This window comes from Hevea brasiliensis, chromosome 9, assembly GCF_030052815.1.
Source record: "Hevea brasiliensis isolate MT/VB/25A 57/8 chromosome 9, ASM3005281v1, whole genome shotgun sequence".
Taxonomy (NCBI): Eukaryota; Viridiplantae; Streptophyta; class Magnoliopsida; order Malpighiales; family Euphorbiaceae; genus Hevea; species Hevea brasiliensis.
In genome coordinates this window covers 4,369,971-4,441,140 of record NC_079501.1, presented here as the reverse complement: position 1 = coordinate 4,441,140, position 71,170 = coordinate 4,369,971, and the positions used below count along the sequence as shown (strand labels likewise).

At 31.3% G+C, this 71,170-nt stretch overlaps 4 protein-coding genes, 1 long non-coding RNA gene and 1 pseudogene across 6 annotated transcripts; 3 read left to right on the top strand and 3 right to left on the bottom strand.

Moving 5' to 3' along the window:
* Window positions 1-4,195: 4,195 nt before the first annotated feature.
* LOC110640396 (rho GTPase-activating protein 3) lies at window positions 4,196-8,775 on the bottom strand. 2 transcript variants are annotated; one of them, XM_021791688.2, is made up of 6 exons: window positions 8,063-8,775; window positions 6,024-6,144; window positions 5,796-5,915; window positions 5,479-5,709; window positions 4,833-5,061; window positions 4,196-4,724 (listed from the first exon to the last, which is right to left on the bottom strand). In XM_021791688.2, the coding sequence occupies exons 1-6, from the start codon at window positions 8,524-8,526 to the stop codon at window positions 4,522-4,524; spliced, it is 1,368 nt and encodes a 455-aa protein (XP_021647380.2). In that variant the 5' UTR covers window positions 8,527-8,775; the 3' UTR covers window positions 4,196-4,521. The 2 variants fall into 2 exon arrangements, with proteins under 2 accessions (XP_021647380.2, XP_021647379.2); XM_021791687.2 differs by having other exon boundaries at window positions 4,196-5,061; window positions 8,063-8,753.
* Window positions 8,776-15,912: 7,137 nt separating this feature from the next.
* LOC110640390 (CDPK-related kinase 3) lies at window positions 15,913-27,579 on the top strand. Its single transcript, XM_021791680.2, has 11 exons — window positions 15,913-16,848; window positions 23,182-23,312; window positions 23,572-23,613; window positions 23,812-23,920; window positions 24,235-24,313; window positions 24,760-25,056; window positions 25,302-25,411; window positions 25,934-26,041; window positions 26,147-26,209; window positions 26,638-26,805; window positions 26,885-27,579. Exons 1-11 carry the CDS (start codon window positions 16,285-16,287, stop codon window positions 27,020-27,022), a joined length of 1,809 nt encoding a protein of 602 aa, XP_021647372.1. The 5' UTR covers window positions 15,913-16,284; the 3' UTR covers window positions 27,023-27,579.
* A 1,464-nt stretch (window positions 27,580-29,043) lies between these two features.
* Window positions 29,044-29,888, top strand: LOC110640381 (probable xyloglucan endotransglucosylase/hydrolase protein 27; annotated as a pseudogene).
* A 2,480-nt stretch (window positions 29,889-32,368) lies between these two features.
* On the bottom strand, window positions 32,369-33,355 carry LOC110640372 (auxin-responsive protein SAUR32). The gene has a single exon (XM_021791663.2). It carries the CDS (start codon window positions 33,012-33,014, stop codon window positions 32,661-32,663), a length of 354 nt encoding a protein of 117 aa, XP_021647355.1. The 5' UTR covers window positions 33,015-33,355; the 3' UTR covers window positions 32,369-32,660.
* Window positions 33,356-43,369: 10,014 nt separating this feature from the next.
* Window positions 43,370-45,649, bottom strand: LOC131182957 (uncharacterized). Its single transcript, XR_009151111.1, has 2 exons — window positions 45,134-45,649; window positions 43,370-45,030 (listed from the first exon to the last, which is right to left on the bottom strand). It is a non-coding gene; the product is annotated as an uncharacterized LOC131182957 (long non-coding RNA).
* Window positions 45,650-53,423: 7,774 nt separating this feature from the next.
* On the top strand, window positions 53,424-54,884 carry LOC110640382 (homeobox-leucine zipper protein ATHB-12). The gene is made up of 2 exons (XM_021791671.2): window positions 53,424-53,990; window positions 54,092-54,884. The coding sequence occupies exons 1-2, from the start codon at window positions 53,631-53,633 to the stop codon at window positions 54,455-54,457; spliced, it is 726 nt and encodes a 241-aa protein (XP_021647363.2). The 5' UTR covers window positions 53,424-53,630; the 3' UTR covers window positions 54,458-54,884.
* Window positions 54,885-71,170: the final 16,286 nt, after the last annotated feature.

Sequence of the window (71,170 nt, the reverse complement as noted above, 5' to 3'; positions counted from 1 at the left end):
TTTACAAATTAAAATATATCTCAAAATTATTTTTTTAACTAATATGTTTAATAAGAAAATTTTTTAATGAGGAAAGATTTAAAAAAAAAAATTCTCCATAAATAGTAAGGACAAATTTTCCATCCAATAATTGAGCAATGCAAAAAGGATAAACCTTTTATGTATAACAAATTGTTAAATTATATTGTAAAATCTGAAACCTCCATGGATGATCGACTGTTATCAAAAACTACGAGTCCACAAGCTCAGAGAGCAAGTGTGATTATTGCAAAATTCCAACATTTGAGTTCTAAGTGGTGTTACACTGAACCTGAACCTGGGTACTCTCCACCTGAACTGATTTCTGAAGCTGAACAAGACCTAAATCAAAGGTGGAAACCTTCAATGCATCCTTGTTTGAAGTTGAATGTAGATGCAGCTCATTGCTCTCGCTCTGATTATCTATCCTTTTTACTCGATTTGACTACTACCCAAACAAATCCATTGTATTTTGTTTTACATGTACAAGATTATTCATTATATAAATTACGTAATATTGACGTGAAATTAAAAAAAAAAATTAAAAAATAAGAAGCTTTCAATATCAGTTGTTTTCATAATATGGCCCCACCAGACAAACGACTGTGCCAATCCAAACGAGATATTTAAATTCATTAAGATTACTCCTACGCCAATCACATCATTAATATGTGACATTTATTTTCACAAAATATAATTTGGCACGTGGCCTGCTCATGTATCATTCAGCATTCGGTCATTTTCATGATTAATTAATTAATATAATTAAAGATTATATTAAATTAAAAGATTTAATAAATATTATCTTTTATTTATTGTCTTTATCTGCAAAGATAAAAACACTTAGAATTGACATTTATTGTATTTGCACAAACAATGCAATTACTTTATAGATTTGACTTTTCATTGCCTTAAATGACTATTAACAGTTCCCACGTGTTAATAGTTTTTCTTTCTTTAATTAATTATTCTGTCTCCCTCTCTTATTTTAATCCAAATTCAGATGCTTATAACTATGGCGATAAGATGACTATATCCAATTAATTAATGCATGTCACTGTTTATCAAACCTATCTCTCTAATTTTAATTAATTTTTTTTAACAAGATAGTAGTTTATTTATATAAATATTATTTAATCGTTATACTTCAAAAACTTATTTAAATTGATATTTAATTTTAAATAATTTTAATTGAATTGCGTATTATCAAAATTCTAGAAAAATTAAAAAAAAAAAACATTTTTTTATCATACACAGAAGGACATGAATTTTCTTCCTAACCTTTTAATAATATATATTAAAAAAATTTTATATATTCACCTATCAATATTTTTCTGTTCTCTGACTGCATGTATTAGAAAATCTTCTATTAAAGTTGATTGTATATTATTAATTTTTTAATATTTAAAATTTTAAATATATAACATATTTTTAATAAAATAAATATTAGTACTATAATTAAAAAAATATTAATTTATAATTGATTAGTTTTGTATGCGTGAGACTAAGACATGGTGATTAATTAATTCATTAATTATATATATAAATAAAAGTAATATATTAATTATTAAAATAAATAAAAACTTTAATTCGTGATAATTACATAAAGTTATTTAAAATTGAAAGAATCCTTAAATTATATAAATGCATTACAATTTTATTTCATATAGATGTACGAAATTTCATAAAAAAAAAGTTTAATAAATAAATAAATAAATAAATCGCTTGCTAGTGAGTACACGTGTATTTACGAATTAATTATCCGTTGAACCAATGCCAAATGGATTGAAGCGAGGCGATGAGACATTTGTGGGCAAAATCTAACCCAACCATGCAGACTTCTTGGGAAGATTATATATTTTGGTGTAGTACTCTCTCTCTCTCTCTCTCTCAAATGTATGCCTCCTACAATATAAAGTGAACCTTACAGCATGCACGTAAATTTATAATATATGTATAATAAAAAAAATACATAATTTATATAATTTTATTATAAATTTTACTTTTATAAATAAGATATTCAAAAAATTTTTATTATTATAAAAAATATATGATATAATCACTTAAAATTTTTAAATTTTAATCTTAATATTTTTCAAATTTTATATCAAGCTCAAGCTTATCGATTTTTACCTCTTATTATCATTCTAGACCTCACTTTTTATTTTAATTAGATCGTAACGTGAAACTTTCACATCAGATCATAATTTGAGTTTATGAAGAAATATCTAAAATTTAAATTATATAAAAATAACATATAACTATATGAGAGATAATATATATATAGAGACTAAGTATATTTAATAATTTATAGAATTCTTAATGCTTATCCTCCATTGAATATTTTATAATAAACATTTTTAATATTTATTTGTTCTGAGTATTTTTTTTTTAAATCTGACTTAGGACAACTGGATCATTATCTATTTATCTTATATTATATTTAAAAAAATATAGTTATGATGATATCTTCTTGTATTCTTAGCAATAAAATAAATTGTATAGATTAAATGAATACAACACAATGTGTGAAGTATTAAAAGAAAAAATATCATGAGTAGAACATGCTAAATTTTCATTATTTAACTCTCAATATAGTTTTAATAAATTGGACATAAAGGGCCTACTCTATTAAATAAACAATCCGTAATCTTTTGATCAAATCTATTTGCATCAGAAAAATAGTAATGTAATGATTTGATTTGGATCCTATGTTCTTATCCTGTACTCTTTGGATCACTGCTTACACTAGCCATTAAAATAGACTTTCATACTAAAATAAATGAGATAAAAAAAAAAATACAAGTGAGGTGGCTTTTTTTTATTATTTATATCTATTGACGGAGCCAAAGTATACAGTTGTTGGTAAAATATATATATATATATATAAAAAATAATTTATAAGTCATCTTACAGAATCTGGACAAGATACTCAAGTCAATAGTTCAGAGTTGGAAAAACAATTCAAAATTCATTGCAATTGTGATTATTTATTTATTTTTATATTAAAAAATTTATTATTTTAATTATATTAACCACATTTTCTTAGGATGAAAAAAAAAATTATTTATAATATCCTGCCATTTTTGTCAGCATAAAACGGTGGTGGTGGGTAGCTTGTCGCATTGAGCTTAATGAAAATACGATTTACTTTGAAGAATTATTATCTATGAAATGTATTTATCCTTTCTATAGAATTTCTTTTGTTTGGATTCAATTAATCATAAATTTAAAATATAAAATACATAATAAAACCCATGTGTAAAATTTTTATATTTATATTATATGATTTATGGCTTTATCTCGAACTTTTTTTTTTTGGTATGATAGTGAATTAAGTGCATGCAAGTATTGGTAAATCTTGCCAAAAAATGGTAAATAAAAATGCTAAAAGGTAGCCGCATTTACTACAGTGAAAATTGGCTAGAAGAAATCCTTCAAATTGTATTTTATAATTTGCCTTTGTTAATATGTATTATATTCCGATTAAGGCAACATTTCACTCGTGGGTGAGAGCGAAATCAACTCCACTGTATTACCCAATTTTTAATTTACTTTTAAAAAGATTTGCAGAAAGCTGACCCTATCTCCAAGATGTATTGCAATATTTTGTGTTAGTTTACTTTTTTTTTTTTTAATTTTTCTAATTTAAAAATATTATTTATCCTATTATTAAAGCAAAATGTAAGAAAGAGCGAGATTAGGCTCCACAATAGAATTCAAGCCCAATATGATATGACCCTTCTTCTCCTGTATAGTTTAGTTAACAAACTTGGGAATGGGCCTCCCGACATTCTTACACAACTTCAATCTTGATGGTCATCTTCCACCTTTTAAGTTCTAACATCACATGTTAATTACCTTGCAACTTGTACTGTAGGTTTAGTTGCAAGTTCCTATCAATTTGATGAAGTTTGATTCCCATTTTAGCGAGCTTTCAACGGGATGATTTCTTGGCCTAACTAACAAGTTCATAGTTAGTGTTTTCTCTCAGACTTATTAGTATTAGAATAAAATCTGTAAAATTTTCCTTCCAACTCCTTTGAAAAAAACACCAATATTGTTATTAACAGCCACAAAAGTTACACCCTAACTATAAAATTAAGCAAACACTGATATCTATTACTTCCACCATATTTATACAAGCACTTATGAACTACTACTAAGCGTGATAGTCTAGTGGTTAATTTGGTGAGATGGCTTTATTTCATCTCGGTTCGATTCCCTATACCAGTAAGATGAAAATATTGTCTCTACTTAGGAGTACAATGGAAAAAGCGGTGAATTGTTTAATTGTTTGTCGCATTGAATGTCACATTAAGTTAAGTAGTAAGTCTCTTCCTATAGAGTTGGGTTAAATCAAAGACGTTAACCGGTGACTGCGGATTACAGATTTAAAGAGTTTATGACCGTCGTAGAGCCCTCATTTTTACAATTAAAAAAAAAAAAGCACTCATGAACTAAAACAACACAAATGGTACTATCAGCAGCCAACTACTAGAATCACGTCCAAACTTCCCCACCTCTCCTATTATTTACAGCACTGAGACCTTTACTCTTCTTAGCTGGCTTACTCAACTGAAATACAGGATGTCTGCACAGTCTCCTCACCCCTTTTCTCAAATTTAGCCAATCTCCATTATCATATTCACCTTTACATCCACTATCTAAGGCTCCCATTTCGCATGAAAAAGAAGGGCTGCTACCTGAAATGGACTCAAATTCCTCTTCATCATTTTTCTTCCGAAAGCTCAGATATTTCTCCTTGGCATAAGATTTTAGTTTATTCATGGTAGCAAACCTCAAGAACTCACCAGTAGTGGGTACTTCAGGTGCACAACCATCCAGAAATATTTTACAGGGTTTGCAGTTTAAGTTTGTTTGACAGGGCTCACTCTTGTCTCCTGGGTAGTCTAAGCATGCAGAGAGCAACCTCGTCTTGACAGCTGATTCCTCTCTTTCCCGAAGGTTCTTTAAGATCAGCGTCTTCAGCAAGTTCATTACTTGCACAACATGAACCAGTGCAGTCAAAGGATCAGCCATCTGTATCATACAGGGATAAGCTCTTACTTAATATATGAAATGAGATACATTTGCAAAAGGAATTCACATTTGCAAAAGGAATTCCCTTGTTAGAAGCTACAAACCACAAATACCAGCATTAAGTAATTGTGAAACCCGGTCAATCAGATGCAGGTCTATTCAACATAAGTGAGATTAATCTTCAGCTTTCATTGTTCCATTATCCTCGCATTAACTACAAATAGAGCATTGTCATCTTTTTGTGATAATCCAATCAGATGAGACACCATAGTATACTTGTCCTCTCAATTAATGTGTTCAACACCTAAGATCTTCTGTGGCCCACAAACGTTGCAGTCTATTTTAGGCCAACCATCTTATAGCAACCAACAAGGGACATCTGAACATACCATTAAAAAAAAAAAAAAATTAACACACCTGGGTCATGTTGGGTGCAAAGACCATGGCAATGTTTCGGGCATTCATCTTGTTGTATTGTTCATGTTCCACAACATCTGCCATCAAATTGATTAGCCAATCAAGAAGTGCAACTTCTGCTGGAGGAAGTAACTTCACAAGTTGAGTGCAGTCATCTTCAGTATTGCAGTGCATCACCTGTTCTGCTGTAAGAGAATCAAGTACCCCAGAAGGCAGTTCTCTAAACCATGCCTACAAATCATCAGCAAGATGCATTCCTTCAGCTTACAAAGGAAACTAGCCATATTGACTAACCATGCTACCATTTTATATCATACCTTTATTAAACCAGCCAAACAATGAACATCTATTCCACGTGGCACTATGCCTTCGTTTAGTCGGTCTCTAACATACTCCTCGTGGCTATTCTCAGCATTTATTCGGAATATTCCTTCTGCCTTTGACAACCCAAGCAAGCATGGCAAAAATCCTTAATTTCGAATAGACGTGACAGTTTTATTTAAACTACATTAGACACTTATTCAAGAGTCGGAATATGAGCATACCTTAAGGCCCCCTTCAACATACAATCGTTTTTGCATCATAAGAAGGATAGTTGGCACAATGTTCCCTTTGTCATCATAAGTACACTGCATCGACTTGGCAGACACTCCAAATACATTGGCACTGGAAATAAAGAAATCACCAATCAAGTAAGCCAAAAACATATTGAAGGTTGAATAGCCAAGAATTAGGATGAAAGAAATGAAATGACTCAAACATTGCACATGATGTACCATATAATTACTGCTTCCAGACACTGCGTATATATACAACAAAAATACATGGCATTTCTTCCACCTATAACTTTGAGAATCAGATTTGCTATACAATTTACATCCTTCCAAGATAAATTCACAGCAAATCTACAAAGCACATATGAGCATCCCTCAGTATTTGAATCCATGCAGATAACTATGTAATGTAATTTGCCATGGTTTGCCTTTGCATACACAAGAAACAAGCTAGTATCTAATTTTGACCAGCAAGAACCACAACAAAATAACATTTTTTCCCAGTTAATTTCCTCTAGTTCAATGAAAATTTGATGAACGCAAGAAACAACAACGACAATATGAATACTGACAAGCAAATAAGTTACAAGCAAGATTGAGGTACATCTTTATAGAAAGCATAATCTCTTTTATATGCCAGCAATGGTAAGTCTCTCTTTTCCAAATCAGGCTCAAATCATGTTACAAGAAACTGTCTAGATGAGCCAAGGAAATCAATTAGCTCTGTCATCTGTGAAGCTTCCATAGCATTTAAAGGCAAAATCCAGTTTCAAACACAGCGGAAATTAAAAGGACTGGAATTGCTGCTTCCCAGTTTCACATCCTATTGCTCTATGGACATTCATTATATTTAAGCTACAATGAGCAATTTAGATCCAATTGAAGACCCAAAAATCTAGTGTCTCTAAACCATCATTTATCGTGAATTTCAAAGTTCAAAGGCATCCTGACGCTGTATCTTCGAGGAATTGATACATACTAGTGTGCTTACTGATCAGTGAAAGAGAGAAGAAAAATTTTGTAAAGCCAAAGTCTGTCTACAATCCAAACCACGCCAATTCAAAGGCAAAGTAGCAGAAGAACTGTGGGGACTAAAAATTTTTTTAAGAAAATATAAAAATTTTCGACTTTTGAGAAAAAATAATACACATTCCTTCCTTTAGCTGATTGAATGGCTGACACTTCATTAGGAAATCATCCCAGAAAATGATTAATTAGGGGCTTTTGGTCTTTTGGAAGATGGTGGAGGAGTGATCAATAAAAGTAAAAAAGGGATAAGTGAGCTATGTCTTATATTTGGAAAATAGTGAATTAAGGGAGGATCTTGTCTCTAAAATCTCAATTTTTCTAAGGAATAAAGAGGAGAAAGTGAAAATTATGACTATTCTTCTTTTTCAAATATAAAAAAATATTCTCTCTTTTTAATTTTTTATTAATTCACTCCTTTATAAATATAAATTTTTTTTTATTTTATTCATCTTTTTCCTCCTTAGCCTTTTTTATCTTTTTCATTATTTATTATTTTCTCACCTCTTTCAATTATTTGTCATCTCTTTTTAGAGTCTGTTAGGTTGAGAGCGAGGAAAGAGTAAACAAAGGTAAGGAAGATATGAGCCTCCATTAACCCCCTTAAATCTCAATTTTTTTTATATTCCAAATTAAAATACAAAGACAAAAAAGAAGAGAAAGAAAATAATTATGAATATTTCTATTTCTACATCTTTTAAATTTATCCATCTTTCACATCTTTTTAAACATAAAAAATATATAATATCTCTCATTACCTTTCTATTAATTAATATAAGAATTTTTTATTATATCTCTTCTTATCCTTCTCATTCCTTATCTTTTCTTATCCTTCCATTACTTAACATTTCCACGCCTCATCCAAAAAACCCCGAGCATCCTAGATTTTCTCGGGTACTATTTAATTTCTTTTTCTAATTGGTTTTAGTAGACAAAGCCACGAATCAAAATTCACCGAGCAATATCTTCAAAAGTAAAAATGAACAGAATCCGACTAAGCAAACCTGGCACTCGGCACCTTCCTGGGAACGTCAGGCTCAAATTCAGTAGGCAAGCCAAGGAAACCATTGAAGCTATCGAAAGTCACGTGAGAGACGTGCCTAACATCAGTAGGCCAACTAATATCCATGGAAGAAATTACATCCTCGCTCTCCACACTACACGTAACCACTGACTTCCTTAATGCCGCTGCCAAAATATCCAAAATAGCGAACTGATTACTACCATGTCTACCTCGCTGATTCCCTCCTCCTCCTCCTCTTTCTCCAAATGTCGAGCCGGAGCTAATAAACGGAGTCGATATCGGGTTTCTCAAAGCGCCATTATATTCGTCGTCTTCATACTCCTGCCCCTCTTCTTCTTCGTCGTCGTTTTCATCATCTTCGAGAAATGGACTCGGCGGAGGAACCGGGTTGAACTCAGTGAATCCGACAAATCCACAAGATTTGGATCGAAAAAGCAGAGTCATGGATTTTTTTAAAAATATTTTCCAGTAGAGGTGTGAACACGTGGAGCGAGAGAGTGAGAGGAGAGTATTACAATGATAATAACGATGGAGGACTAAGACGGTGATTAATATTAATAAGAGAAGGTTTGGTGAGAAGAAGAGGAGGAGGAGGAGGAGGATAATATTGGTGGCGGAGGAGAAGAGGAACAGGAAGGAGAAGAGGAACAGGAAGAGGAAGAGGAGAGCAAAGAATGGGAATTGTTTGAGGAAGAGATGGATATGTTATGGGCGATTGAGACATTTTGGCTTTCTTTTTGGTGGTGCTTGTTAAAAAATTGAGCGAGTGGACAGATGGTGAAACGGGAGAGACCGATAGCTGACAGAAGAGAAACGGTAAAAAGACTTTTACTGTCTTATAGAATAATAGCTCGGATTGGAGGGAATGGAATGTTTTCACTTTTTTATATGGACAGTACAAAACATTTTTTTGCTTTCAGATAAAGTGATAAACTTGGTTTGCAAACGAGGATTTGGACCTGGTAATTGTTCCCCTTTTGTCTGTGCAGGTTTGCTTGGCAATGCCAAAAACTGGTGACGTGGTCACATCACATGGATGTGTTACTTTCTTCTTTCTTGATGGGTTCTGTCTCTGCCCCAATTTTAACTTACACGTTGAGCAGAATTTCAAATGTCACTGCTACTATTTTGCTCCCAAAGTTTCCCAATTCGCAGCTGGTCCTTATGATCGAGGTCCCAATTCCCAATTAATTTAGTGATTGGTTATTTTATTCCAGCTTTACTTTAATGCAGCGTAAAATGTTTCCAAATGTCTTCCTAATCAGAAACATATTAGTTTATTTGTGAAGAAAATTATATTAATTATTTATTATGTTATGTTATTTGTATAATCTCTGTCTATTGAATGAATCAATTAATATCATAATCATCATAGATTTAATATATAAAATATACGAATAAATTTATTTATTAAATATATAAATATTATATATTTATATTTTAAATTTATAATAAATTATAGTCTAAACAAAAAAAATTTAAAAAAATAAATACAATGGGAATGGATACCCTTATATTCGGCATAGGGGGCATGGGATGAGGGGTGCTGCTTAGAGAGATTAGTACTGTATTTTATTTCATAGTTTCTATAATTATTTTATTTATTTAATTACTTTATTTTTGCTTTGCTTTATCTATTACACGATCAGATTCATATTTATTATTTAAATGATTACCTACTAAATTAAATTCATTTTGAAAAAAATCTTCTGTAGCTATTCAAAAATCCCAACTTCTAGCTCGAAAGAAGTAAGCATCTGTCCTGGGTGGATAAGAATGGAACAGAAACCTAACAGCTAGTACAGAGTTAAAGTGGGTGTGTCTGTGGTCGTAAATATAATACTAAAGGCTCTGGAGCTACCACTCTGGTCTCTGGTGTCTGATAAATCATATAATAAAAAAGACCTTTCGTCATTGCTCTTTACACATCTGCCTTTTTGGGAGACGTTCTGAGTTTCTGTTATTGCATGGTAGTTGTTTATATAAATATAGTCTTTCACCATCAAAGTAAAAATGATGATGATACTGATATCCCACCAACTCCTGTTCCTAATAATTCCAAGCTTCTCGCTCGTTATGTTGCCTTGCTTTTAAAGACTTGCAGATCTGCTTGTTTTCTACTAAAAGGAGTTGGCAATCACGTATAAAGCATTAATTCCCATTTCCCATCTCATGCTAAGCTATAGCTTATATGACTAATGAGTTCCTTTCAAGTTACTCCAAGAATTTTTACAGTCAGACCTGATCTGAGCGAGTAGCTAAAGATGATAATTAGGTAAATCTTTATGTTACGGCTTAACTAAACCACACCCAACTTAATAAGCACCTTAACGAAACCATGTTTGAGTTTGAATAAATTAGAGAAATAAAGAAGATGGTTTCTCATTTGAAAAGGGAAAAGAAAGGAAGCAACCCATCTTAAGTGAGTTAGATTTCCCAAATCCAAATCTCTTATTGCAATGCAATCCAAAGAGACCAGAAGATATCAGTATTAATAAGAATTAGATTAGAGGGTCTAAATTGCTGTTGAGAAAATTACCTTTTTAAATATATTAATTAGATAATATTAAAAAATTTAAAATTAAATTTGATAAAATTTATCTTAAAAATATTAAAATAATAAAATAATTTTTTATAATTTTTTTTATAATAACATTTAAAATAATATTTTTATTTACAAAAAATAATTTTAAATTTCTAAATACAATACCAAATTGGGACTAAGACATTTGAGATTAGGACATATTGGTAGTTCCCTAGCTCCCTAGGATTGAGTTTTAAGAAACTCAGACTTCAATTGGCAAAGTGGATTTGTTGTCTTTCCAGTGGAATTTGGACAGTAACCATAGCTGCCAAGAAACTTGGGCTTGATTAGATAGTTGGAATTGCTTGCGGGGCCGCTCATCAGAATCCAACCCAGTTACACGATCAGATCCAAAGTCTAAACTAAATTATCTGGGTCTAGTGGATCAGGGAATTGCAGTCCAGTGTAGTTAAGTTGGGTTCAATGAGCTATTCCCCAATCCAATTTGCAAATTAATCTTTGTTGAAAATGGTGACTCGTAGCATTCTTAGATTATGAAGTAAAGAAATCAAGCCCTTATATTTCATTTTGCTTAATAAAACCCACAAACAATTTTGCATCATGGATTAGCAGGGAAATTTTGATAAGAATAAAAAAGCATCCAAAAGGCAACGCTAGTGGCTTCTCCAATGATTATTTACTTAATAATTAAATCACCATGATTTAATGGATTTCTGCCAAACAAGGGATCGTTCTCTTTTCCCCAAAGGCACAATTTCGCACTCTTAAGTTGTTTGTTTACTTTTGTTTTAGCTCTTCTTCTTCCACAAAACTCCTACTTTATCGAAGTGTTCTCTTGGATACGTCTTTGCTAGTTCCTTCAAATTTACCTATATTCATTATAGATCAACGGAAGTTTTCTATCATTTATAGCTCAGCGTGTTCTGCAGGCAAGCTTTTTAATTTTTGACGTAGATCATACCTGATATGCTATTCTCTTTAATTTTTCAAAATTTGATTTTAACTTCTCATCTTATGTTAATTAAGAAGGACATGATCCATGATAATACTAACTTCTAATCAGGTGCTCTGAACCTACCCAAGAGACTTGTATATAATAATTGCTTTCAGGAAGCATAATGCAGACAGGAGGGTAGGTTCTCTAATTACGCAGTCCTGTGTTGTTTTACTCCTGTTATTACGTTTACTGTTTGAGATAGCTCGACTCACCAACTGGAACTCCTGATGATCTGGTGTTTCGGGTTTTCACTTTCTTTTCCTTTTTTAAAGGGGCAAATGCATGATGTTTATCCGCATGCACTTCAACTTCTTTTTTTGTCTGCATCAATTCGCATCATCATGATGTCTTTTATTAATATTGCTAAATTTAATTTAAAACAGTAGACAGGTCAATGATTTCAAGCCTATATTTAATCGGTTCAACACATGGGCGTGGTTTAATGATGAGAGGAGGTGTGTTTTATTTGCTCAGTGTAGAGTTTATGGAGGAAAGACATCGCACCATTCACCTTAAATCCTGTGGGGAGGGCTGTTCAATGACCTACAACTAGCATTCGGTGGAGACTTGACTCCTTTTTATTTCTGTTGTTACCACCAACCCAAGGTTAATTATACCTTTTTTAATATGAGTTGTCAACTTGTATTTTTTTTCGCCAATTCCATATATATTGGTTGATTATTGTATAGCAATATTACGAACTTTTAAGTGTTTCAGTTTGACCAATAGTTTAATAAGCCATGCACGATCGATTATTCTTATTGCATAATGAACTTGTTAACAATCAGGTTTTGGCCCACAAAACCAAGTTTAGTTTGTTGATTATATATGTAATCTAGCTAGCTACATAATTATAAAGTAATAATGTGTGGTTTTTTTTTAATTGATATAAAATCGAGTCAGATTTTTAAATGTATGTGTTAATTAAATTGAGTAAAACTTGGAGATAAAATATTACATAATTTTTATATTATATTTCATCGAGGCTAGGAAAAATTTATGAATTTGGTTTTATATTTAGAGATGGTAGCATACATTAAATTTATCCACCCAATTTAGATAACTTTTAATTTAATTTAGTTGAATTTTGATTTGAAATTTAATAAATATCGCATATCTAAAAAATGTCTGAATATGATATTTGAAATATGCGCTACCTGAATATGTTTAATAACGTAAATAATAAACAGAAAATTCTTATACGCACTTAGATGTATATACTCTTAATCCATTTATTTAACTATTTTTTTAATATTTCACACTTAGATAATAATAATAATAATAATAATAATAATAATAATAATAATAATAATATTTTGAATTTAAATAGATTCAAATTTGAATATCTTAAATTTTACGCTATTCTGCTACCATCTCTACTCATGGTTGGCTGATAGACTTCTCCATTGTTGTGCTCTTACATCGTAGCAATTCAACAATTACTATCTAGTTATGAAGATGGTTACGTGTGTGTATATATATATATATAAAGCTAAGGATTCAAAATTTTTAATAAAGAATTGAGATTTGGCTTTACCTCTAATTGATATTTAGTATGTTTTAAATTTTATTTTAATTTATCTGTTTCTAATTATAATTAATATTATTAGATAATATTTAAATAAATAATTAAATCTTAAAGTATATAATTATTAAAGTTTAAAATATAAGATAAAATGAAGGATAATGTTTAAATAATAATTCTCTTTAAAAATATAAAATATTTAATACTTAAAAAAGATAAAACATTAGAAATTTAATTTTTAATAAATTATATATATATATATATATATATATATTTATAATTAAAGGTTATGATGGTAAAAAAAATATTTTTTAATAAATTTTAATCTATCATGATAAAATATCTCTCTATATCTATAACAAATTGATTTTGTATAGAGTGTATTCACCCTAATTAACATTTGGCATAATTAAAAATAATAATTTTATTTTAAAAAATAATTAGAATTTAAAAAGTAAAATATAATTTTGAAATTGAAATTTTAACTTATTTTTTTAAAATAAATTTTCAATTAATAGTGTATATAAAATATTTAAAATTTAAAAATATTAAATATCTAATATCTTTTTTGAAAGTGAAATTAGTTTATCTCATAAGACCAAAATGAATAGCATAAGTAATAAATAATAATTTTAAATTTTATTTTAATTTATTTTTTGACTTATAATTAATACTATTAGATGATGTTTAATTAAATAGTTTTATCTAAAAATATATAATTGTTGAAAATTGAAATATAAGATAAAATGAAAAATAATGTTTAAATAAAAGTTTTATTTAAAAATATAAGATAATTTAGAATTTAAAAAAGATAAAACATTTGATATTTAATTTCTAGTAAGTTATATAATTATATATTTAAAGGTTTTACGGTAAAAAGATATATATATATATATATATATATATATATATATATATATTTATATATCATTAGAGATTCATAGTGATTTTATTTTAGATTTTTAATTTATTAGGTGAGAATAAAATACTATAGATTGATTTGTATATCTCAAATTATTGTTTAAAATCAATTTAAGAAAGCAATATTAGATGCTTATAACAAATTTACATTTATTGATCTTAATTTTTTAATTAAATTTAATAATTTATTTATAATTAATTAATTTATTATCATAAAATTGAGTTGTTATTTTAAGAATTATTGTTATAATTTTTTAAAAAATAAAGAAATATATATATATATATATATATATATATATATATATATATATATATATATATATATATATCAAAATGTTTTATTTTTAAAAATTTTAAACATTTTATATTTTTAAAATAAATTTATTTATTTTTAATTATACCAAATGCTAATTATGATGAATACGCACTTATCAAATTTTGGTTAATAATTTCTTAGTCTTTAGCTTTTTCATATATATATATATATATATATATATATATATATATATATATATATATATATATATATATATATATATATTGTTTGAGATTTACAAGTTTTTTTTTTCAGATTTTTAGTTTTTTAGATGAGAATAAAATATTATAAATTAATTTCGCATGTTTCAAATTATTGTTTAAAATTAATTTAAGGGAATAATATAAAATGTTCGCAACGAATTGTTGATGATCGTAATTTTTTTCACTAATTTTAATAATTTATTTATAATTAATTAAGTTCTTCTCATAAAATTGAGGAGTTAAAATTAAATTGTTTATAATAATTTACATTTTAAAAATAAAATTAATTTTATTAAAATCAAGCTAAATTGATTAAATCAGTTTTTAAAAAAATTTAAAATAATTTAAACTTAATTACTAAATAAGAAAAATTTCAATGTAAAATTTTAACTTAATCAGAATATTATTAAATTAATATATATTAATATGTAAATTAATATAATAATTAAGTCTTTATAAATATATAAAGAAAATAAATAATTTAGTTAATTAAAATTTATTTAATTTAAATTAATTAAAAATTAAAAGTTTAAATTATTACGCGGTGGATGGCTAGTTTGCTTAAAAAGCCAAGTGAGAAGCCTGAAAAACCCAGATATCCAGAAGACTGAGGAGGCCTGTTTGGATTAGATTTGATAAATAAAATTGTATTCAACGCCTGAGAATAAGATGTTGCCACCTCCATCTGAAAATCTTTGAATTTGCGCCAATTTGGAAGCTTCGAAGCTGCCCGTGATGGGCATTTCGTCACCTCAGATTAAAGTCTTGTTCCTGATCTACTTTTAATACTCTTCCCACCCATCATCTATCATACTCACCATGCTCCAAATGACGCCGCGTGTCAAACATGGGGATATTTTTGTAAATACTGCAGTCCAAAACTTCTCTGCTCACATTTCCATCTTCCCTACAACTCCTGACACGTGTGATTTAAGATTACCTGGCTTCAATGTGTAGTTGGTGCACCGGCGAATAATATTTAGGCCCCTTGCCTTTTCCAAAAATCGCTTTCTCTTTTCTTTTTTTTTTTTAATAAATTATCTGGAAAAAAATAAAATTTTAAATGAATTTTTATAAAATTTTAATTTCTAAATAAGGAATAAATAAAAAAAAATAAAACATAACGGCAAAAAAAGTAGCAAAAGACAAAACCAAAAGCAGCTCGTATACAGTGTTGATTGTTGAGAAAGAAAAAGAAAAATCAGAAATAGACAGAGAGAGGACTGGTATGCACTCGAGAGTTACAATCATATACTTTACACCATTTTTGCTCTCTCTTAATTAGGAGAACAGAGACCCTCCGATTAGAAATCCACGGTTCCCATGCTTGATTAGGCAAATCTAACGGCATTTGGAGAATCTGCGGTTTACCATTCCGTACAATTTAAACTCAAAAGATTTCTTCAGCTGCTTACGGTTTACCTCTATCTGTGTCAGTCTCTCGTCTTCGTTCCTTAACAGCCATTGTCTCTCTCCTCCTATCTCTCTGTCTCTTTCTCTCTCTTTTCCTCTGACTTAATATCCTCCTTCATTCTCTTCTTTTATCGTTTTCTTCGCTTAGATCTCTCTGTTCTTTTTCCCTCATTTGTTTTCTCTCCGATTATAATCAGATCCATGAGAAAAAATTTTGCACCGTCCGATGTGTAGACTTTGACTGAGTGCTGATTAGTTACAGCAGGTGATCAGTATTGCGAGATGGGGCAATGTTACGGCAAGACTAATCCAACTAACGAGAATGACTCAACCACCACAATAGTCGCCACCGGAGATCGCAACCAGACTCCCTTACGACCAGCAACTCCGCGTAACGGAGCCGTCGGAGTGCAGTCAGTGAAGAACACGCCGGCCAGGTCCTCCAACCCGAGCCCCTGGCCCAGCCCTTATCCGCATGGCGTTTCAGCCAGTCCACTTCCAGGGGGCGTCTCGCCGTCTCCGGCGAGGGCCTCCACGCCTAGAAGGTTCTTCCGGCGGCCGTTCCCGCCTCCGTCGCCTGCGAAGCACATAGCTGCTTCGCTGGCCAAGCGTCTTGGTGGTGCGAAGCCCAAGGAAGGGCCGATTCCTGAACACGGTGGCACGGAGACGGAGCAGCAGCAGCAGTCGCTGGATAAGAGCTTCGGCTACAGCAAGAATTTCGGAGCTAAGTACGAGCTGGGGAAGGAGGTAGGGAGAGGGCATTTTGGTCATACTTGCTCCGCTAGAGTGAAAAAGGGGGAGCTTAAAGATCAACCTGTTGCTGTGAAGATCATATCGAAAGCCAAGGTACAATGTTATCAATTTGTTAATTCGATCATTTTTGGCTCACTGTATAATGTCTCTGTATAACACTGAATTCCATTCATTTGTTCTGCGAGGCTTTGTTTATTAGTATTTCTCTTATGTTTAGATTAGGGAACTTATGAATCCCTAAAGCATGAACTTCATTGGAGTAGGACTTCTCAAGCCGCATTTACTCTGTTGCTACTGGTCTAGCATAGTGCTTTGGGTTTTAATTAGTTTCTGATTTGCTTGTGCTTTAATTTTGATGAATATGGTGACACGTAACTATGGCAATCAACTGAAAGTTAATATGATGGAATATTAATGTCCTTACTTAGTGATTGAGGTTACTAATTATTGGATCAGTGCCCAGTGAATGTTTGAAAGTTTTACGTGATAATAGATTTACTGGAATGAAATTCTTGTAACTAGGAATAGTTTTTACAAACGACATGTCCATCAACATCTGATGAGGATGCAGAAAAGGTGTAACAGGTTATGTGTACTTGTTGCCTGCCATGTGTTGCAAAGGTATCTTTAAGGTTGCAAATTTTCTGCAATTCAAATTTAACCTTATGCTGCTTATGGAGAAGCATAATCGAGAATATTTTAGAAGATCAAAATGGATGTATGGAGGGTTGTCTTATTCGAGACTGATATGAGTTTTCTGTCTTGGACAACTTGCGTCCAAAAACTGGAATGTAATTGAAGCCACATTGCAATATGACTGAACCCAAGTTGCTTTGTGCTGAATACTTTTAGCTGCCTTCGTGATCTTCTATGTTGAGTATTTTGTTTATTTTAGTTTTATATTTTTGTTTCTGAAGAAGAAAGATATGATAGGCAATACTGCCACAATTCTTAAAGTTTCATCGAGTCTGTTTAGGAAACTGGCTTGATCATCAATATTTTCTAGGTTATATGCAACTTATAAAAACGTATTTATAGATCTCATTATTCCTTTAAAGGTACTGAATGAGATCTCATAATTTAGAAGAATAAAGATGGATGTTGCATGGATCTTTTCCACCTTTCCCCGACACATGTATCTGGCTAAAGTATGGGATATTTGAGTCAAGGTTCTGTAATGCTATAAATATTAAATAGGATCCCACTGTAGATATGTTGCCATATTTCCAATTTGCTATCGTGAAAGTGGAATCTACATAGAAATTAAAAAAAAAGAAGATTAAAACTGGTATCAAAAATAAATCAACACCTACCTATAATTGTGTATCGATCAAAATTTAGAAAAAGGGGATTGAGATCAATATTAGTTTTTGTTGAGTGTAATCGACCCATTAGATCTTTATTTGTATAGTAATTGGAATATTAATTATGTCATTTAGGAAAAATCACATTTGTAAGGATAATATACAGGGTAGGAGTGGCTACGGTTCATGAACCACCGGTTTAGGTTAAGAGAAATATTGAACCTGAACTGAACTGCTAAGGGACAGTTTGGGGTGCAGTTCGTGAACCGCTATTTTCGGTTCGAACTCCGGTTTGAAATGGTTTAATAGGCGGTTTAGAGATAGGTGGTTTGGGCGGCTCAACGAGCAGTTTGGGGCAGTTCAAGGGACGGTTTAAGGTGTTTTGATAAAAAAATGGGAGAAAAAAATTCCTAAAATAAATATTTCAAATAAAATAAGGAAAAAAAAATTATTTGTGTTTGTAATAAAAATTAATAAGCAATATGTAGACTTAATTCAAAAAAATTATAGAAATGAAAAGACATTAAATTAATTTTAGTTAGAAAAGAAAGGAAGAAGGGCTTGAACTTAATTTTGTAGAAATTAAGTTGGCTACGTATCCTCTTGGAGTTCAAAGGAATCAAAGCTCACTTAGTTCTCTTACCTTGTATTTAGAGTTAGATAACTCCCTTACCCTAATCGTTTCGACAACAACTTGATCCCGTTGTTGGTCCATTGATACTTATGTCATATAAATCTTTATTTTCTTTGCGTGTGATCTCTTACTGCCTTAAGGCTGCCCTGATCCAATTATCCAAACACGTTTGAGCTTATAATGATTCAAAGAGTATATTAGATCGTGTCTCATCTAATATACTACCACTTGCATTAAAAGTTTGTTTAACTACAACTGTGGAGACTAGTGCTGCTAAAATTTATTTAGCAATTAGTACAAGGGTGGGAAAAGTATTTGTGTGTGGACGCTACTGGTCAAGTACTGGAAATTCTTTACCTGCACTACTATCACCAAACTCGAAAATAGTGGTTAAATAAATGTCAAATTCAGAATTATTACCAAGGGATCCTCTAGGCCTTTTTAGCCTTTGCAATAAGTCACGATCACCCATGATTATTCTGGAGGATGGCTCATTCTGAACTTGACTAGAATGCTGAGATTGGAAAATTAATTGTTGACTAGAAAAATAAAATTCATTATATAAATCTAAAATTAGTTTTCTAATTTCAACAATTATTGCATGGATATCAAAATCAATCTCATCATCAAGATTTAAACGTGAATAATAAAGAGATAAATAATCATTTAAACCATTTAATTTACATTTAGGATCAAAAACACAAGCAATAAGATAAAGTGAAGGAATATTTTTGAAATAATTCAATCATTTTTTCTTCATATTAGAAATGCAATGTTTTAAATTAACATCATTTTCATGGTCTTGCAACGCACTAATAATATTAGGACATTCAATCATAAATAAATGAGACGTAAGATAATAAATACCACTCAATGTATATGTAGCATCATTAATAACTTTTAAAGTATCTAAAAGTTTTGTACAAACGTCCTAATTTTATGGATATAGTTGAACTTGTGGCACATTATTGCTAACGTGCACAATAAATTTCTATATCCAAATGACTTGTTTAACAATTCATATTTTGAATTTCAATGAGTGGGAACATCTCTTGGAAATCTTTTTGGTCTTTTATTAATTATTTCACTCATTGATGCATTATCAAAAACAATTGAAAAAATTTTATAAACTAATTTATATTCTTCTAAAATATTTTTAATCATCCTTTAAATATTATCAGTAATATATCTCTTACCAAAAACACGAAATACAATTATTCTTTTTTGCATGATTCAATCATCATTAATCCAATGACATGTTATGCCCATATAAAAATGCATTTGCCAATGATCACTTCAAATTTCACTACAAATAGGAGCTCGTGCACTCATATTAAAAAAAAATTCTTGTAATTCTTTTTTTTCCTTTTCTAAATAAAAAAAAATATGCGTTTTAAAGTATTTCTAGGAACACGTTTTGCATTAGGATTTAAAGCATTTTGACAATAATTAATAAAATCAAGTTTTTTGCCAAAACTAAATGATAAATGCTCAATACAAATCATCTTTGCTAATTCATTTTATTTTTCTAATCAGAATATTGAAATAAAGATTGATATTTAGAATTTGTTTACTCGGATATTTGAGTTTGAAACTTATTATACCCAATTTTGGTCGGATGTTTTTGCTCCAAATGTCTCTTGAATGTGCAATATCCACTTCCTATTTTGAACTTGTAGACTTGACCACAGTAGTTGCAAATTACATCAAATATATTTTTGGATCTTCGTATTTTTGTAAAGTGGACTTTGAAAATATTGGAAGTGGGTGTTTTTTTTGCCTCATCTTTTTCAGCTTGTTGATGTTGGCTTTCTTGAGTGTGGTGGAATAACTCTTGAACTTCAACATTATCATCATCATTCCCAATTTGCTCCATTATGTTGTCTAAATCAACTGCAGTAGGCTCATTTGGATTTGGGTATGTTGATTCACCAATCTTACTCTTTCCTTTGCTACTTGATGAACTTCTAAATCCACTACTTGCCATTTTCTCCAAAAAAAAAAAAAGAAAATTGATATGATACTATGATGAAATTTAAAAAAAAAAAAATATATATATATATATAGTGTAGAAGATAACAAAAAATAGAAAGTACTAGAAATTTGAAAAAAAAAAAGTGTAGAAGATAAAAAAAAAGATAGTAGAAATTTGAAAATAAACAAAAGTGTAGAATATTAAATAAAAAAAATTAAGATACTATAAATTTTTATGAGAATATAAAAAAATAGAGTAATAGAGAAAATATTGAATTTTAATGATAGTATAAAAATAATAATAATAGAGTTATTGAGTAAAATAATAGGGTATTAGATTTTTTAATGAGTGTATAAAAAAATGAAGTGTAGAAATTTAGATACTATTGAAAATTAAAGAGAGACTTGAGAATAATTGTATAGAGAATTTGAGAGATTTGAGAGAATTTAAGAGTTATGTGAATGAATTAAGGAGGGTGAGTTAGGGTATTTATAGAGTTTTTATAAATTTTTTAATTCCAAAATTATCTCTCAAAATTAACTGTTTTTTTTACTGTTATTGAGGGCCAAAGAGTAATTTTATAATTAAAATTAAAAAAATGTAACGGTTAAAATTTTTAACGTTTGAAATGAAAAAAATAATGGTAACTGTTTGAAAGACTTATAATTTATAAATAAATAATTTTTTTTAAAATATTGAAATGACTTGTGAATGAGCACTGGAATGGAATGGTTATTCAATTAGGTGCACCATGCAGGAGTTAGGTGGCTGGGCCTGGTGCCTAGCTCTTAGCTAGGCACTAAGTCCAGCCTGCAGCGTGCAGGCTTTAATTGAACCATCGGTTCAATTTGGTTCTAAACCGACGGTTTCAAACCGAATTGAATCGACAGTTCAACGGTTTCACAATATTTTGGACTTGAATGAAACCGTGGAGGGACGGTTTAGGTTCGATTTAATGATGGTTTTGGTTTTGACCAGTTTCAATCTGGGTTTGACCGGTAAGGTTCCGGATTCGAACCGGACTGTGGCCACCTCTAATACAGGGCATAGTTGTGTTCATTACATAAACATTCGAGGTGTATCAATTTACCTATATGTCTAGTGCGCATATATGACAAATGGCAACATGGGTCTGCTTGATTCTTTGATTTATTAGTCTCACTTGGTCCTAATTCTTTTATCAGTAAAGAGAAAAGCATTGATGATAATAACTTTTTTCTGGATTCTACAAATTCGATGATGATTATTGATTTAATAGGTACTGTTTCAGCATGTAATAATTATATGGTCAATAAAATTTTTTTTCCAGCCTCGTATTGCCATTAATGATGAAACTTTACAATAAGGATGATTCTAGAAAGAAGGGATGGATTTGATAGAGTTTAATGGCATTTGCATTCTAGGGAAAGGCATCCCAAGTCTTAACTAGATTTATATTTTAAGGCATCATCGAGTGATTAGATCTCAAAAATTTTGGAATACTTTTTTTGTGAAAAAATGCAAGATGATATTTGGGGGAAAGTAATTTTTAATCCAGTGTTTCTATTGATGGGATCATCATTTGTTTAGGAAAAACGACACAAATGTAAAATACGAAAATTTTGAGAAGGTATAAAATGAACTTTTAAGAATTGGAATGATACTAGCTGAGGAATCTCCACAGGTATGGATTTGCAAAACAACAACGAGAACATCAGGTCATTGGTCCCATATATATATATAGGCATCGGTTGGACTCCCACTTGGATTAGGAGTTTGAGTTAGGATAGGACTTGGTCCCCGGATATCTGGGATATCTGTTGGTAGAGTCCTTGTTGGACGTGTGAGTATCCGAAATCATGTAAGGGCAAGGGGAAAGGTTTTCTATGTCCAAGTGGGTCGCCCGGCAATTGACTCATGTTCGGATGGGTCGCCCAGGTAGGCGAGCAACTCGTCTGTTGGGTGTAATGTCGGGCGAGTAGCATCATGGAAGAAGTTTCTAAGAATCTATAGCAAAGCACATTAAGAGCATTAACATTTGGGTATCATAAATGTCAAAAGATATGGGGTTGAGCAATCGGCTGGTTAGTTGATCATTTTCGGATTGAACCGAAATAATCAATTTTCTACTATTGTCCAGGTGAACCAAATTTATATGTGGAACCGAAGATCGCCAAAGTGACTAATGTATTCAGTTACATTGGTTTTCTTGGTTTTTCAAATCATATTAAACAGCAAACAACAAATCAACAATTATTTTATGCCTTGTTTGTAGCCTGAACCAAAATAATCCCTCAAAGGACTTAGTAATGGCAAATCTGTGCCCTTTTACTCTCTTAATTTCATGTCTTATTTGTGCAGATAATTAATTATTTTCAGTTAAGTTTTTATATTTAAATTCTATGGTAGGATCAAAGATGTTTTCATCCTTGATTATTATGATCGCTCAAATTTATTACCTGCTTCTTCTTAATTATGATTAGTTGTGGCGTTGATTGTGCAATATCCGCATTTTGATGAGATTTATGTGGCAGATGACAACAGCAATATCAATTGAAGATGTTCGTAGGGAGGTAAAAATACTGAAAGCACTATCAGGGCATAAGCATCTGGTCAAATTTTATGATGCATGTGAAGATGCTAATAATGTGTACATAGTCATGGAGTATGTCTTTCTTTCTTTCCTTTTCTTTTTTCTTTCTCCTTTTCTATTCCCATTTATGTGTGCAAACAAAATTTAGCATTGTTGATTCTACAAATTGTTATTATTTTCCCTTTTTTTATTTGACAATATTTAGCTGGTAATTTTATGGAATTTTGTTTTCTGGAGTTAGTGACTTCCTATTGTATTGTAATACAATTTCTTTTGTTACTTTTTTGAACTTTAGGTCTGATGTTTTTATAAAATTTTGTTTTCTTATCAGATTGTGCGAGGGTGGTGAGCTTTTAGACAGAATTTTAGCAAGGTAATGAATTGCCCTTTTCATGGTATATGTGGATGTCATATGGTTTCTTGGCTTGCCTCGGTCCCTTTTTTTCAGTTGTAATAGATGTCATCCATTATGTTTTCCATTCTGCTAGCACAAAATTGTATAATCAATCCAGATCATATGGACTTTGAAAGATTATATAGTATTGATGTATAAGATTTTCCTCTGCTGCAGAGGAGGAAGGTACACAGAGGAAGATGCAAAAGCTATAGTTGTGCAAATCCTGTCAGTGGTGTCATTTTGTCATCTTCAAGGCGTTGTACACCGTGACTTGAAGCCAGAGGTTCTTTTCCTTGCCAAATGAGTGCCACTTAGCATTCAGCTCTCTCTCTCTCTCTCTCTCTCTCTCTCTCTCTCTCTCTCTCTTTTGGGAGCTTTCTTACTATGCATCTATTGTACATACAATAGACTTATTTCAACCATTGATCATGGTGAGTCCCATGTGGATCCCACCATGATCTATAGTCAGGATGAATCCATTGTACATACAATTGTTTCATTCTGTAATTTTACCTCTTTGGGTGGTTAGAGTTCATGTGTATTCTTTTATTCTATGCTTATTCATTTTTTATGCTCTTTTGTCTGTTTTGTTTGCAGAATTTTCTTTTCACTTCTGGGGGTGATGATGCTGATATGAAGCTTATTGATTTTGGTCTTTCTGACTTTATCCTACCTGGTAAAATTGATTAGCGCCCCTTATCTTTTTTGTTCGTCTGAAAATGAATAATATCCCTTCCTTGATGAGGCTGCCTATTGGTTAAATTTACTTTTTCATCACAGAGACGCAGTATCTCTATATCTTTTTTGCTCATAAGATAGAAGTACGGTGGAATAATATTTGATCATTTCTTTCACATTCACCTTTTTCCTTACCTGTCATTTAATTTTTTTGCACATTTTCATATGACACAGAATATAGGATGTTGCACCAATTTGGCATTTACATCGTGAAACTAAATTATGCACAATGTCAAAGTTGGCAACCTAAGTAGACTATATATGGGAAATTTGAAAGCATAAGGCCTACCAATTAATGAGATTGAACCACATTTGGTACCTTGAATTTTCTCAAAAAACATGCTAGTTAATATATGTAGTGAAAATTCTTTGTAATATTTGCAGATGAAAGACTTAATGATATTGTTGGAAGTGCATACTATGTTGCACCTGAAGTCCTGCATAGATCTTACCATCTGGAGGCAGATATATGGAGCATCGGCGTAATTTCGTATATTTTATTATGTGGAAGCCGGCCTTTCTGGGCACGGACAGAATCAGGAATCTTTCGTGCAGTGCTGAGATCTGATCCCAACTTTGATGATTTACCCTGGCCTTCTGTCACTCCAGAGGCCAAGGACTTTGTGAAGAGGCTCCTGAACAAGGATTACAGGAAAAGAATGACTGCTGTCCAAGCTCTAAGTAAGTTGGTAATTCCTACACTGTTTATTTGAGAATGCTTAAGATGCTGATGGACTAAGGCATAGGTATACATGGTTTTGCAATTTTTTTACTTGTTATGGCATCTTTTCTGTGTCAACCAAGTCTCATGAAGGACTGCACATAATCCATACCTGCTCTTACACTGTACATTTGATGCTTGTTTCCAATATTATATTTCTTATTTATTTGGTTCCTTTTAGCTAATGAAACCTTCATAATTGCAGATCACCCATGGTTGAGGGATGATAACCGCCCTATACCTCTAGACATATTGATCTATAAACTGGTAAAGGCATACCTGCATGCTACGCCTTTCAAACGTGCAGCACTAAAGGTACTCTTTTCTGAACTTCTAAAAGCACTTTTTGTACTTGAACCTGCTATGTATTACTCTGTACTTTTAACCTCGATATGCAAAAATATTTGTGCATCTCATAACTGCAATTATTATCGAAATAAATTTACTTGGTAATGCAGTGAGGAATAATATTTGTATTTCTTAAATAAGCATTGCCTTGTAGAACCATTTATCATTATATCCATCAAGGATATGCTTATAGAAGTTGATATTAGGAAATTCATAGTTAGTGTTTCGTTATGAGATGCTTCTTTTGGATGATATTGTCAGTCCTAATATAATGCTGTATCATTCATGATGTCATTAAGGCGATAAAAAATTCTTTGAACAAAGAACATTCAACATGTTTATTACATCTCCATAACACGTTTTAAAGTTCATAATCACCAACCATAATGGAATCCATAGAAAATTCGTCAAAAATTTCCAGTAAAAGTTAAGTAAATGTTCTCCTTTACATTTCAGCTCATGGTTCTTTTGATGGTCTTTTAATTGTAGGCCCTTTCAAAAGCGTTGACTGAGGATGAGCTTGTTTATCTTAGAGCTCAATTCAGGCTGTTGGAGCCAAATGGGGATGGGAGTGTCTCTCTTGATAACTTCAGAATGGTTATTCGCTGTTTCATTTTTAATTAATTTAGGTCTGAAGCAGTTTATGATTTTGATATGAATGAGATTTTGTTTTACTTAAAACTAAAATACAATCTTTTGTAGGCTCTAGCACGTCATGCAACTGATGCCATGAGGGAGTCAAGGGTTCCTGAAATTCTCAATGCGGTATGGCATGTTAATAGTTTTTTCATCATGATCAGCTCTCACATGTCTGCAGTATAAAATTTTAAGTTGCAATTACTTCTGATTTCTTTGGAATTTTAAGTTCGCTATGGTTTAGTTGCTTTTGAACTGAAGTTTACTTCACATGTTACAATAATTGTGACTCGTCAATCTTCTGGCTACGGAAAAAGCCACTGTCACTTTTATGTTCATAAGGTTTTTTTTTTTTTTTTATTAAAAAAAAAACTGTTATCATTTTCCGTATTGGTATGAGTTTTAATAATATGAAAGTTGGTGCATGGTAATCTAAGGTTTTGTATAAAGTATTGCCTTCTCTTTGAATATCTTGAAATTTTTTTTTTCTTTGACACCTAATATTGATTTTTGCCATGTTCTAACTGAGTTTTGGATTCAATCTCTTTTGGGACCAGATGGAGTCCCTTGCTTATAGGAGGATGTACTTTGATGAGTTTTGTGCAGCTGCAATCAGCACATATCAATTAGAGGCACTTGAGGGGTGGGAGCAAATTGCCGCCACTGCTTTTGAGCATTTTGAAAGGGAGGGTAACAGAGTCATCTCTCTTGAAGAATTGGGACGAGTATGTGCAATTATGGCTGTTAGGGTTTTCGTATGATTATTTCTCTATGAATATCATTATAAATCTATGATTACTGCAGGAATTGAATGTTGGCCCTTCAGCTTATTCATTCATCAAAGATTGGATCAGAAACTCGGATGGAAAGCTTAGTTTACTTGGATATACAAAATTTTTACATGGTGTGACTCTTCGGAGCTCAAATACAAGACATCATTAGTTTTTAGTTTTCTTACATATAGGTTTTTTCTTAGATTTATTTTTTATATAATTTTCCCCAAAATTGTTGGCATTTGGGGGACTTGGGGATTTTTCGTTTTTTCAGGGGTGGGTACAGAAATGTGCATAAGTGAACATGTTAGTGAAGTCGGGAAATTGTTGAGGGAAATTTTACCTGAAGTTTTCCTTGGCGCATCCCAATTTTTTGGAGCTTTGTGTTTGGGGAGTTGAATTATTGCTTCATTTATCCGGTAGAAGAAATGACCTGACAACAAATGTTAGACAGCAATTGGTTAAAAAAAAAAAAAAAGGGATTGCTATCGTCATAGTTTTTTTTTTTATTTTTTTTATTTCTAAATAGTTAGTGGTGCCTAGGCATTGTCTGATTTCTGGAACTACAGGGCTTTAGCAACCTGACAGAGGGCTGTTGAATGGGCCACTGGTGTCTTATTTGTTGGTTGGTGAATGGTGCTTGATCTTTTGTATGTTGTTGAAACAGTCAGAGCTCAACTGAGCATTATTTCTTTTCCCCTTCAAATTAGTAATTGCGTAAGAAAAGTTGAAACTGAAATAAAGAGTGATTATGTGACGCATCACGGAGCTGTGGATTGTAACAGTTGCAAGTTGAGGGCGTCTATTACTTTTTAGTCCAGTGGCTGGCGAAATATGACAGCGGCTTTAATTGACTATATTTTAATCTTCTTCCATACCTTTTCTTTTTTATTTTTTAATTAAAACTAATATTTCAAAAATTCAAAATTACATTTCGTGAGAAATATATATAAAAAAAAAAAACACGGCTTTTATGAGCAGTCGGGAAATTCTGGATTTGGAGGAACTTTTCAACTGCAAAACTCAACTTCTTTTTCAAGTGGATGGACGGTTTCAGGATCTTGTTCTTGCCTTTCTCGCTGCCTGCCGGCTTATGGTATTGTCTGACGGTGATACACTCAAAATATTATAAAATAATTAAAATTGTTTTATTCTTTATGAGTATGAAGGTATAATTAAATTAGTAATGGATAGCCACTAGATCTTTGCATTCCTATTTAAGCATGGGGGATCATGCTTCCCCTATTAGATTTTTCATCAATTCTGTTGTTTTATCGGGCTGAGTCAGACCACTTTTAATTTAACTAAATTTTAAATTTAAGATCTCATATTTTAAAAAAAAATTAATATTATTAAATTAAAAATTGATAGTAAAATCATTTTTTTTTACTTTTATTTAAATTCATTTATCGATGATAATCCATAATTTTTTTACTCGCGATTTCACTTGTATCTACTGACATATATATAATTGAAATATTTAATATATGAACTAAAAATTGGCTAAACGGTATAAGAGTTCCAATTTTATTATGTTTTAATTTTCCTACGTTATCATTCATCAAAACAACATAATTATAACGTAGACTTGAAGTCGGAGATGGAGAAAGAAATGGGCAGATACACATACTCAAGTTACTGGAGTTGGGATTAGTTGGAGTGTTTCATTCCAGCACAGGAAGAACATAGAAGGTGACTGTACACTGTTGTATGGAATGGACCTAATAATGTATATTCCTTCGAAGATTCCTTTTGGATGGTACTTTTCACTTGTAATCGCTGTCAAATCCTATACTCAAAATGTAAATCTAATTTTCTTGGTTGATTTTAACATGCTTCAATATTTTCTAATTGAAATTTCTTTTGCCCATTGATTGAGTAATAAACAATACCTGAGATTTCAATTTTCAGACTTCTTGGGATATTACGTCCATTCAGTAATTCTGCCAATTTAGTTATTTTGCATCCATTCCAACAATTTTTTATTTTTATTAATTGTCGTAAATGAATTGAAAATGACTTGAAGATGTCACACACCACCTTAACAATAATACACATACATCTATCACAATAAATACCTTAGCCTTATAGCGAGACAGGTATACCTCAGTCTTTGCATTTGTGATTTAGTTTAGATTTAGGAAGAAAAAAATGGTGATTTCAAGTCTAGGGCTTGTTATTATTATGTGCATGGCGTTCACTTGTGTTTATGCCCTTTTCTCATACCCTACCTTAACTTTCAACCAATCATTCTCTTGTTTATATGGAAACGACCATGTGGTTTTCCTTGACAATGAAGGGAAATTAGTCCAAATCTCTCTTGATAGCAATACAGGTGGTGGGTTCATCTCCCAGAACGCCTATCTCCATGCATATTTTAGTGCTTCCGTTAAACTCCAAGCAGGCTACACTGCTGGAGCTGTAGCCACATTTTACACATCAAATGTAAACATATACGCAAGTAATTCCCATGATAAGCTAGATTTTATGTTTTTGGACAATATCGAAGGCAAACGGTGAGAGGTCCAGACCAATGTCCATGGCAACGGAAGCATAAAAAGAGGACGTGAAGAAAGGTACAATCTTTGGTTCGATCCAACCCAAGATTTCCATGCATATAGAATTCTTTGGACTAGCAATTGGATTGTTTTTTATGTGGATGACGACCCTATTGAGAGATACTAAAGGTTGACGAATTGGGTGGCGATTTTCTTTCTAAGCCTATGTCTTTGTATGCTACAATATGGGATGGTTCTTCTTGGTTAGGGAAGCCGATCAATTACACATACGCCCCCTTTGTCACCAAGTGTTCGAATTTTATTTTGCATGGATGCTCTGTCGACCCGACCCGCAAACCACCAAAGTGTGAAGGTGGCTTTGACTTGGATTTAAGTTTTAAAGGTATGAAGAATTTTAGGTTGAAACAAATGACGTATTCTTATTGCAATGATCGAAAACGGTATTCAACTTCCTTGCCCGAGAGTGAAATGGATCCAGAAGAAGCAAGGAAACTCTCTAATGGATTATCCAGTTAGATGCATGTAGGATCAAGTTGTTCAAAAGTAGACAAATATTATATGCAGGCGTAGGCCAAAAATAAATTATAAAGAGAAAATAAGTGTAATTTTGATAAAAATATAGGATCAAAATTTAAAAAAAAAAATTAGATATTAAAATTAAAAAATATAAATTTATAGATAAAATTTTAATTTTACAATTTTTGCAAGCAGTAATTTTTTTAAAAAAATATATTAAAATGCAAAGAAAAATAAATTTATTATTATAACATTTGGAATATTTATTTTTGCTGCTGAATCAACAGATCTATTAAACAAAAAGGAATTCCAGCCTCTTTTTTGCAGCCATATTTTCATTATTAGGTTATAGGTCAGTCTATTGGATTTATGAAGCTATTGGGCTTAATTATTCATCTATATTTTGCTTGACAAAATTAACCAATAATTAATAAATGCAAATCCTACCTCATTCCATTGTCACAGCTTCAATCTGTGCTTTTTTTTTTTATTATTTTATAAATCACTGAACTGTTAATTCAATAAATTTACTTAATTTCTCTATAATTTTTTTTTTCAAATAATGCAATTTAAAAAATATGAGTAAGAGAACGATGGATCGAGTAAGAGAACAATGCTATTCCCATTGTATAACCAGCCTGTTAACTGATAGCCTGTTTTCGACCAAAAAAAAAAAAAAAACTCGTAGCCTATTTAACTTATTTGTGATAATAATAGAATAAATTACCATTTAATAGAATATATTAAAACCTGATTAAAGAATTCTACAAGGATGTTTTGTTGCTTTACATTGTCATTGTCCAGTGATAATTGATGTGAAATCATTATCCCTTCCAATTAATTAAAGAGAAAAATTGACCAAAGAAAATAAAATAATTTAAGTAGTCGTTATTCTAAAAATAAAAATTAATTAATATAAATTAATTTTAATTCAATAATATTAGAGTGATCTTTAAAATTATGAGTGTCAAATTTGGTCTAAATAGATTTAATTGTACTAAAAAATAATTAATTGAATAATAAAAATTTATTTAATTTAACTGTTAAATACAATCTATAATTAATAAATAATAGGTGATAATTAATTGCAGTACTATATCTAATTATTGTCATTGATTGACATATAAAATGATTATTAAGGATGTATATTATATTATTTATTTTATTATTGAAGAAAACATATAATTATTTTTTTTATTATAATATATATGTATATAAATTAAAAATATAATTTTGGAAAATATATATTTTCTATAAACATTTTTTATTATATAAGTATAATTAATTTAATTATTATTTATAATATTTTATATTTATCTATTATTTCTTATAATTATAAATAATTTATTGATATAAAAAATAATTTAAAGACAAAAATTCTATAATTAATAGATTTTAAAAGAGTCATATATAAATAAAAATATCAAATCAATAAGATAAAAAAAAAATACAAATTGCACTTGATAGATAGGTTTACTTATATCCGATCATTGATTTGATTCTGATTTGAATAAATCAAAAATATGAATTTCTAAGGTTTTAGTTTGATTCAGATCTCAGTTTCAATTCTAATTTGATCTGATTTAAATCCAATGGTTTATATTTTTTTTATTTTTTAAATAAAAAAATACTATTTAACCCCATCAATTTCTATTATAAACCACCATTGACTAGATTTATGTTTATTAAATATATTGATTTAACTATTTAAATATCTATAAGTTATCAGTCATATTCAAAAACTGAATCAAACACCCTATAAATTTATAATTATAAAGAATATAAAATTTATGAAAGAGTATTTAAGTTAAGTTCAAATTTTATATGTTGATGCTCATTATTTAAATTTGTTTATATATATATATATAAAATTTTAAATATTTAAAAAATTATTATTTTTTAATATATAAATTATTAATTAAAATATGTTAAATTATACAGATCAAAATATTATTTAAATAATAACAATCAGATTTGAATTCTAAATAGGGTGATTTTCCTTATCCATTACTATCTCTGTTCAGTCATTAAATAACAGTCAAACTCAACGAAAATGTCAGTAAAGCTTGTTATTCCTCAATAAATTCATTTGAAAAAAGGCTATGCGCTGCAAAACCTTGGTATCAACAAGAAAGCTTTTATGTTCCATCTATAATTGTGGCTCTCATTCATGCCATTAAATATGTATGGACCCCTTTTTTTCTTGCCATTCTTGAAAGATTTTGCAATTATATAATTTTTCTGGTTAACAAGAATTGAGAGAGAAGAGAATCAAGATAGATTTTTACTTTGATTTTGTTTTAAAATTAAATTAAATATTCCGCGATTCTTGTAAGGATTTTTGTTAGACTAATTAATAAGCAACAGCCATGGCCCTACCATTGGTTAGCCTTGTCCATTCTGTAATTATACTGATGATGACATTGCCATTAAATTTTTTTCCAAGAAAGAAAAAGAAAAGAAAGGAAAGGTAAAGAAAAGAAGAGAAAAAGCATTTACTTATCTTTTTCATAACGTTTAATAACAAAAATCAGATGCAACTGCAAGGTAACATTTTGTCTTCATCGATCAGACATCGTCGATCGACTCTCACCGGCCAACCACCAAGGTCTAACGAGAAACAGGCAGAAACAACAAAAAGAAACCCTAAAAGGACTCCAAATTTACACACTAAAAAAAAAAAGGATTTGAACCATCAAAAACCTGCTCCTTTCGGGGTTAGGCCTGTTCGGCACCACAACCCGCATAATCTTTCATGATATGAAATCAAATTCAAACCCTAAAACACCCAACATGATTGTGATGATGAAGGGACTTTTCCTTATCAATCATGCCCTGAACGTACCTAAACTCCTCCACATGGCAAGGGATGGTGATCGTACCCTTCTGATCAAATCCATATTCTTCTTCGGCTTCCTTAAGTAATTGCATGAACAGTGGGTGATTGAAGTATATTACAGGCACCACAATTCTCTGCTGCTCCTCTCCCTGGCCCACCTTGATTGCCAAACAGCCTTTTGGTACATCCCTCGCATGCTTCTTGTTATTCCCATGATGGTGGTGGTGATGATGAAGATGAGGCAGGTGTAAGTGAAAGTTCCTTAGACTCTTCTCTCCACTACCCATTCTACGGATGGATGACTGCAGAAACTAGAACAAAAAAACCCAAGAAAAAATTACAAGAAAAGAAGGGGAAAAGGCCAAGGATCTGCAGTAGTTCTGGCTTGCTTAAAGAGGGTTGTAGAAGAGTATCTAAGAGACCTTGGAACGTTGGCCCTGGCTAATATAAAACCCGAAGCAACACATGCCAAGGAGAGGAGGAGAAGATTATATAAAAATAAAGGAGGTGAGAGAGCCGCAGTGGAAAGTGAGTTTTAGTTTTGTATCATAATCAGAGAAGACTACGAATTTAAAAAGTAATTGCCTTTTTACACAGTGGGAAGGGTTTAGTAGACGTTTGATTAAAGCGAAATTGTCGTTGTAACGGACTCCTTTGGTTGATTGACAAGCTGAGGATTCTTCGAGTGGCAGAACTGTAATTATGGGGTATTGGTAGAATGAGAGGACACGTTGACAAAAGTGGGGCTGTGCATCATAAGCATAGCCGACAATGCAGTGTCAAATACAGCAGAGCAATGGTTAGGGACAACCAATAGCAGGGCTGGAACATGTCCATGTAGATATGAAGGATGTCACGTCGGCTTGTGTGGTGTTTTGTAATATAAAAGGAAGGGACACATATGCTCGCGTACCAACTGCCAAGGTTTTATTATGCTTGGTTTTTATTTTTGAAGAGGAAATAGCAGCAGCGTTGCTTCTTAAGAATCTCCACAACTAATGAACCAAATCTCACTCTTTGCTTCCAGCATTTATTCATTCGATCACATTCCGTAACTATTAATAATGAAAAATAACAAATTAATAACATTAAGTGAAATTTTCTATTTGTATAAATTAAAAGATGATTATCGTATAAAATTTCAAAAAAAAAAATTTGATTCAAAATATAAAAATTTAAAATTTGATATTTTATCATTTTTAAAATTATTTTTTAGAATTTCATTAATTAAAAGTAAAATATTAAATTAAAATTGATTACAAAAATTTTGATTCAAAATATAAAATTTCAAATTTTGATTTTATATAATATTTAAAATTATTTTTTAGAATTCCAGTAACTAAAAATAAAATATTAAATAAAAGATTGATAACAATATCTTGAAAATATACGGACACTTAAATAGGCCAATATATATATATATATATATATATATATATATATATATATATATATATATATATGAAAACACAAAAATTTTTTAAGTTAATTATATTTTAACAGAGGACATTAATTAAATTTTCTAAATTAATGATTTAAGGATAATAATAATAATAATAATAATAATAATAATAATTGCAATTAGTTTAGAAGAACGTATATAAGGAATTGAAATTCCAAATTTGGAAGAATACTATAAATTATAGGAGATTAATTAGTCAAGAAAAAAAAAATTCAAAGTTAATTAAGGATAAGATAATCCAAATCATGTTGTTTTATGTGGGCCATTGAATTTTATTAATAAACAAGACATCTCACAAATTGATGATCATGAATTATTTTCTGGACACCATCAAAAATCAAAAAGGGAAAGTACAAAATCCCACGGCAATGGGGTCCATGGAAGTTGCCACTCTTAATATATATATATATATATATATATATATATATATATATATATATATATATGTCTATAAAATGTATGCTGCCATATAAAATTTTAATTCTATCTTATAAATTTTTAAAATTATTATATTTATATCAAGTAATAATTTTAAATAAAATTAAAATAAATAGATTTTTCATTAGTGCCATCACATAGAATTGCAAAATTAATAATTTTATGTTAAGTGATAATTTTTAATTGAATTTATTGAATTTTTTTATTTCTTAAACAATTATAATATATAATTTATTATAGAATTTAATTTTTTAAATAGAAAATTATTAATTAATTACAAGATATAGTCATTAATTTATTTTTTTTCCAACAATTGTAATGTATAATTATTATATAATTTAATTTTTTAAATACAATATTTAATCAATTTGATATTTTAAATTTAAATAATGAAAAAATATTAATTATTAAATATAATTATTATCTATTATTATATTTTCTAATTTTTAATTTGAAAATGTCAATCACAGTAAAATCAAAATATATATTTACTTTAGATGAAAATCAAAACTATGAGGTAGAACATATTATTATTATTATTATTACTAAAGAATGATAATATTTTAGAGTTTTAATATTTTAAATAATAATATTAAAATTTTTTCAATTAAATAATAATATTTTTTTTAATTAACAATGGTTTAATGGCATAATTAATTTTGAAATGAATTTTTTTTATTTTCGCTTATAAATAGTTAATATTTTTTGTCATTTGACGCATACAAAACCTTTTTCTCACCAAATATTCTTTTTTATCTAATTACCTTAAATATTCTTTTGATTTACTCTATTATTTTTATTATTTCTTTCAAAAGTTATTGCCCTCCATTCACAAATCTTATTTATATATTTTTGTTGATTGTTATTTTCTTATAATATCAAAAAGAGTTCGTTAAATTTTAAAGGATAGTGACTTATGAAAGAATTATCTTTAAAACAGTGTCACCATGCCTCAAATTAGTATTTTATTTTCCTTCATTTTTTTAAACTAGCATTAATTTTATGCATAAAATGAATTAAATAATGTTTTTTCTTAAATAAGTATGCTATAAATTGATTTAAAAAATTATTATTAAAAGAAAAGAGAATTTATTTAAATTAAATTAATTAAAAAATTATTTGATAATAAAAAATTATAATTATTTAAATTATTATAATATATAGTTTAATATATAGGAATCACAGGAGTTGGAGAAGGAACCAGAGATTCTTTTGATGTTAAAATCTGTTTAATTCAATCGCTTACTTAAGTCGAGTTTAAGTAAAATAATTGTTTTTATTAAGAGAAAAATATAACGATGAGAGATAGAATGACAAAAATGTCCGTTTCTTTTTTAAATTTCAGCGATGAATACTGTGGGACCCAGAACCGTGTTGGCTACATATGGGTTATCAACAATGCAATATTATATGGCCTTTGCCGTGCGAGTCGATGACTAACCAGAGAATAATATCTGCAGTTAGCCAATAAAACGAAGATAAAAATAAATAAAATAAGCTAGGCAGGATTCGATGTGTCTTGTTGCAGAAAATCAGATGCTTTTTTGTTGAGATTTCTTTAATTTGTGGTACAAGAAAAGAATTAGTGGTATATAATTTAATACATATATTTTTTATATATTTTATACTTTTATAATAGCTTTACAAAATTTTATTAACGATAATTTTTAATTAATCATAATTTTATACCAAATGTTAATACATAAATTTTTTAATAAACAGTATAATTTTATATTTGACAGAATGTATAAAAATACATAATATTTAATTTTAAATTTTGAAATAAGTTGATTAATAAATTATTTTTTATTACATTTTAAGTTAGTTGATTTATATTAATAAAATGATAAATAAAGTAGAAAAAAATATATATGTCACATGGTGATTTTTAAAGTATCATATTAAAATTCTTAGATTTAAAAATAAAAAATGTTTTTAAATTATTATTCTAGTGAATTTTTTTAAATATATATTATAATATATTTTATAAAAAAAATCATTTTTCTAATCTAATAAAAATTTTAATTAAAAAATATTATTCTTTTAAAAAATATATAATATAATGAGCAGAATTTTATAATGTCTAAAATCATAAACTTAAGAATTTTAAAGTGTCACGACCCAACCTACGGACTGGACCGGTACTAGGACCTGGACCGGCATAAAGCCCCCAAGACCCGTAGTAAGTCTTACTGTTCTCAAACCCATGACCAGGCCCACTATTTAGGCCCAATATGCATATAAAATAATTTAAATTAAACTGTTATAATTTTATTTCGGATCAACTTTAGCCCAGCAATTATCCGAAACTAAAATTAGGAGAGCCCAGCTCAACCCTGTTACATCATTTACAAACTATTCAAAACTCATAAAAATTTTTCATTTATTAATACAAAAATTTAAATTCATGCAGTCCCTGACAGGATAAATGCTACTACTAGTACATGCGGAGTTTTAAATTATAAATTTAGATAATAATAATACAGTTAAGAAATTTTTATTTTCATAACCTGCGAGAAAAGGAATAAGTTATTCTGAAAAAGGTCTTCTCCTGTAGCCTGAAAAAAATATGGTGAACAGGAGTGAGCGTTCGACTCAGAGAGTAAAATATCAATTTTAACCATAATCTCTATAACAATCTAAAGCTAATGCACCTTGTAAAGTGAAAATGCAATATCGTCAATATTTTCACGTCATAACAGCAAAAAGATAATCTGTAGCACTCACACACCCGATAAAGTCAAATAATACATATGTGGGAGCTGATCCCTTATACAGCCCTCTTAATCCAACCTGTGCCAGCGAAGAACTCAAGCCGGACTTTCGCTTAATAAACCAAATCGGGGTCCCAGCGAAGAACTCAAGCCGTGTCTACCCCAAAGGACCGGGTCCCAGCGAAGATCTCAAGCCGTGTCTGCCCGTCCTGTCCATAGCCAATACTATACCACACGCATGCCAACTTACGCACACTGCTTCAAATTACCACAACAACATCCATGGCACTTTAACAATTATGAATGCAACATAAAACGTGCCTAGTGTTTAACTATATAAATACATATTTATAAGTGATGCATGGGCATGCTTGAACATATAATAATATTGAAATTACAATTAAAATTAATATTTTACTCACTGTACACCGAGGACTATTGTGGCTGCTGGATGGAGGAGAATAGCTGACATTGATTACCTAATAATTAAATTATAAATTTATTAATACTAAGTCAAAATAAAACTCTAAAGAGGTAACAGACAGCCTAATTCATGCCGAGAATCCGACAGTGTTTCTCCTATACCTGGGACCTACCCAACCTAAAAAAAGCTTCAAAATACACTTCTATATTTGCTAATCACACGATTACAACTCAATCACATCACAAGGCCCCTCCTGGGCCCACCCAAATAGTCAACAATCCACAATTTGAAAAATTACAATTTAGCCCCCCATAACTAGTCCTTTTACAAAAACTACCCAAATGAGCTCTAAAAATTCTAAAATTTTGCCCCGCGGTCCTTAATAATATTATAAGGCTATTGCAAAAGGAATTATAATTTTCCGATCATCCACGAATATTTTATGAATTTTATTCTAAAACAATATTAGCCGAAAATGAGCAACTTGGAGTTCGGGTTTACCTATGCCAATTCTGACACCTGGAATGCGTCCAGAACGTCTGAAAATGCTAGGATTAACTATAATATTGACCATGTTCTGAGACGGGCTGTCGGGCAGCTGGATTTGACTGAAAATGCAGTCCCGACGCCGGTGAGCTATCCTCGATCTGATTGCACCTAAATTAAGTCTAAATTGTGTTAATAATTATTATAAAATTATTTTTAAATTTTGATAATCGAAAAATTTTAAAAATCTCATCAAACAATCTAGACCGTCCGATTATTACCTTTTTCAAATGGTGTCCGATCGGAGCGGGACCAGTCCTATCCCGAAGATCTCGTCGTCCTGAGTCCATCGGTGGCCTCGGATTTCCGATCTGGCGGTCGGATCGCAGGAAAAGTGGCCGGAAAGCCACTGCCATCACTTTCTCTCTCCTCTTTCTCTCTCTTCGAAACTCGCCGGAAACTCCACCATTCCGGGCATGGCTGTTGGGAAAATGAGGCTAGGTTTGGGGGGAGTTGGTGGTAGCTTGGATCACCGGCGTTGGTGGCCGGAATCGGCCGGAAAACGATCGATTTCTCTCTCTCTCTCTCTTCTTTTTCCTTCCCTTTCTTCTCTCTCTTTCTCTTCCTCCTTGCGCTGCCACCACCTCTCACCGTCTGGAGCAGCTCCGGTGGCCACTGGGTGGTTGTCCTGCCGTCCGGCTTCGGCCCTTGCCGGAGGAGAAGGGAAAGAAAAAAAAAATGAGGAGGGGGAAGTCGGGAAGGATGCATGGAAGGGGGGGGGGGGGCTGTTTTTTTTTTTAAAAAAAAACCTCTAATTACACTATTAGTCTCTCAAGTTTCATGAGTTATTCACTTAAGTCCAAATTTTTAATTCTTTGAAATTTTAGCTTTCAATTTTTTTTTTTGGTTGTTACATAAAGTCTTTTAAAGATGTAAAATAAATTTTAAATAACTTGTTTTTGGTATGAGATAAGATTTTAGTAGTTGAAATTTAAAAATATTTAAATAAAAAATTGATGATTAATATAATAAATTAAATATTTTATGCAAAAAAATAATTAGCCTTCTTACTAAGTTAGATGTCACTCTTTTATGAAGCTATTTTGAGGTTCAGTTATATATATATATATATTGATTTAGTGCTAACTTAAAATCTATATAATGCTATGTACTGCACTTGTACTGAATGTCCTCTCTCGATGTCTTTATTAGCAATATTTAGGAATCTTATCTTCCCAATTAATAGCATGTTTGTAAAGGATATCTTGTAGTATTATGCTACTTTATTTACTATTGGTTTATTTAACTGAATGCATCTTCTTATCTTGAAATTATTCCCACAAATTAAGCATTTTGAAATTTGAGAAGTGAAAAAAAGTGGGTGATTAATTTAGGAGAAAAGTGCCAAAGAAATTTTGCTTAAATTATATGAGAATGAATAGTTATTAATCTCGCATTGAATAAGTCGATTGAATTGGTGAATTGACTTTTAAATCAATCTAAATTTATAATTAAACCAGATAAGAAAGCGACTCGGTTTGGTGATTGAACTGATAAATCGGTGTGATCCGGTTGACTCGACCGGTTCAATTATTTAATATAATTTCTTTTAGTATTAGTATAGAGAATTAAATTCAAAACCTCGTAAAAAGTTTTTAAAATTAAAATCAATTGAACTAGCTTGATAGTTATATACCTTTTTATTTCAATATATTTATTTTTTAAAACATGGTTAATATTTTGTAAATATTAAAAAAAGTTAACATTTATATATGTTTGTATACATTATACTACTAGAATATTTTTATATAAAATCTAAAAACATTATTAAAATTTATTAAATATAACTTAATAAACGTTAAAGTTTTATTTAAATAATTAAAATTTAATTAATTATATTTATTTATTTGCTTATATTAATAGTTGTTATATTATTAATTTTAATAAAATTATATATATTTAATTAATTTTTAATGATCAACTGGTTAAACTACTGACCCATTCACCCAGTTCCTTCCACGAGTCAACTTTTGGGTCGAGTTTAATAACACTGGAATGAGATTAATTATTAAATTATATATTTATATATAAATTTATATATTTATTATACACATTTTAACTAATTTTGTATGTATTTTACTATAAATATTTAATTTAATAACTATTAAACCCATTATTATATAAAATCAAGTTTATATTATATCCATATTAAATTATATTATCTCTGTCTATTTTTATCTGTTGCATTAGTGTTTTACACAGTTACTAAAAAAATATTGGATAACCTTATTTTTGTAAAAACATACTATTAATTTGCTAAACTATCCTCTATCTCACCTAAAAAATTATATAAATATTTGTAGTATTTAATAGAGATAAATAATGAAATTGAAAAAATAATTAATACCCTTTGATTTTTTAAATATGATAAATAATTTAAAAAAAATTTAAATACAATAGATAAAAATAAATGAATAGCATTTTAATAGTAATAATGAGAGGAGGGAGCATATATAAATGGTGTGGGTGGAAGAAGATGCAAAGTCAAGAGAGTCGGGGTTGGAAAGACCATCCAAAGTGGGGAAAGTGTATCTTTCTGAATAAAGCAAAAGGGAAAAAAAGATGCATACTTTTGAACTTTTATTGCTTCTGGCTCCCATTTGTTATGTATGGCCTTTGCTTTTCTGAATTTGAGGGGGGAAAATGCCCAATATATGAATTGACTTCCAATCAAATAATCGTTCTGCAATATAATAAGATAAGAAGGTTGGATTGAACGTCCACTCAAAACATGGGCCATTACCCAGATTCAAAGATCGAACCTATCTGCTCATTTCCTTTCTGCGCATGCTTGAGCCAGTTTTGTTAAGTGAAGGTCTACAAATCTTTGGAATTAAAACAAGAAAACAACTATCATGATATCTAAGAAGAAGAGAGTGCAAGTTGGTATGTGGGTCATTCTAATTTCCAACCAGAATTATTGACACTTGAAAATTTAGCTTTATTCCAGTCTTTAAAATTTATTCAACACAAGACAGCTCCCTGATATTTGATAGGCTAATCTTGGAGCTTTTTCCCATATAATTTAGATATTTGTAATGATAGCTCACCTCAAGTTGATGATTGACTTGAGTCTTCGGCTAGTGCCTGTCTGTCTCTCCATAATTTTTTTTCTTTTTATATTTATTACCAAGACATTTTTGAATTGTTTTCTTCTTTTAATTTTAAAATAACAATTTATTTTACATAATTTGTTTTAAAAACCTGGCCTGGCCGCATAGTGTTAGCATGGGCTTCAAGCAGATAGCTACTGTTTTGGATTGGGAAAAGGAACACTGGTTAGGCCCATGGTTCTGTAAAACGGAAGGTTCTACAAAGTCTCAAGCTGGGGGCCCAAAGTCTAGCAAGCTGCAAGTCAATAAATAAGAAGGACCACCGACCACCAACAAAAAGGCCAATTATGCTACAAATTATGAAGAGAACGTAAAAAATTTATTGCTCACATTTTTAGTATATAATTAACACATGACCAATGATTAGTAATATTACTAGGGGTGGCCACGGTTCAGGAACCGCCGGTTTAGGTTCAATGAAATCATGAACCTGAACCAAACCGCCAGGGGACTGTTTGAAAGACGGTTCCTGAACTGCCGGTTCCGGTTTGAGCCCCTGTTTAAAACGGTTTGAAGGGCGGTTCGAAAAATAACGGTTTAAGACAGTTTGGAGGACGGTTTGAAAGTGATTTAGGGATGGTTTAAAGGTAGCTTAGACAAAAAAAATTACAGAAATTTTATTGATTCAAAATTTAAGTTATATTTGTAAAAATATTTTAATTTTTCTTAGAAATCTTTCAATCAAAATAAAATAAGAAAAAAAAGAAAGAAAATAATTTATCTTTAAGAAAAATTTAATAAATAAAGACTTGAATCTGATTAAAAAACTAGAGATGAAATTAATTTTTTTTAAAGAAACTAGCAAAAAGTGTATGAACTTAATTTTGCCTAAATATCTCTTTAGGATTTAGAGGAATAAAAATTTCTAGTTCTATTACTTGCCTTTTTTTAAAAATTATATAATAATTGATAATTAAAAAGTATAAAAGAGAAAAAAAATTAAAATAGAGGGTATTGAAAATTTTATTGAGGATTTAAAGTAATAACAAATTAATTGAGATAGTATTGAAAATTTCAGTAAGTATATAAAATAATAAAGTAGGAAAATTAAGAGAGTATTGGAAATTAAAATGAGTGTAGAAAATAATTATTTAGAGAATTTGAGAAAAATTAAAAAAATATTAAGAATTGAAGAAAATGCAGAGAATAATTGTGTAGAGAATTAATGATATATATAAATGAATTAGGAGTGAGATAACATATTTATTGAATTTTTTTATATTTAAATCGCCGGTTTAATCCGGTTTGAAATCATCAATTCAATTCGGTTCGGAACCGCCGGTTCACGGTTCTTAAAAAATATGAATCTGAACCAAACCGCAGAATGATGGTTTCGGTCCGGTTCAAAGCCGATTCCGGTTTTGACCGGTTTTGGTCCGGTTTTGACCGAACTGATTCCGGTTCAAAACCGGACCGTGGCCATTGGGATCAAATATATATATATATATATATATATATATATAAAGTTTCAAATGAGATGAGAAACAAGAAAGTGCATCTTTCAGAGACAGTGGTAAAGGGGAGCAAGGAGAAAGTTGTGTTGGATACCGCAGTAAACGACCAAAATAACTGCGAAAAGCCTAGGTTTATTTTCACTAGTTTTGTACACCCTAAATATGGAGCTACAAAGGCAGTCGAAGTCCCATTATTCATCCACAGTTGTTATAAAGTTATAGTCAAGTTATGCGCATACCAATCATTCATGGAAATTTGTGGTCATAAAGCTTTTACAGAAATTCATCAACATGTGCCAAACTCCGACCTCTTTTAATTAAGTCTTTGTCTCTGTAAAATCAATGGGTAAAAAAGCAAATAATCATGGATAAAAAGGCAAAACAGAAAGTGGTTTACTTTATGCTTTGCAAAGGTCAAAAAGTTTCAATTCCCAAAAAGCGCTTCTTTACGATGTGCATTCATATACAAACCCATTTCAACAACAAATAGGTAAAAGCTAAAACAACCTTACCCTTTTAATTAATATAGCATCAACATTGTTCTGAATAATGTGAAGGTGCATTAGAAATGAAATTATAAAAATGACAGATGCTTCCTAGATTCCAAACCTGCTTTCCATATATGAACAGGATGGGAAGGAATACACAGAAACCTATATTCAATGCTATTCCTTTCCTTGTCACACAGATGCACTGTGGAAATCTGTGTGTGAGGAAGAGCAAGAAGAAGGAAGGGAGGTTGGGGGCAAGAAGATGTGTCGCCTATGCCCTAGAGAGCATGGAAACTAGACCACTATTTTGCCCATCTTTCAAATCAACTACTGCTCTCATTACATTCATTCGGGATATATGTTTTCCCTTTCAATTCCCATAAAAAAATTTCAGAAGTGCAGATAGTATATTAATCACCAACCACTACTGAAAACACTTGTTGATCCAATGGGTTTATCACTAACCCTCTCAAATGTACAACGAGAAAGCACAAAAGTAGAAAAAACCTCACTGCTTAAGCATGTGCTTTAGTTGCACAATGTTTTCTCTGTAAATCAATCAAACGTTCCATTTCACCCATCATTATCAATCAATCCATTGATGAGCATGGACACTTCACATAGAAACCTGCTGTTTCAACTCACAATATCAAGTGGACAACATTTGGCTGGCTGTTCAAGTGAATTTCATTAGTGCCCATATTTATCAAAATGATTCTCATACTAATAATACCAACTCAAATGAAGAGACAAAAGTGGAAGTTCTGAAACCAATCTAGAATTTAAGTTTCCAAATTTATTACAAACAAATCATCTTTGGAATGAATTAGGGTTTAAACAAGGAGATAACAAAGCCAAGACTTGTGGGGTTCCCTTAATGAGACGCAGACGTCGTTGTCCTCACATGTATAAACACAATGGTCTAATACCCAACTCAAAGAAAGAAAAGAGTAAATCAATAGGACAAAACCAATGTCCTTAATAATGGAGGTCCATCACCAATATTAATGGCATGCAAATCAAATGATCCTATAATGTTCAACTATTCAACTTGGTCTATAGAGAAAAACAGAAGTACTTGCTTAGAGCAGAAGCAGATAAACAAATGATAGAAGCATCACAAAACTTTTCATATATATTACATGTATACCAAGCGCCAAGCACCACAGTGGCATCTACTAAAAATGTTTCTATATATATATAAAAAAAGATATAAAGTATTTATGTATACTTCTACACTAATAAAATCTACAAAATCAAGCGACTTTTCAAATAATGACAGAAATAGAGAACGGGAAGGGAATCGCTTTCCTGCTAGTACATCTTCCCCCAGGTTATGCCTTTTCTAAAAGATTTATTTTGAGATTAGAGCATGAAAGAGCAGCATTAAAAGAAGGAGGAGGAGGAGAAGCATAGAACTTTTACCACAGTTGAAAGCCAGATCTGAAGGTACCAGAAACGAACAGATCAGATACTGGAAGCCATCATGAGAGAAATCTGCATAATGAAGAACTAGAAAAAGGCTGACAAAAAACACCATCATCGCAACAACAGGAAAAAGAAAAATAAAAAGAGGATAATGATGAAACTTTTATTCAAAGTGGATGGTCAAACACTTCATCATTACACCAATCTGCAAAGGTCTAACAATCTTGATTCGCCTAAAAATGAAAAACCATGATCTAGACCTGTCGATGTTTCCCAAAAAAAGACCAATATAACAAATTAGAGAAAAGGAATAAAGGAATTTGTAGAAAACCAAACCTTTACGTGCAGGCCTTGAAAAATCAGGATGGAAGCATTAATTGGGGGGAATGAAGCCTGGTCCGACGACACTAGCTGATGATCAATCTACTTTCTACATCCATATATGCCCTAGATCAGATCTATGGATATATATAATTTGAGAAAAAATGGATCAAAAGAGAGTCCTCGAGCCAGACAACATTCCCCTCAAAAGAGAAGCTTCCTTCGAATTCATTCCAGAGAAAGAGAGATGAATTTAGTGCGTGGGCGTGTGTATTTCTTGGGCTCGTTTCTTATCTCTTTATCCCCCAAGAGTCTCGCCTATCTTCAAGGGGGTTGAGAGCGAGAGGGAGAGGGGAGAGAGAGAGAGAGAGAGAGAGAGATTTTGGTGATCATGAGGAGATGATGAAGGGAATGATATCGCACGCGGGTTATAAGAAGAGTAGTAAGAAGAGTGGAAAGCAAACGTTAAAAAAGACAAAAGATATGTGCAGACCCGACCCTACCAGCTGGTTTTTCAGTTCCAGAAATGACCACGACCCCATGCACCCACTCTCTCTGCCTCATGTACACATGATAGCATGTATATACATGCGCTAAAATCCATTTCCACCGTTTGATTTCCTAGATGACTATGATGGTAACACCTCGTACGGGATTGACTCCGTGTACAGGAAAGAAACCCGCCATTAGATTTTAGGTCTGATGGCTGATTGTGTCATCACACACGAACTGCCGTGTCCATGTACTACGTAACCTAGAAATCGAGACACATTATGGACCGTAGGATGGTGAGAATGTACCACGATACAAAAAGCTGTAATATTTAATTTATTGTGTAATAACAATAAATAATTTAATAGAAAAGGAATCAAAGTAAAGGGCGCCTAGAATTGAGTCAGAGGAGTGGTTGAGTTATTGAGCTGCCCGATAATGGAATCCCTATTTATTATGTTTTTACTTTTTATAATCATTTCATTCATTTTTAAAGTTTTTTTTTATCATCAAAAGACCAAAATACCCTTATTTAGATTATTTACTGTTTTCTGCCCTTCATCGTCTCCCCCCATCTCCAATCTCGTTCTCCCCTCACACATCTACTTATGCCTATGTTCTTGTGACTTAATCTTGTCTCGCTCATAGGCCACCATTTTTCTAAACTCGCATCGCCCTTTATCTCGCAACTCACTTTCCTACCACCCACTGTCATTTCAACTGGATATCGCATTTGAAGGCGAGGTTGTAACTACATTGCAATTGATGGGGCAAACACGACACATAACATTAATGGTTGGAAGAGTAATAAGACAGTGGGAGGCTGAGAGCAAGCAGGTTTGTGATGTCGTTGATATTTAACAAACAAAAAATTTATCACGTCAATGACAACTCAATGCTTGCAATCTTGGAGGAGACTCAGCTCCTTCACTCACATTTTCTTGTTTCTAGGTCTATGATATTTTTTTTGTTAATTTCATATCTATTATTAGATTCTAGTTAATTTCATAATGGTCTATTGGTTGTGATTTTTTTTTCTTATGGAAGAGATAAAAATGGGAGGGAGAGAGATAATAAGAGAGAGATAGAAGAAGAAAATATATGAGAAAAAGGAAAATTATTGGTAATATAATAATAAAAAATTTAATTTAAGAAGTTTATTGGAAAGGATGCAAAAAAAAATTATTACATTTGATAGAATAAAATCTTAGATGTTAATTTATCTAAAAAAATCTTAGATATTAATAAATATAATTATTAAAATTAAAAATTTATATAATAAATAATAATAAAATTCAACTTTTTTTAATATATTATTGGAACCTCGTCTGCCGTGTCACTTTTAGGCAGGGGCGAGGAATTCGAGGCGATGACCGACACATACAGGGGTCCACGCTTTCCTTTTCACTTGGCCTTTTTACCCATCCCAATTCCTCGGCGACTCTTCTCTGAATTTCTTGGGTCAAAATGCCTGCGTTTTTTTTTTTTTTCTTTTAATCCACTTCGAATTTCTTCCCATTTTCCAATTGAAAGATTATGAATTTATGTTCATGCTAATTTTCAAAAAATATATATATTTATTTATTTTTTCTGAATAGGACTCCACAAATACTTTTCATGCAATAACTTTTTTTTACTGTGGGTCTGAGCATACCAAAAAATAGAGCCCCTTCAATTCATCTACTATATTTATTTTAACAATTGATTCAGGGATCACCAAAATGCATGGATCGTTGTCATAGCCAGCACCATCTTTGGCTACTTATGCTGGGCAAGCAAGAGAGCAATTAAGATCGGAGCAAGGGATCGAAACAAGATGTGCCTCTGAGATAATGATGTGTTTGGTTTATTAAAATGGGTCATCTTCTTTCTTTGGGGTCCAGAGAGACTGGGCACGGCCTTCATTTTCGAATACACATAGCCATGAAATTTAATGGTAATAAATGATGATAGAATAATTAGGCATGTGCAATTTAGAGGCAGCTAATTAAGTGAGGTTTTAGAAACATTGCAGAGAGATTATCCATCTCATTACAACCATCCTATTACCCGCAACTGTATACATATCTGGAATGTTGATTGGGAATTGATGAGAGAGCATGAAACAGAAGACGCTTTGTTTTCATATGAGGTTGGTGCCCGTAAGTTGTGCTGCCATGCTAAGCTATCACCTCCTCTCTACCACCACCATCATCTCTCTCCACTGTACATCAGAGTGACAAACGGAGAGGACGACACTGGCTCCAGATTTCAACGCCTCACAGTCTTGAAAATTGTGTCTACATAGACAGAGAGAGAAAGTGGGATAGGAACAACACGTCAATGTCAAATCCCCTGCATCTGCAAACCAGGTTGTCGACGCTTCAAATTTGTATATGTATATATACATTTATTTTACGACAAAACCCAAGAAAATGGTGATTTTATCCTGCAATTAATGTTCTGCTTTCTTGTTTTCAAATTTTAAGTTCATTAATTAATAATCAGGGGCAGCCTTTTTCACTAGCTCAGCACCATCCCCTGTTCCTCAAAATGCATGGTCACGTGCCATATATCGTTACATGGGTGTAGAGCATTTGAAAGAAGGAATTAAAAGGCTAAGCAATCTTTGGAGGTATGTTTTGAATAATTGTATTAAAATTAATGATGATATTAAAATTATTATATTACACATAATTGTTAAAATTTTTTAAATTAATACTTGTACTGGGAGAAGACTTTTTTGCCACCTAAAACCTGTAGCTATCTATTGTAGCATTGTAATTAGTGAAAGTGACACAGTAAGACCCCGTTTGTTTGTTTATTAATTTGAATTTATTTCGACCCCTATCTTCTTTGCGGTTGCTGCATTTTCTGGTCCTCTTATTTTGATTTGAGCTTGGAGTCCTGGTCTCTGCCATGGTCACACACTGAGGTAAAATGGTCAGGTAAAAAAAAAAAAAAAGTACAAGATCATTTATAACATATTTATAATATATAATTAAGCATAAGAGCATTTCATTTCATAGCTTAAATTATCATTGATTTCCACTTTCAGTTTTAGGTAAGGTTTAGGCAAACTTCTTTTCACATTGATGAGAGAATAAAACGACTGAGTTTATTTCAATGGGCACAGAGTTGAGATAATGAATAATGATATATGAGTCCAAAATCCAGACTCAATTTCTTTTTAGAATAGTTAATTAAAAAAAAAAAAAAAAAAAGCCTATAACAGGAAACCTTCTGACTTGCAGTTCCACTTGAGGCCCCTTTCTATTTGTTAAAAACTGCTATTTTTTGCTGTTGGAGGCCCACTGAATCAGGCCCACATTCCACACAAGACGTGCTCGTACTTGATCCTTTTTTTTTTTTTTTTTAAGGGTAGTTTATAAATTAGTCTCTCATATATGTTAAAAATTGCATATTAATCTTTGTATTTTAAACGTCTAAAATTTATATTTAAATAACTATATATTTTATAAAAATAATATGTAAAAAATAATTAATAACAAATGATATGCTTTATTACTTTTTTTTTTAATTTTTACATTATGGTCTATAATTTTATATAAAATAATACTTTTATATAATTTAATATGATATGTTTTAGTAATTCGTAATTACATATAAATTATTTAAAATTTTTAACCAATTTATAATTTATATATATATATATATATATATATATATATATATATATATATATCTTAAGTTAAATTATAATTTATATTATTATACTCTATAGAATGTAACCTATTCAATACCTAAATGAAAATCGTAATCTAAACTTACAAAAATGTTAAAAATTATAATAATTAAAAATAAATTAACCATATTACTGATGACTTATGAAAAAAAAAAAGTAAAAAATGGTCTCATTTGCTATTGATTATATTTTAAATTTTATTAACCGTATTCTAAATTTTCATTTATGATAGTTATTTTATTGAACATTACTTTTTTATTTTATGAAAACTTAAAAGAGGTTAATAAGATTTAGAGTACAGTAAGTAAACAATAAGTGAAATGATTAATTTATATTTAATTATATTATGATTTTAAAAAGTTTGGGTGCAATATAGATTCCGATTTTAATTTAGATCTTTCAATAGATTAATTTCAAATAAGAGTAACCACGTATTTAGCCATTTGTATTGAAGGGATAAGATAAGCTTGAAGCACTGGACCTTGTGTCGTCTGTGGATTGGAATTTGTCGAAGGAAGGCCCAAGTGGTGCAATGATTGTTAAGTTGTTGATGCGTCTCTGGCTGGCCTACAGCCCAACAGTTTTCCATTTCTCACACGTTGCATCGTAATTCCTAAGAAGATGCGTGCGATCTAATCAGGCGAGACTAAGTAATCATTAATAGGACAATTTATGAATATATTACATTATATATTGTTAACGTTTTATTCCTTCCAAAGCTCCATTTAACATGATAAGCAAGTTACATGTTTATAGGAACTCAAAAGCCGACAAAATTTTGTGACTATGACTGCGATTTAATCCCTTAACTCCTCAAAATCTACGTAGCCAAATTGACCCACTAATTACATCCAACTTGTACAAAGTTCAAATCCATCCCCTTCATATAGACAATCTCTGTAGCTTGTATTGGACATTTCTTGAGCTAATGTGGCAACTTGCTCTTTTATTTGTCCTTCTAAGCATCCCCCCTTGTTTATCTTTGATGATATGCTTATCGCGGACTTTGCTCGCTTCGATTGGTCTATTGTTCCATTGCTTTCCCAGACGGAAGAAGGGTTAATCATAGCCCCCTGCTACTGCACTTCATTATACATCAATCCAATGGCGTATTCTAGTATTCTAAATGGTAAAAACTATCATCATTTCTCTACATAATTAAAGTCATTTATTAATTAATACTAACACTTAATCATCTAATTGAAAAATACTATTTATTCTTATTTACTTTTAATTTTTATAAAAAATATTTTATATATTTATAAATATGTGGGGATTTTTCTAACAAATTTAATGAATTGTATCTGCATCAATCTCACATCTTGTATTCATCACCTGTGCTGCTCATTTTCTTTTATTACGCTTTTTAATTAATTGTAATTAAAATTTTAATTCATAAGAAACCATTTCAATAACAATTTCCTTCTACTTAAATTTGATAAGGGCATTAGATCAATTATAGAAAAAGAAAGCAGGGCTTAAAAAATGCAATAAATGAAATTTGAATAAAGATTCATAAAATGCAATGCAACTTTTAAATAGTAAAATATAGACCTGGATTAGGAATGGCTCCTATTAAATTCAAAATTTGCCTTATTTAATGGGTTAGTTATTAGGTCTAGAGCACTAAAAAATTATATTATCTTATATATAATAAAATAATTTTTCATATTTATGGTGATGTAAGGCTTATATTAATAAAGAGATGATACATATATATTGAGTGTACATAATAATTTCTCAAACTAATGGTTTCGAGTTTTAAAATTGAGTTTAGCAGGTTGGTTGAGGGTCCTTATCTATTGAAACTAGCCAAAATCAGCCTGTTTAAATTAGTGGTTCCAACGATAATAGGCTTGATTTTTAAATTTTTTTCTTTTATTTTCTTAAAATTTATATTAAATTTATATTTAATTTTTTTATTTTTTTAAGTAGATATGAAATTATTTAATTTATAAATAATATCTCAAAATTTATTATAACTTAATAATACCTATGATTGAGTCGAAACCATTTTCAACCCGTTTCAAATTGAAATCATTTGGCATTGAAATCGTTTCCAAACTAATAACAGACTGAACCATGAAGTCGGTCGGTTTTTGCCCTCAATGAATCGAACCTGTTCGTGAACCTGGTCTAGTAAAATATGATTTTAAGAAGGAAATTATTGTGAGCCGTTCAATCTCATACACAATGGATATTCAACGGTTCACGTTCTTGGCACATCCAGAATTTTGTTTCGCAAATCAATGGATTACAGACAAAGGCAGCCGCAAAACGTGGCAATGGATGACAGAATACAAAAAAGCACAACAAGACAGGGGCCTCAGATTCAAAACCTGTCCCCACACACGACTCTCTATAGGCTACGTTATTCAAGCAACAATAGGCACGTGTCCTCCCTTATTACCCTTATTAAACAAGCTTTCTACGTTGAACCATGAAGTTTCCGCCACGTCTTTCGTTACCACCTAACCAAAATAGAATGACGACAAAATGCGATTCTATGGTTTGACCCATTGCAGGTGCCGAAATATTATTGGGTGACGCGTTACAGCTGCTAGATACTAACTACTGGGCAACTATTCTCATTGGCTGGAATTATTATTAATTTAATTTGTTAATATATTTTGACACTTTAAAATAATAATTTTTTTTAATTGATGTTTGGTGGAGAACAAAAGTCGGGCACGTCGAGGCTGTGCTCGTGACAGTGGCGGCTCACCAGTCGGCTTTTCCTTGGCTCATCCACCGTTTGTCCATAGATAAATTACAACAGTACCGAAGCTCACCATCTTTTATGATCGGAAAGTTAATAAAATATACTTATCTAAAGATTGGCCCAGTAATTGATCGCTAAAGACATAGATCGATATCACAGTTTAGAAAGACGAATAGATGATGAGGATTAGGATTGGTTGCCTCTCCAATTTACATAGAGAATATACCTGAACTAGACTTTGATAGCATCAAATGTAGCATTTTGTGAAATAATAAATGAATGATTTGGTAGTGCCACGTGATTCACGTTGCAATAAAATAAGGTTAAGTTGATGACTAACATTAATTTTTATTTTTAATATGGTTTATATTTTCAATGATATAATGAATAAAAAAATATGCTTCATTTTTTTTTAATTTTTTAAATTATCTATCTTTCATCATTTCACACTATAATAAATTTAAATTTTAATTAATAACATTTGTTTAATAGTATTTTATATGTAATGTTAAAGTAATAAATTATATCAAAATAATATAATTAGAAATCAAAATAATATGTAAAGTAATAAATAATATATATAACTTCATTCATAATAGTGCTATATATTAATATAAAAATATTATTAAAAATTTTAGATTATGAAATTTATGCAAGTGTTCATTAATACAAGGTATTGAAATTTTGACGGGACATAAAATATTTTGGTAAAATTTAAATTTATTATAATATTATATTGAATTATTAATTTTTTCAACACTCTTAAAGATAAGAGAAAAACACAGTTTAAATTTAACTTTTGTTTATGTTACTTATAAATAAAATTTATTATTATTATTATTGTAAGAATTATAGAAGAGAGAGAACACACACTAATATATGAATCTATTTTTATTTATTTACATATGTAATTGATGATGCTGGCACACAAAATATGTGAATTGATTTGATTGGTGCAAATTTTTAATTCATGGGCTATTTGGATGTCTATTCATTTTATATATTTGATTAGTCGGCAGGACATTCAATTGATTTTTTTTTCTTTAAATTAGATGGACATAAGATAGGATTGAATATAAATTTTTATCTCTTTTAATTAGATATATTTATTTAGACAATAATATGAGAAGAATAATTGATTATTAATTAGAGTAGGTACTATTGGAATATATATTTTGATATTTAATAATTGATTATTTATTATATAATTTATAAAAACATATGTGGCTTATGAGAAATTCGTAGGTTGAGAAAATTGGAAATTCCTAGTAGTGAATATAGTAAAGACATGAAATCAAATAGACAAGCCGGCTTGAATTGGCTAACTAGGCTCTTCTGTAGGCTGAAGCCTCATTCAAAAATGAAAAATAAATTAATTCTAAAAAAAATAGCAGCTTGATTAAAAAAAAAAAAAAATGAGAATGTTAAACTGAAAAGATAATTGCCATACGCATAAAGCTCTACCCGGCCGCACGGAGCGGGATATAAGGGCAACAAGTAGATCATTTCACTCAGAGGCGGAGCCGTACTAACACTCTCGCAAAGTCGTAATTCGATAAATAGTTTCACACTTCTAATTAGGGACTCAAAATTCCTGCAGAGATCCCAACAACATGAAGTTTGATGAAGCAGAATATTCGCCTTCCACAGAGGAGCCTTATAGCTCCATGGACACACTCGCCACCACTAGAAAGAAGAAGAACAAGAATAAGAGGAGGTTCAGTGATGAACAGATTAAATCATTGGAGTCCATGTTTGAAAATGAATCAAGGCTTGAGCCTCGAAAGAAACTGCAGCTTGCTAAAGAGCTTGGTTTGCAGCCACGACAGGTTGCAATATGGTTTCAGAATAAGAGAGCTAGATGGAAGTCCAAGCAGCTCGAAAGAGACTATAGGATTCTACTAGCCAATTACAATAGCTTGGCTTCCAGGTTTGAGACTCTGAAGAATGAGAAGCAGGCGTTGGCAATCCAGGTACTTAACTACACATTTTCTAGTCTTGGGTAGAATCAATGAGATAGTTTCTTTAATCATTATAAGCTATAATCTAACTTGCGTTCTCCAAAATTCGACAGTTGCAGAAACTGACTGATCAGTTGCAGAAGCGAAGAGAGGAAGGCGAGTGTTGTGGGGAGGGGGTAGCTGTGAATAGCAGTGAAGGTGAATCAGAGAATGGAGAGGCCACAAAGTGTGACTCAGAAGCGAACCGCAGCTTGTCATTAATTGAAAGATCATCACAACGATTGGGAGTTGTTTCAGATGAAGACAGTAGCATAAAGGTTGGATATTTTGGGTTAGAGGAAGAACCCAACCTTATGAGCATGGTGGAACCCGGTGATGGATCATTGACCACATCACAAGAAGATTGGGGGAGTTTAGACTCTAATGGCCTTTTCGATCAATCAAACAGTGGTTGCCAGTGGTGGGATTTCTGGGCTTGATTGTGAAGGAAACTATAGTAGCGAAGCATAGACTAAACTTGCAAATGATCTTTTTACTGGTAGAGTCAAGAAATTTGGAGAGGCAGAATTGGGAGATACCATAAAGAAAACAACATTTCAGTGAAATGCATAGAAGGAGGAATTTAATGAATAGGAGCAAACAGGAACTGAACAAACTGCCACTCCACACGCGTGCAAAAGCTGCCATGGTCATCTGATCAATTCTCCAAATCCGCCCTGAAATTAATGAAGTTGACTACCAGTGAGTCGAGGAAGCTAACACGTGGATGTTTCTATGCGAATTTGAGAGAGCATGAGAGAGAGAAATCTTGCGCAAATACTTTACTTCAGACACTGAAACATGTACTGGTTTAGCTACAACTTACATCATGTTGGTAATATGCTATCTGATATCCAGTTCAGAGTCTTTTTTTTTTTTTTTTTGCCATATAAGTTTCATACATACCCATTATTATCCAACTAATTAACAAAAATAACTAAATTGAAGGATTCAAGATATTTAAGAAAAACAGATAGGGAACATGATAGTCCCAAACATGCCTAACAGTGACAGGCTGTTCTTCCATTGTAATTTGTTTGTTCATCCAGTGGCTCACTGCGCCCTACGCATCACAAGAATGGAAACTACCTATGGTTTGATTCAGCAAATTATAGAATGGAAACCATGAAAACCTAAAGAATTAATTCAATGACACGATGCTTGATCGCTGTCTGTATGGAAGCGTATCCGACGGTTGAGATTTCTTGTTTTTGAGTCGATGGCGTAGATGGTCGGACTAAATTAACAAGGCCCACTTTCTTAATAAATTTCGCACTTTAGTTCTTGCCTCTTGGTCAATGTCGGTCCCACTTCCATCTTTCGTTATTCACTTTGTAAACGGCGCCGTGTAGTATCTTGATCGCAAGAAACGAGGTGTCGCTTAATGAGAAAAACGCCAATCTGAGCGCAAGTATTTTTGAGCCTCTCAAAGGAAGCAAGAGCAAGGGAGAGAGAGAGAGAGAGAGGAAGTGAGCAACTATTGACCGACCTCTCCAATGCGGTGTTGAGAGAGCAGAATAGCGAGAGCTGCAGCCCAATACCGAGAATAGCAATCTGCATTCTAGTGCCTCTGTTCGTGAGTGGGCTTTCGGTTTCTATTTTTATACTGATTGTGGTCCACAATCCTATCTTCTTTCTTTCCTTATCTTCCTCTCTGCTCTCGTTATATCTTTCATAGCTTGGAACAGAATTAATTGGAGGCATAAATATGTTATTTTTCGCTTACTTCGCTCCTTCCCTGATTCTGACCTTGCTTCTGCACTTGAGGGACAGCTTGTTAAGATCACTAGGGTACTTCACTATTTCTCACTGTCCTTTGCTCCCTTACTAATTTATTCTGTTTCTTTTTTTTTTTTTTTTTTTTTACCGCCGGGCGGGACGCGGGGTGCTGGTGTGGGTGTGGGGTTGGTTGGGGGAGAAGGCGACATTTTGGTGTAAAAGACTTTTTCTTTTTTTTATAGCGAACATTGCAGTGTTGATCTTTTTTTCTTGAATTTTTAATGGGGTATTTTATCATCAACCTACTGCTTAACTGGTTTCAATCAATGGATTTTTATGCTTATCCTTGTACATTATGAATGTAAAAATGGCATTGTGAACTTTGAAACAGTTTCATGGCCAATAGAGTTGCTTTATTATGCTGTACAAAAAGTAATCTTGTTATTATCAAATTAAATGAAAAGTTCAACCCTCATATGTGTAAATGGAAATTGATTAATTTATTTTGCGGCAGTGCATGCCAATGAATTCTCTTTTTGGGGAATGTGGTGCTCTTAACAAAATTGAAGAATGCAATTTGGGGGGTTAGGGGAGAGGGATGATATTTATTAAATAAAAAAAGGGGGTTGAGATCAGCTTTTTCATTTAATCTGTCAGTGAACACTGACACTTAGTTGGGCTTTGGCTGTCCTGCTTTTGGATTCTTCAAGTCATTGGCAATAACAGGCTAATGGTTTTTATGGTTTGATGAATCATTTCAGATGATTTTAGGTGTTATTTTGATGATGGTAGTTTTTTACTTTCTAGATTATAAGCTTATCAAAATCACCACTTGAGAATATGTTCCGAAGTATTCGCAGCCAATATTAGTGTCTTAATATCCATCAACATTGAATATCTACAATGCTAAGCCCAAGGTTCTAATTACCAATCCGACGTTCAAGACAAGACTGATTATAACATGGCATATACGATTCTGACTTCCAAGGATATAAATGTATGATGATTACATTTTTATTCTGTTTTTTGCATGGTAGAGAGATGGTTCACAAACTGGTATTAATTTAGGTATTTCCTTGACAGAGTCAAAGCAAATCAGGTTACAATTGGTTTGTTTCATCATTTACATAGAAATTGGAACATTATAAGAGTCTCCTGGTAATTTTACTGCTTACCAACTTGAAGGATGATTAATACTCTTTTTGTTTTTTCCTTCCTTTTGTTCCCTGATGATTTTAGGTCGTGTCATGTGGGAGTGTTTCCTTGATATCTTCATATGGAAGGGCTACCAGATGTATCTACGCATCTACGATTTTGTATGAATATGGAGGATTTGGACTGAATGCAAAAGATGCTAACGCGTTATGCTTCCAGTGGAGTTTGTTTAACATATTGTGAGGTAAGGATCATCTTCTTTAAGAAATTGTTGCAATTAGAGTTAATATTCTGTTAAGGTTTTATTTGAGGAGTTTGATAGCTGATATCTGTTTCCTTGTCCGATTCAAATAACTTTGTTCTAAATTCATAGTTGTAATCTTACAGTCCATCTCCATGGATAAGTTTGCATTAATAGAATATTCTCAAGAAAATAATTACTGCTTTCATTTGCCTTTTTCTTACATCTCTGCAATCTTGTTTTTTAACCTATGTGGCTTCACTTCTGTCCTCAAAGCATCCCAACTTGAATCAAATGGCCTATTTTCAACACATGAAAAATAAAATGCTACCATATTTTTGCTCTTATTTTTTTTCATTCAACTGCTACTTCCTACCCTTCTATATTTGTTCTCATTTATTTTCAAGCTGTTATTTCAACTGAGCTCATTCCATGAATGATTTGCCTTCTTATAGTTCAAAATTTTGCACCATAAATCATGGGGCAGGTATGGAAACCTTAGGTTCTGTTCAGTTTTGTAATTATCAGAACCAATCTGATATTAAAATTGTGAAGATAAAAGTTTTAAGATTCAACAGATGGTTCAAATACTGAACTGCTGCTTATATGCACTCTCACTCAACTCAATTCAGCTCAATTAGCTGTTAATCTCAAACTAGTTGGGGTTGGCTATTTGTATTCTTTTCCTCCATTCTACTTGGCTTATGGTTACATCTTCAAAAAGATTTAGGGCTTTTTCACACACATGTAGTTTATAAGTTGCAAAATTAACTAAATAAGATAACATATATACAAAATATATAAAAATGGATAGATGTTTATAATTTGAGGGTTAAATTATGCATTTTGATTAAAAATTGTGGAGTTTAATTTAGGTCATTCTTTTTTTTTTTTTTTTTTTTTCCTCTTTTAATACATGGGCCAATTTTAGCCATGGGACACAGTTCAACCACCACTTTGGTCTGATTCTGATAACTATGCCTGCAGTTCCTTCACCTTCTTGAAATATTTATTTTCTTCTGTCTATCTATGATAAAAATCTTGTGCATACGTAGCATGAGTCTGAATTCTTCAGTTTATAACCCCCGTACATTATTTTATCTCCCCTGATTTTTTTTAAAAACTTATCTTTTGTTGCCCCACTGACTAATGAATTCAACCTCCAATGTGCTTGTAGCTAATGATGTTGGCATTGTCATTAAAATATATTTTATCATAGTCCATTTCAGAAATTAAGGATCACTAGGATTGCAACAGCAATGCTGCTTGTCAGTTTAACATTTAACTTCTTTTGGCAGTACCCTGCTCAATCAATTCTCCAGTTATTAAATAGGATTTATGAAATTAGAAGTCTACAGATCAGATAATTTATTCCATTTGCAATACTGTTATCTGCTAATCATCTGGTGCACATCATCTGTTCTTAAGTCACATAGGGATGAAGAGCGATTAGAAGTCTTTAAAGAAGGCATGAATTTTTATAGATTTATTTCAGAAATTATGTTTACATCCCCAGTAGAGAATGTAGCCCCAAACTTCAGGCTAGAAATACACACAGGGCAGGCCAAGTCTACTTTCCATTGTATGAGATGGAAAGTTCCGATAAGAAAATTTAACTTAAGGATCTTTGAATGGTTAATTGTTCTAGAATTGCCTAGTGAAGTTAGTTAAGACTGATTTAGTCTTTTTTCCTTGTTTCTTTGTTTCTGTAGTGGTTAACCAAGTTTGAGGTCCGTTTCATGGCAAATTTCTAGGATGTATTTTGGAGCAATCTTGCCAAATGCTTTGTTCTTTTTTGAAATAAAATTTCATTTATTTATAAATAAAAAGAAACACTCCTAAGCAAATATAATGTGTTGAGTGGGACGTTTGAAAATTTCAAGCTTCATTAAAAGATGTCAAATCTTCTCCATTGATCTTGCTTATGCAGCATTCAATAAAGGACATGATTATAACAGTATACGTAGAAACTGGGTTAAGAAACAGTCTACAATTCCCTTAGAGATGCTGTGATGTGAAATGTTAAATTATCATACAATGAAATGTGCCTGTTAAGATGTATTTAAACCAACAAAAACTTTGAATGACTTTTCTTGTGCCAAATTAAATTAGTTACGCAACTGATTTATTTGATTAAAAATCCTTATAAGTCACTTTTGTTTGGAAGTCTGATATTTCTCTGATTAGGATTTCACCTGACTGAGGTTTTGAACAGACTTCTATATGACTGATAAAAAACCCGGCATCAGAGCTATGGTGAAAGCTGGTCCTGTTTGTAAAGTTGTTCCCCTGATTATTGAGAGCAAACTAGTGAGTACTAAAAGAAAATGCAGAATTATATCTCCACAGTTGAGTAAATGGTTACCAGAAAGAAGCCTCTCAGTTGAAGCCCGTCTACTGCAGTTGGAAGAAGGGTAAAGCTACTACCATAATTTTATTTTCAAATTACATTGTGCATGATTTTCAGGAGCTATAGGCTGGAAACTTGTGTTTGATTCAGCAATATACAAGAAGGAAGCATTGTGACTGTAATTGGGGTGCTGCATAAAAATAATGAAATTTTGGTGATTATTCAACCAGAAGAGCTTCTCTGTGCAGGATGACTGTGGGAAAAGCTTCTTTTCTCTGTTGAAGATGGCTGGCCGGATCATGAACCCAGATTACAGGCAACACATAGAACAATAATGTCTAACCTATTAGAAACATAGGAAAATGTAAGGACTTTAGAATTTCTGTTTGATTAACTGATTTCTTCTAGAATTTTCCCTTCCTGTTGCACATGCACCTGTGCAGTGTGCACTCAATTTTGATTTTAATCCTTTTAATTATCCACGTGTTATCAATTGTAAGAAGAAATTGTCTGGAATCTGGATAGACCTTTTTCGAACTTCATATATAACCAGTATTCTCCAATCTTAGGATTCATGTCCTGTTTCTTCCATAATGGAAATTTTCCACTTTGAATTCCTTGAATCTTGCTTGCCTTAGTTAATATATTCCTAATAAGAATGGTAATGGGACGGGCCATGGTGTTTAACCAATTATTTAAAATAATAATTTTTTTATATATATATATTATCATTAAATGCTATGTGTTTATATCTTAAATTTTGTATATTTGAGGAAGAAACAATGACAGTATGTTATATAATAGTATAGTTTTGAAGATAAATGACTTTTAATTTATTTATGCGAGTCAAATTGTTATATAAATTACATTTTCAAAATTCAGGATATTAATGGAGTAGGGCAGGTGACATGAACTATCATTCTTGTTTTGCAGCGATGGTGGAATTGAGGGCAGGTAGGAACAAAAGTGTCAATCTCTAAATCTCAAGTATGTATGTGGGGAAGGATAATGTGTGAAAGCTGATATATTTATGTATTGGCTCTGCTAATTGGTTTCAAATTGATGAAGGGGAAAGCACAAGGCATTATTATCGTTTTGGAAGAATCTGGGAATTGAATTTAGTGGTGTAGGCTTCTGACCATTGATGGTAGAAGACAAAAATCCTTTGATGAGTCGTTGATCATCAACATGGAAGGACTGAAGCACTTGCATTATTTTTTAAATTAATCAAGGTTTTGCACACAGATTTCTTTAAGTTGAAAACAGCTGCTCATATTCAATGATTTGCTTCATCTACGAACAAGTTGATAAGTGACAAAAAAGATAATTCTGATAAATGAAAAGCCCTTTTATGGTACATAAATAATCAGCATTGATTGGAGACGGCAGATCCTTGTTTTGTCCAGAAAATAAAAGAAAAATCCTCGCCTTCATGAGAAAAAAAGACCTGTTGTTCACTTGTTCTTCATTTTTACTTTTCAGCTCAATAACAACATTATATCACTGATTTAAATGACAAGATTCGTATGCCAACCACGTATCTTTAAAAATAATGAAGCAATTCAAGTTGACATGTGGCAAAGGCAGCAGACGTGATGGGGTCGTTGTCGGGGTTGAATAATTGCGATTAAGTTACTTCAAATCATTCATCATTTTAAGTATCAAATGTATCTCTATAAATGGAAAAAAAAAAAGCTGAAAATAGTTAAAAAAAAAAAATGAAGAAGACGATGTGCTTGGCATATTCCAAGTAATGATGAATGGCAGAATTTCTTCAATCTTTCTTTAAGTGAATCATTTTGTTTTCCCCTTTGATCAATTTCTCCACAAATCACTTTTTTTTTCCCATAACATTTTTTATGTTCATTTTAATCAAGAATTTCTACATTGCAGTTAGATAACATGTTACATCAATATGGTCCTTCACGTATTTCTTGTTTTTTTAATTCAATGGAGATAGAACAAAGGATAGTCATTTTCATAAAAAAATTAATAATAATTACTATTCATTTCAACATGATGTATTCAATCTATTTATATATGTTAATATTATTTTTTTTTAAATTAACATTCAAAATTCTTTAAAATAGATGAAATTGTCAACATTGAAGTATATACTAAATTTTAGCATTAAATATTCGACTATTGTATTGATCAATTCAATAATCAGAAAATCTTAATTAATTAATTAATGTATTTCATTGACTAATTAAAAGATAAGCTTATAATTTATATGTTAATATTATTTTTTTAAAAATTAACATTCAAAATTCTTTAAAATAGATGAAATTGTCAACATTGAACTATATACTAAATTTTAGCATTAAATATTCGACTATTGTATTGATCAATTCAATAATCAGAATATCTTAATTAATTAATGTATTTCATTGACTAATTAAAAGATAAGCTTATAATTCAATTTTAGAGAAAAAAGGTATACGTCAATGGACTATGGTATGCATCACATTTTGCTTCCATCTTTCACAGGATATAAATTAATTAATTAAAAGAAAAGATTAGATTTCACTGTCGTTTATTTGTTTATACTCAAAAGACTCTAAAAAATCACTAAGAGATTTACAGTCTGTTTGATATTGAATTTCGAAGACTGAAACTATTCTTTTAAATAAAAATATTATTTTAATTATTATTAAAAAAATAATTAAAAAAAAAAATTTATTATTTAATATTTTTATTACTTAAATTCATTAAATTTAATTTTTAATTATTTTTTAATAATTTTTAATTATTATATTTAAAAATATAATTTTCTCAATTAATATTAAGCTGTCCTTAATTAGCATTAAAATTACTTTCCAAGTTGACACATATTGCTTTTCTGTTGACTTGTCAGTCAACAGTCACTGCTCCAACTACGATTGAAATTGGTGCACTGCAAGATTCAGTGGATATTGAACGTTCTTTGGCTAATCTTTAGGTCTCCTATGTCTACCTCGTAGGTCATTATTATACTATCAACTTCAAAGGAACAAAGATGGATGGTCGATTCCAGTGATCGGCAAGTTAACAAGAAAGAAATAAATCTTCATTTATACTCAACACTAACAAATATAACTTTCACAAGAATCAATACCATGCCTAAAGATTGATTATAATAACAGCCTTTTTGTTTTTTCTTTCGATATTATGAAAGAATACTATAATCCATGAATCTGCTAGCTAGAACCAGGATATATATGATATATCTCATATATCTTTTTGAAGCCACTGATTTACTCCTACGTAATCATGATTTGCATCATTAAAACACAGATTTAGATTCTAAAGTAACAGTCTCTTTTTCCCATCCAAATTGTAATTAATTGATTAACCTTAAACAAGAGTTCATTGATGGTGTCAGAATATATAGATATTGAACTGTAAGGGACATATGCTCTGTTTGGATAATACATCTATGATACCCTAAATGAGTTGTTCAGCACCAACCAATTTTAATAACTATTGATATCCAAACATATAATGGGGAGTATGAAAATTATTAAACTAATCCTGTGCAAGGTGCATTCAAGTTGCATTAATATAAAATATGTTTCCATCTCGAATATAATCAAATCTTGATAGGAATTAAAAAAAAAAAGTATTAATTTTTTTTCTTATTTCTTGTGCAGTTGGACTTTAAAGGTGGATGCTTCTTCTCTCCATGGTATATTACCAATACATAGCATAGTCTTCTTGTTGTGTTTGCTGTTTGTATTGGCTTTAATATGAGAGAAACTAATATCTTTAAGTTGAAACCTATCTAATTCTAATTAATTGGAAAAAAAATGAAACGATTCCTCTATTGATTGTCTAACAGCTGTGATGTTTGTTCACCAATAAATCAGTAGACCAAACAAAAACTAAAATTTTCACTGGGCATACCTGATTTAAAAATCGTATCTATAGATGATTATATATATAGAATATTTATTTAATGAATGATTTAAGATACAGGAGCATTAAGAAGTATATATTCTCAAGAAAGTCATTTAATCTTGTTTCTGTACTAGGGGAAGATATATAATTGACGTTTGAAGCCACAAAACTTGCAATTTAATCAAGAAATGTCAAATTAGATGGAGAATTTAAACATAGAGTTTCCTCATCCAAGGCACCAAATCTTTGTGTAAGGGTATATATGGGCCAAAACTAACTTCTCCATGCTTGTGTTCATCTTTTATCAGTGAAAAGCACAAGACCATCACCAATATTTGTGCATGCCAGTCCAAAATAAGCTACAAAAATATTATCTTCCTTGTGTTCAAATATGAAAAAAGTTTCGACAAAAAAGAAAAAAGTTGAAGAATCTCTTAGACCTGCCCACCCCACCCGTGCTAGCTAGCTACACAGAAAGGAATTTCTTAGATTATGGCATCGATCAAATCCAATCATTGACCGAGTATTGTTTAAGCTAAGTGGGTTAGGCCTCAACCATTGCTTTGTTTATTAATTTTTTTTTATTTATTTATACCCAAAATATCTTTTTTTGGAGCAGCCAAATCTATTCCAGGGTTTCTCCTTCACTGATCCCTCGCATGTTTTCTTGCAAGATTAGGTTTTTTTTTTTTTTTTTTTTTTATAAAATAAACAAAGCAATTTTAGCAAGTGGCTCTATCTTTCGCTGCTGTTCAAGCGTGACTCTGCTCTGCCTTTCTTTCTTTTTCTTTTCCTAACAAAAACAAATTTTATTCTCTTGCTGAATTGAATTAGGTTTTGACTACATTGCCATTTCTATATAATTAAAACTAGGAAATGATTTGGACCTTGCTATTCCCAGGCTTCAAAGTAGTTAAATTATATGTTAGAACCTAGAAATGATCTGAATTTTTTTTTAAAGGAACCAAGTAAGTGTTTTAGAGCAAATATCAAAGGAAAATAGTAAATCACTACCATTGTTCATCATATGATAACCAGAATAATATTCTTATTGAGATCTATTTTGTAACCTATTTTAAGTTTGTTGAACCAGTCAATTTGTTGAATAGTGTTAGGATATATTTTAAGTGAATTCAAAGAACAAGTTCTGGAATTCAAAGCGAAAGGTTCACTTAATTTCTCATGCATTTCTTGACAGTTTAAAAAAAAAATATTTCCCCATTAATCTTTCACTCGAGTACTTTCCAAGAACCAATGGAGGATTGAGTTCGTGGGAATCCTATCAAACACAATACGTCCATTCAATCAAATAATCTCCATCGTGCATTTCCCATGTGCCAATATATATGCATTTCCTTCTTTTCTTTGGCCACTATAGCTGATTTTGATTTGAGACTAAATTAAGTGTTATTATTATCATCTTTTACTTAGAATTAATTGATTATAGATCTCTCATGAACATTCTTCGACGAATACAAATTGATTTCTCTAAATATTTTGGCCAACTTGTCTCCATCTACACAACAAGTTTCCAATACCTATCAGACAAAGGCATCTATAAAGAGATTCGGATCATGCCTCGTTTGTTGATCAAACATATAATATTTTATGCTTTCTTGTTGGAATATAGAGAATTGGAGATTAATCAAATATTGACCCCATAACATTTATATAAGAAACTTCCTTGAAATCTCGCTAGCCTTCCCCAGCAGCCAACAACCAAAATATTAAGTTTATCAGACTTGCTTATGGTCTTCGCTTTACAATATTCAAATGCGTTGGTTTGATATACGGTAGATAAATGAACATCTATAATTTCCTTTTTTTATATATTTATGATCTTCAAAAACTCCCTCTTTTTTATCTATTCCCACGTTTACAATGTAAATTTTGCTTAAAAGGGCCTTGCTTGGTTTAAAATGTTCTATTTCTGATAATAAGTATATTTTTTAAAAATATATACTTTAAAAAAACTACCAAAAAAATATAGTTTACAAATTAACTTTCCAGTATTCATAGTATAATTTAAGGAATAAATTATCATAAATATCAAGTGTAGTTGTTTATTATGCTTTTTAATGAGAGAACTGAGGTTCAATATTTTACAAAAAATATTATTGAAAGATATAATTACAAACTTTGAATGGATTAAATTTTTTGTGCAACGTAAAATAAATAAAAAAAATATTTTAATATAAAAAAATACATTATCCTATGTTTCATCTAAATAAATTACTTTCTTTCCGTAAGGAAAGTAAAATACCTTACTTCTAGAGAGTTAATTTAATAATATAAATTAAATAAAATTTTTTTCCCCTTTTAAATGATTACTTCTTTAATCTACTTTCCACCCTTAACTTTGTATATTTATTTATTTAATGCAAAGTGGCAAGTCTTAAACTCTTAATCGATAAACAAGTCGGTCAAGTTGAGTTAGTGAAATTCTGTCTGCATCTTCTCATGGATCTTGTTTAGTATTATGAAATGACTTTGTGTAATCATTTATGCTTTTCTTTTTTCAATGGGTCATCTCATTTTATTGTACCAATGACTTGAAAACTCGGACTAACCTACATCTCGCAAAGAGAGTGCGATTTAATTCAATTTCGATTTATATTAAAATTAAATATAATTAAATTAATTTTACATTTTAATTTATTTTTAATAATTTTATTTTTATTTAGTTTTATTTTTTAATATAGTTAAAATTATTTTTCCCAATTGAATGCATTTCTAACATTGTCTTGTCATCAAAACCATTTCAGATTTTCAATTTTTATCTCTTCAAAATGCAAGTAATTTTTTTTCAATGGCAAAACGTAAGTATCGAAATGAAAATTTTTTAAATAATATTAATTATAAATTAAGACAAAAAAATATATAATAAAATTATTTTATATATATATATATATATATATATATATATATAAAAGAGAAGATATTGCTATACTCAAATCATCACATCTTTAAAATTATATAAATAAAAATAAATATAAAATAAATAATTATTTTTTTTAATTTCTAAAAATTATATTTTACTACTCAAATATCATATTATTGACATTAAATAATAATTATTTTTTTATAAATATAAATAATTTAAAATAAAATTTAATTAAAAAGATAAAATTATTAATGAAATTTAAAATCAATTAAAATGAAATTTTCAGGAATGCTGTAGTCTGAGCGGCTTTTAGTCTTTACAATTAAGGGTTTATTTAGTGCTATTATTTAGAATTGTTATTGAAAAAATTATTATTTTAAAATTATTAGTTAAAAAAAATTAAAATATAATTTAAAATATAATTTAATAATTTTAATAATAAAAATTGTTAGAAGAAAGAATACAAGTAATGAAGAAAAGGATTGTGTATTTGTCTGTGTCTCATTTACAGAGATATTACATCTATTTATACATGAAAATATGAACTAATTTGGACAAGAATAATAATTGCTATAATTATGCTACACAAATCTCCTATAATCATGCTAATTGCTGTAATTATGCTACACAAATCTCCTATAATCATGCTAATTGCTGTAATTATGCTAACACCCCCCCTCAAACTCAAGGTGGTAGCAAAGGTGCCAACTTGAGTTTGCTTAAGAGATCCTGAAAGCGAGCGGGAGGATGCGTTTTGGTGAATATATCAGCGGTTTGGCTGACAGAGGAGACAGGAATTAAACATATGGTGCCATGAGCAACATGATGACGTACAAAATGACAATCAATTTCGATGTGTTTGGTACGCTCATGAAATACATCATTATGAGAAATCTGTATGGCACTTCTATTATCGCAATGAAGCATTGTGGCAGAAGAATGAGTGACACCCAAATCAGTTAATGATCACCGTAACCAAAGTAATTCAGATGTAGCATCGGCAGAAACACGATATTGATTACGTGCTAGAACGTGCAACAACGATTTGCTTTTGCTACGCCAAGAGATAAGAGAATTACGAGAAGAAACAATAACCGGTTGTAGAGCGACGATCGCCGGATCACCACCCAATCGACATCGAGTAGCGGATAATACTAGGAGGAGGTAGCGGAAAAGTGCAAACCATGAAAAGAGTGCCTTTGATATAACAAAGGATTCGGCATCTGAGAGAAATGAGTTGAGCGAGGAAGCGGACATAAACCGGTTGACGGATGAACAAAGATATGAAAGATCAGGTCGAGTAACTGTGAGATAAACAAGACTCCTGACAAGCTGTCGATATAAAGTAGGATCATCAAGAGGAGTGCCATCAAGAGGTGTAAGTTTGCAATTGAGCTCCATCAGTGATGCCTGCTCGAGAAAGTAAGTCGGATGCATACTTGGCTTGAGATAGATAATAGCCATCAGAATTTTGAGAAACTTTAAGACCCAAAAAATAGCTGAGAGAACCCAGGTCTTTCATTTCAAAATGTTGATTGAGATAATGTTGTAACTCTAGAATACCAAATGAATCATCTCCTGTTATTATCATATCATCAACATAAAGCAACAGAAGAATAATACCACTGTCAGTTCGGCGAGTGAATAATGCAGAATCATGTGGACTAGAGAGAAAACCAAGTTGAGCAAGAGTGGAACTAAATTTGGCAAACCAGGCCCTGGGAGCTTGTTTTAATCCATATAAGGATCGTCGAAGTTTGCAAACCTTATGAGGAGAATAATAACCAGGTGGAGGATGCATATAAACCTCTTCTGTTAAATCACCATGAATAAAACCATATTTCACAACAAACAGCAAAAGTTTCCATTTACAAACTGCAGCAATAGCTAAGAGACTGCGAATAGATGTTAATCGGGCCACTGGAGCAAAAGTTTCTTCATAATCGATACCATACTCTTGAGTGTACCCTTTGGCTACTAAGCGAGCTTTGTAGCGTTCAATAGTTCCATCAGAACGGGTCTTGATTTTGTAAATCCATTTACAACCAATAGGGGTCTTGTTTGGTGGAAGATCAACTACATCCCAAGTATGAGTTTTCTCTAAAGCACAAGTTAAATCGAGTCATAGCTTGTCGCCAAAGAGGGTCGATGCTTGCCTCACGATAAGAACGAGGCTCATGAAGGGTTGCAATAGTAGAGTAACAGTGAAAATCAGAAAGATAATGAGGAGTTTCTCTTACACGGGTAGAACGACGAAGAGTAGTGCTAGGAGGAGATGCAGACGCAGGTACTGGATCAACAACTGGTGCCGATTCAACAGGGGCAGGTGTAGTTGGGCTAATATTGAGCACATCACAATCACTGGATCAGACTTGGAAACCGCTCTTTGGAGGAGTCAGTGAAAAATAGAGAGTCAATTTGACAGAGTGATGAAATTTGGAAAGAGAAGAGAACATAGTATTTTCCCAAAAGGTAACATGATGAGAGATGCGTAACTTATTAGAAACAGGATCCCAACAACGATACCCTTTGTGTTCAATGCCATAACCAAGAAAACAACATAGACGAGCACGGGGTTCTAATTTGGTATGTTCATGAGGTTGTAAAAGAACAAAAGAAACACATCCAAAAGGTTTAAGGATGGAATAGTCAGGAGGTTGTCCAAACAACTTTTCAAAGGGAGATAAATTATGAAGAACCAAGGTAGGAAGACGATTAATAATATAAACAGCATGAAAAGCTGCTTCTCCCCAAAATTTTTACGCATGAGGCGTAAAGAAGAAGAGTACGTCTGAGAATCAAGAATATGGCGATGCTTGCGTTATGCTCGCTCGCCCATTCTGTTGAGAGGTGTGAGGACAAGAACGTTGAACAACGGTGCCTTGTTGACTAAGAAACCGAAGTAAAGAAGAATCCCGATATTCCATGGCATTGTCTGTTCGGAGAATTTTAATGTCACAAGAGAATTGAGTTTTAATCATTTTTGCAAATGTGATGTAAATTTGTGATAACTCAGATCGATGTTTCAAAAAATATATCCAAGTAAACCGAGAATAATCATCAATAAACATTACAAAATAACGAAAACCATTTATTGAAGAAATAGGAGAAGGACCCCAAATGTCAGAATGAATTAAACCAAAAGGAGTGTCTGAAGTAGTATTATTATGAGAAAAAGATAATGCAGGTTGTTTTGCAAGCTGACAATTTAAACAATTAAATGACTCAAACTTAGTAGATCCTAATAATCCACGAGAAATTAAAGGTTGAATTTTACTGGTAGAAGCATGACCAAGACGAAGACGCCATTGGTGAATGGAGGAATTAGGGATTGTAGCTGCAGACACAAATCTCTGAGGAAAATGTAAAGATGTAAGCTCAAATAATCGACCCACTCTGCGACCCTCCCCAAGAATCTGTCCCGTTTGTGGATCCTGTACCTGGACACCATGGTGAGAAAAAATAACATTTAGTCCTTTTTCACACAACTGACCAACATAAATAAGATTGAGTGTCAAATTAGGGATATAATAGGTGTCAGGGAGATGAAGATTTGAGGTAGACACATGACCAGTATGTGTGATGTTCATTTTAGTACCATTTGCAGTATGGATTGGAGGTAAGGAAGATACAGGTTTTGCAGAAGACAAGAATTTAAGATTAGTGGTCATATGATTACAACATGCAGAGTCAAAAAGCCAATAAGAATTACCCGGAGTGGCAGACATGGCAGCAGGAGAATTAGAAGAGATAACATGTTTGAATAGTGCCTCAAGATCACTCATGGTGATGGCAGTAGAGCCCTCGATGCAAGACAAAGATGTGAGAGGAAGATCCAGGCTTTGAGACATTCTTGAATTTAGACTGCCCTCATTTTGGTCTTGGAGGACGTGTGGGACAATGTTCAAGAATATGACCGTAACCATGACAATATTTGCATTTTATAGTAGGACAATATGCAAAAGCATGACCAATTTGATTACAATTCTTACAGAGTTAATTGCCAGATTTCTGATGTGATGATCGAGTAGTTGCAAGAGCAGCTTCAAATTGAGAAGTTTTATCCAAACTGAGACGAGTCTCTTCAAAAATAATCTCTTGAATAGCAGTTTCCAATGATGGGAGTGGATTTCGATGTAGCAGGGGCCTTTCGAGCGGCCTCATATTACGATCGAAGAGCCATTAGAACTTGAATGAGATGAAGATGATCTTCACCGATTTTGGCACGAGATATTTGATTCCAAATAGGTTGGACACAGGCAAGAAAATCATTCATGATTGACTCGCTTCTTGTTTCAGATTATGAAGAGTAGTCCACAACCGATAATAGTGGGCAAGTCCATGGTCTGCGATATCGATTAGCCAAAAATCCCGATTTCTTTTGCAGAGTCATAATTAGCAAACTGGATGTGGATGGATGAGACAGAGGTATTGCGAAACCAGGTGATGATCTGATGATTTTTACTATCCCAATTCTCAAGACGGTCAGCAAATTTTGCATCAGTTTCATCGTTCTCTCTTGTCGGCGCAGTGATATCTCTGGTAACAATACGCCAAAGCTTACGACCTATCAAAAAACTTTTCATTCCTTGAACCCAAAGATTATAGTTGGAACCAGTCAGAACTGTTGCAATAGGTCTTGAAATATCAGATTTCTCCATTGATAATAAGATGAGGAGAAAAAAAAATGTATAATAATAGGTATGAAAGAATGAACCAGAACAGGTTGTAGAGAGAGCAGAGAGACCTCAAAAACTAGAAATAAAAGCTTTATGGCTTTGATACCATGTTAGAAGAAAGAATACAAGTAATGAAGAAAAGGATTGTGTATTTGTCTGTGTCTCATTTACAGAGATATTACATCTATTTATACATGAAAATATGAACTAATTTGGACAAGAATAATGATTGCTATAATTATGCTA

Coding starts and splice junctions, on each gene's coding strand:
- LOC110640372 (XM_021791663.2), bottom strand. CDS start 33,014: ATGGGTAGTGGAGAGAAGAGTCTAAGGAACTTTCACTTACACCTGCCT.
- LOC110640390 (XM_021791680.2), top strand. CDS start 16,285: ATGGGGCAATGTTACGGCAAGACTAATCCAACTAACGAGAATGACTCA. Junction 23,313..23,571: donor AATGTGTACATAGTCATGGA/GTATGTCTTTCT, acceptor TTTTCTTATCAG/ATTGTGCGAGGGTGGTGAGC. Junction 26,042..26,146: donor CTCTTGATAACTTCAGAATG/GTTATTCGCTGT, acceptor AATCTTTTGTAG/GCTCTAGCACGTCATGCAAC.
- LOC110640382 (XM_021791671.2), top strand. CDS start 53,631: ATGAAGTTTGATGAAGCAGAATATTCGCCTTCCACAGAGGAGCCTTAT. Junction 53,991..54,091: donor AGCAGGCGTTGGCAATCCAG/GTACTTAACTAC, acceptor AAAATTCGACAG/TTGCAGAAACTGACTGATCA.
- LOC110640396 (XM_021791687.2), bottom strand. CDS start 8,526: ATGACTCTGCTTTTTCGATCCAAATCTTGTGGATTTGTCGGATTCACT. Junction 5,916..6,023: donor ATGTTGAAGGGGGCCTTAAG/GTATGCTCATAT, acceptor GGGTTGTCAAAG/GCAGAAGGAATATTCCGAAT. Junction 5,710..5,795: donor GTTTGGCTGGTTTAATAAAG/GTATGATATAAA, acceptor GATGATTTGTAG/GCATGGTTTAGAGAACTGCC.